Source organism: Miniopterus schreibersii (assembly GCF_964146895.1).
Source record: "Miniopterus schreibersii genome assembly, chromosome: 2".
NCBI lineage: Eukaryota > Metazoa > Chordata > Mammalia > Chiroptera > Miniopteridae > Miniopterus > Miniopterus schreibersii.
This window is the reverse complement of record NC_138102.1, coordinates 160,233,427-160,305,515: the sequence shown is the minus strand read 5'-3', so window position 1 is coordinate 160,305,515 and position 72,089 is coordinate 160,233,427. Positions and strand designations below refer to the sequence as shown.

Sequence of the window (72,089 nt, the reverse complement as noted above, 5' to 3'; positions counted from 1 at the left end):
CGGGTTGTGGGCTGCAGCCAATCAATGACTCTCTCATCATTGATGTTTCTGTCTCTCTCTCTCCCTCTCCTTTCCTCTCTCTGAAATCAATAAAGATATATTTAAAAAAAAAAAAGATTGCAGGTTTTGATTTCCAAAATTTTTATAGGAGGGAATCTCAAACTGAGTGGATTTCCAGGATGTGCTGAAATGGAGCACATGAAGTGCCTGAGATTTTCAGGGAACAGGGCAGAGACTAGGGTGAGGTAAGAGAGGTGCCTAGGACCAAAATTTAAGGAGCTGTTGCTCTCCAGCTCAAGCAAGAGCAGGCATGGCATTGAGAGTGTTGCCTCCTTCCATTTCTGTCCCAGGCTTCTCCCCTCACCTTGGTCCTGGCCCTGCCAGTAAACATTGAATCACTCAGGACATGTGTGTGGGTACAAAAGACGGCAGAAAAGTCAGAAGGCCAACTCATAAAGAAACTTCAAGGTCATACCCAAGAGTTTGCATGTGATATCATGGGTGTTTCTCAAAGTGCGGTGTTGGAATCATCTTTTTATTTTTTTCACTTCAGAGTCCCCAGGTTAATTAGAGAGGTCTTTTCTATAGAGATACATGTTAGCCTGGCGGAGTTCTTTGGAAATCTTCCTCTTCAGGAAAGCCATAAATGAGATGATGGTGAAATTTTCTAGGAAAGTCTTTGTGGGGTTTGTACTTCTCTTGAATATATTTTAGCATGTATGTTGTGATGTTGTATGTGTACCATTTGGATTAATCTGTCACCTAGGTGCTGCCAGCATGCACTCAGGAGGTACAACCAGTAACAACCAAGTGCAAGGCAAAATTCTTGTTGGGTCTGGTTTTTAAAAATTAACTGTAAAATATACTTTGGGGACAAATGTGGAAATTTGAGTACATACTGAGAATTAGAGGATATTAGGGGATTACTATTAATTTTATTAAGTGTGTAATGGTATTGCAATCATGGGGAAATGTATTTAGGCCTTGAGTAGTGCATACTAAAGTATTTAAGGGTGAAATGTCGTGATGTCTCTAACTATATAATATATGAGCAAATGTGATAAGATGTTAAGACATAAACCTTTTAAAATTTATCTTTATTGTTGAAAATATTACAGATGTCCCCCTCTTTCCTCATTAACCCCTTCCACCCCTCACTCACTCCCAGCCCCAGGCCTTCATCGAACTACTTACTGTCTGTGTCCATGGGTTATGCGTATATGCATATAAGTTCTTTGGTTAATCTCTCCCCACCCACCCCCACTTCCCTCTGAAATTTGTCAGTCTGTTCCACGCTTCTATGTCACTGAATCTATTTTGTTCATCACTTTATTATGTTCTTTAGATTCCACATATAAGTGAAATCGTTTGACATTTGTCTTTCTCTGCCTGGCTTATTTCGCTTAGCTTAAATGAGTATGTAGGTGTTCATTACACTATTCCCTCTACCTTCTGTATGTTTAAAATTGTTCATAATGAAAAGATAAAGGAAAAAAAGAGTGCACAGTCCAGAGGTGGTGGCTTTCTGACATCAGAGACAGCTTTTACAAATGCTTCTGTTACCAGTATCTTGATCAACAATGACACATTTTAATTTGCTTACTAAATGTGAGAACTGTGTTTCACTGGTAAAATCTGTGGCCTGTTCACTAACATGATGAATGTTGGGAATAAAACTTTTTCTTCACAAAATGAAACGTACACAAGATATGTGATTATCTAAAAATATCCCAGAAACTCTCCCTGCCTTTGCATAAGTAGAGTGTAGGAATCCCCAGAGGACCTTAGCCTGTGCCCTTAGCAATGATGCCCTAGACGAAATCCTTCAAGGGACCTCTGGCCAAGGACACTGGAAGCTCCTGGATGCCTGACCCAATTTTCCCTCTAGATAGAATCTTGGCTTTTACTTAAAAGAGAAATTATGTTGGCTACTTGTACCTACCAAAAAGAACCTAAAAGTTGTGCATACCCAAATTGACTCAGGTTAGTTTACAAGATAGGACTTGTACATGCTAAGTTCTCAATATTTAAGTATTGCTTCCATTCCCCAGTTTTGAACTTTCTGCTGCTGTAAATAATCTGACATATATGGTGTCTTTTTAGCTATGTTTTCAAAGCAGCAATGTCCCACTACTCTTTTTCTTACCATACACTCCAGCTAAACTGATTATTTGCTAGATCATCTAAATACCCACCCCCTATAATTTTCCTTTATTTGAAACGAAATGTTGGACGTAACATAAACACCAGTGAACACCGTGATGTTATTGAAGACCCATTCTGCCCAAATTGCTCAGAAGTTGATGTCAGGGATGCATGTTTCTTTTTCCTTGTTATTATATGTGTCTACGAAAATCACATTGTTTTCCTTAAATCTCACACTCACAGTACTTCTGACACCAGATGTGTGAATCAATTCTCCAACGCCAGCTGGGTGTCTTACAATTCAATTCAGTTCTGACTCTGTGTATCTGGAATTAGAGTCAGATCCCACAAGTTAAAGGCTCCGTCCCGCAAGACTGTCCCCCCACTTCATATGTCAGTCATACGTCCCAGGTTGTCATCTATACTTCTGATCCATGGGCTATAAATCAGAGTTCCAAAAACTCTTGTCAGGTTCAACCATTTACTAGAACAGCTCACAGAAAACAGAGAAACACAACATATACTGGTTTATTTTTATTTTTAAAAATTATTTTTATTGATTTTCAAGAGAGACAGAGAAACATTAATTTGTTGTTCCACTTATTTATGCATTCATTGGATGCTGCCTGTATGTGCCCTGACCCAAGATCGAACCCGAAACCTTGGTTTATCAGGACAACACTCTGACCAACTGATCTACCCAGCCAGGGCTTATACTGCTTTATTATATATTAATATATAATAAAGAAATGAACATTCAGATGAAGAGATACATATGGTAAGGTCCCGAAGAGGTCGTGTTCAGAAGCTTCTGTCTCTGAGTTGGGGGTGTGTCGCCTTCCTAGAAGGTGTTTACCAACCTAGAAGCTCTCTAAACTGCATAGTTTTGGGGCATTGATGGAGGCTGCATCACACAGGCCTGATGAATTATTTACTCAGTCTTCTGGCCCCTTCCCCTCCCTCTCCCTGGAGGATGGGGTAGGGCTGAAAATTCCAAGCTTTTAATCGTGGCTTGGCCTTTCTGGTAACCAGCCCACATCCTGAATCTATCCAGGAGCCAACCCAGAGGGTCCCTTCATTAGAACAAAAGATGCTCCTACCACCTAGGAAATTCCAAGTGATTTAGAAACTCTAAGTCAGGAACTGGGGTCGGAGACCAAATATTAGAGCAAAAGATGCTTCTAAGCACCTTTTTTTCTTAGGAAATTACAAAGGTTTTAGGAGCCAGGGGTGATAGACCAATATTTATATTTCTTATTATATCACAATATCACAATAAGACATGGAAAATGTCATTGTGTTAAAGTAGCAATTATTGCCCTGACCAGTGTGCTCAGTGGTTAGAGTGTTGGCTCACACACAAAAGTGTCGTGGGTTCGATTCCTGGTCAAGGGCTTGTGGCTGGGTTGTGGGTTCAATTCCTGACCCTGTTTGGGGGCATGTGCTGGAGGCAGCTGATCAATGTGTCCCTCTCTCTCCCTCCCTTCTACTCTCTCGAAATCAATGGAAAAAATATCCTCGAGTGAGGGTTAAAAAAAAAAAGCCATTAACACTGTCATCAGGTCATCTATGGGACTATATATGTATACATATATATGTATATTTACGTAAATGAACCAGAATCTATAGCATTTCAAATGTGCACTCATAGTTCTTTTAGATACAAATAAAATTCTCTACTGCAAATAATTCAATCAGGTCCTGTTTTTATTTCCCTTTCTATCCAATTCACATTCCATTGTCACTCTCACTTACATCTTCAACTCTTTTGGTTCTTTGCCCTTTTGACTTACCCTCCTGGAAACACCGAGTGTGCCTGTCACGGACTCCTACAGGAGGTCTGCAAGCATCTCAATCATCCCACAGAACGAGAGTGTAAAGGTCCCGCAGCCTGGGCAATGCCAATCAATCTTGGCATGACTCCCAGGCTAAGCTGGGACAGTTAAAATTTCTTCCCCAAGTTATTTGGGGTTAAGATTCAGACTTTAGTTAGCTTCTTCATGGCTAAAGATTTGAGCAAGAATAGTATTCAAAATATTCAATAACTGGAATGATACTAGCTCTGGCCATTCAGAATGGTTGCAAACCACTTCAGAGTACAAGGGGCCTGGAGGCACCTGATGTGCCTTTTGTTATTCTAGCAGTTGCTGGATCATGGGGAGAACCTGGGGGTCCAAAGGGAGGTGTAACTTCCAGTATTTTATTTTAAAATCTGTGTGAAACTTGAATGTTCTGGGCAACCATGCTCCCCGCCATGTTGTTATAGTGCATCTGTTATAATTTACTTTAAAATGCTTCCTTATAAACAGTGTAATGTACTTGTGTGTAAATTAACTTTAATCTACACTCGAAGGGAGGTTAGTTATCATTAGAGTTACCTATTAGGAATTCACACTCTAGGGGTGGTTAGTTATAATCTGAAGTGCCCTAATCAGAAATCCATACTCCCTAGGTGGCTCCTTAGGCATTTCAAAGATCTTTATTGAAATTTATACAAGGAGGTTCATTAATTAGCATAAGGGATGTTAGAAATAAATTTTCATTAATGAAATAAATGGTGTCCCAGATACCTGGCTAGCTAAAAAAATTTCACAGCCCTATCACTCCTGTGAAATGAGGTTCAAGGACACGTGACCACAGTGTAAATTCCACGAGAGCAGGGATTTTATTGGCCGTACTCATAGCTATAGACCCAGTGCTGAGAACAGGGCCTGACACATAATAGATACTAAATATCTCCCATATATGACAAGTAAGTTGATGAAAAGGCCGGCAACTTACTATCTTCTCGGCCTGTTTGATTTTGCGTTGTCCACGTCTCCCCATTACCTTCTGGAGGCATCTACTGACAGGCAGGTGCTCGCTGGAAAGTGCAGCAGTCATCTCAGAGTGAACCCCTCATACAAGATACTCGTAGGCATGTTCGAGGATGGAGAGCGAGAATTTCCTTAAACTAACATGGTAGGTTATATGACTTTTTCTGCCCAGTTGCTAAAAAAAAGTTTATATAGTTGGAAGAATTTGGACTCAGTCTTGTTTTCCTTGTAATCTACCACCTGATACTGATGTTGGGGGGAGGGCACGATTAGCTTCCACCTAGTCCAATCAATGGATACTGTTGATATTTCCTAAAAGAATCTATCAGTTGCTGAAGGGACAATTTGCAATACATAGGGAAAATTGTGAGATAGAAACACATAAAATTTTGCATATTGGTGCCAGTATGAATTGAGGGTCCTTTATATCAAGGAGGCTCAGTTTTCTCTGGCAGTGTGGAGTGTGATCCTGAGAGCCTCTCAGCGGAAATCAGAATCAGAATGGATGCTATTTACCAGAAAGACCTTGTAGAGCAAAAAGACAGTTGGCTAAGGATATAGATTTGAAAATCAACATTTAAAAAACAGGGAGATCAAGCAGAAACGATGAACAATCTACATGAGTGTGGCATCATAGAAAAAGGAGAGGAGAAAATGCAGCCAAGCATGCAATACAGAATTCGGTCTGAGAGATATTTTCATTGTAATGGGATAGCAAGGTTGTAAGGTCACAACTGAGTATCTTTTAGATTTGGCAATTAATGGTTTTACTGAGAGTAATTTTAAGAAGTGTAGGAGGGCTGGATATAATTTTGTAGTAGAGAGACAGCGTATGGGAAGTAAAAAAGTGGAAAAAACAAGTACAGTTCATATTCTTAGTAGTTTGTAGGAGTATGGAATCGATGTTTATTTTATAAGATGGAAAAACTTTTAAAAAAACTGTTTTTATTGATTTTAGAGAGAGAAAGGGAGAGGGAAAAACATCGATGAGAGAGGGCCATCAATCTGCTGCCCCCTACTGGGGACTGAGCTCACAACCAGGAGTTCATCCAATGACCTCTTGGCACATGGGACAGTGGTCAGCCAACTGAGCCACACCAGCCAGGGCTGGAAAGACTTGACCATGTTTATGAACTGAAAAGGAGCCATTATATAGGGTGGGATTGAAGACACAGAAGAGGAACAGAAAGTTGATGGGTCAAGATGTAAAATTTTGTTAATTTGAGTAAAGGCTAAGTTGTCCTTAAAAAAATAGTGTCTTAAATAAAATAGAAGTTTATTTCTGTGCCATGTAACAGTCTGGCCAATCAACTCTGCACCATGAACTCATATTCCTCAGGGGCCCATATTCCTTCCATATTGTTGATTCACCATAACTATATGTTGAAGGTGGGTGAATGGCATACCTTGTTCCAGTACATGGGAAAGTAAGTCATGGACAAATTAAGTGGGAGTTGTACACATTTCTTCTGCTCACATTCTTTTGGTGAGAATTTAGTCATGTAACTACGATTAAGTGTTAAAATTTCTGTAATTCAGTTTAAAATACTGTATTTCAGTATTGTTAGTATGTTATTATGTATGTACCAACAATGTGAGCTCTAAGGGCAAACTAACATGCTAAAGAAAGAAAAAAGCCCAGTTCAACAGTCTTTAGCTATCGTTGATCAGAAATGGACATATTCCTGAAGTTGCTGCTAACATAATCTTCTATTACCAATATCTCCCTAAAGCCTTGCTAATTGGTGTGATGGTTGTAAAAATGGGTTTTGTATTGTAGAAGCTAATGATTTATTAAATAGTATGATGAATGTTAGAAACAGTGAAGCTAAAATTATTTAAGGTATGAGGATTGTCTATAATATTAGGAGACTCCCCTTCTGTTTGCATAAACAGCAACTTTTGTTAGCTATACCTTGGGGATACCTCCTGATGCTTGATTCCTAAGCTGTCCTTTAATGAGCCATTGGGATTTCTGATTCCACCATGTTGACTAAAGCGCACATAATTCTGCCTTTGAAATGTATTTTTATCTGTCCTGATGCATCTTTTAGCCATCAGAGAACCTGAAAGGACAGGCAAAGAAAGCTGGAATTTCACCCAGCTTTTACAGAACTTTTTTAAAAAAATATGTTTTTATTGATTTCAGGGAGAGGAAGGGAGAGGGAAAGAGAGAGGGAAATATCGATGAGAAACATTAATCAGCTGTCTCCTGCATGCCCCCTACTGGGGAGGGATGGAGCCCCCAACCTGGGCATGTGCTCTGACCGGGAATCAAACCTGAGATCTCCTGGTGCATGGTACAACGCTCAACCCACTGAGCCACACTGGCTGGACTGCAATTGAGAGTTTTAGACACTGAAAAAAGTTACTTGGTTAGCAAGTCAGATATAAAACACATGAAAGGATAAAAAATGTGGTGTGTTGTTCACCTTTCACATTTTGCCTACCTTTTCATTGATAGTTTATAGAAAAAGCATTTACTAAATTCAAAATGAGAAACTACCCAAAATAACAGATATGCCTATGATCTACTTATCGTGGGAAGTTGCCAGCCAAAGCAGTTATGTCTCAAAATAGTTGTACTGACAGGAATATTATAACTCAAAAACTAGAATCATTACTCGGTTGTGTTTTGGTTGAATTGCAATCTACCAACTGGGGAAGCTTTTATTGGACTTCTAGATCTTTCCAGCTTTAAGATCGGATCATTCCATCTTCGAGTAAGATGCTCTGTGTTTAAATGCATACTTTCTTTAGACTCCAGGTCAATCAGAGAAGGAGGTCATTGTGCCGCTATTGATCCTGCTCAGTATGACAATACCAAAATGCAGAAGGGGGAACCTGAAATAAAGGTGCAAAACGTGCAATAGCTGCATATTTTAGAGAATTTTTCAGAAGTGTCTCATGTGTGGTAAGATGTCTCACATGTGGCACTAATCTCAGCTTGAATCTAAACTGGGTCTGTTGCTGGGATTCAACCATGTCTGGGCATGTCTGGCAGCCTGGTGAGTCAGGACTGAAGGAAACCTGCTGACATGAGGGCTGAGACCGCTTCCTAGAATAGAACTCATTTTAGTGGTAGAGAGAATTAGACAGAGAAGCCCTATAAGAAAGACTTAGTCATTGGATGGGGAGTAATAAATACAGCTTGGGGTAGCTGTTACTCAAATCTGTCGCCAATCTAGGCCCATGAAAGCATGTCTGGGTCCCTAAGAGAAACAGAGCTCTGAGTAAAAGCATAAAGAGCTGTTTCATTGAAAACTGTATATGATATTAGGCACATGCTTTCTGCTTTGGGGTTCCCCTATAAAAGGTCAACACAATGATCTCCATTTCTTCAAGCTACACCATGGCTTTGGCTGTTTTGTTTGTGTCACAAGATCCTGGTAGGAGCCTGCAATACCAAGAAGAGCAGAGCAGGAGAAGGGGGCACTGGGAGAGAGGGGAGTGTGAGCTTAAGAGAGACCCCCGCCCCAGGGGCTCCCAGAAAGCTGGAGATGTCCTCACTATCTTAGTAGGCTTGGTAGGTAGAAGAATCATTGGCATTCAAGTTATTGTTGCTATATCTGACTCATTAGTGCTATAGTCAATGAGTCTGAATGCCAAAGAGCTCTTATGCAATGGTGTGTTATTGGGTAACTTATAATTATTAATTACCAAGCAAGGAGAGGACTATAAAACATTGGTTCTCAATCTATGAAGGACCAGTTGTGTTTGTTTCTTTTTAAGCTTCTAGTGGACTGATATTTTTGCAAAATATGTAAAAGAGAGTTACCAGAATAATAAACTGATGAAATAAAAAAAATAGGCCCTGATTTTTTATTAGATTCAACAGACATAAAATTACTCTGCAGTTGTGATAAAAGTTTTCAGTACTTATCTAACTGCAGACTGGTAATGAACAGTTCATGGATGGGCGCTGGGCTGTTGACCTTGCTTCCTGCAGTTTTATGAACTTCTCACCTGATGCCTCCTGAAGGAACTCCATTACCTGGAGGTCCTGCCTCTAGTCACACACATTAGTGAGTGGGATAATGACACTGTGACACTGTGGTCATGTAGAAGAGTGCCTTTGTTCTATTTACTGTGTGTGGAGTAAAGGGAAAGAGGGGGTCAAGGGGGGTAAGTAAGGGGAGAGGCAGAGGGGGAAAGGCAGGGAGGGGGAGACCTCAGAGAAAGAGAGGGAGACAGAGGGACACATACAGCCTCACAAATGTGGCAAAATGTTAGTAACTGATGAATCTACACAGGCATACAGGTGTTTATTATCCAATTCTTTCAAATTATCAGAAGATTTGTAGTTAAAAATCCCCAAAACTTTCCAGTGATGGAAAACACCTATTTCTCCAAAAAGCCAGCTCCAAGATAGCTCATTTTACTCTTCAGTATATATATTGCAGCTGGAGCATTCATTTGTGGCTTTGATACCTGCCATTACCACATATCTAATCTCCATTTTTCACTCTTTTCACCATATCTCCTATGTATTAGATACCCTTACAACATAACTTTAATCATATTACACCTTTAAAAAAAAATCTCAGTATATACAATACAGGATGATAATACATTGTCTATCTCAAAGACTAGCTTTGAAATTAAAATGTTTGAGGCTAGTATTTTGCATTGTAATGCCCCATACTATTGTTTTTTATTTTTATTTTTGATTTCCCTTGAGGCAACATGGGACATATAATAGCTGACCAAGGCCTAAGGCAGTGGACATAATACTGCGATACTCATGCTATCTGAAGACTTTCCAAGGTGTGCATGAGCATGGAGAATTTGTTTTAAAGCAGTCAGTTCTCTGATCCTCGCTTCCCTTAGCTAGCCATCCCTAGAACTGATCTGCCTGAAGATGTGCCCCCAGTCAGAGTGACAGTACCTTCTTTTCCAGCCTCCCTTTTCCCAGTTACCCCTACCCTACTTTACAAAAGAATGGCATAAGTCTTCCCCAGACCAAATCTTACTTAAGTGTAATACCCGTGGGGATGCAAAACCTTCAGGAGAACAAAAGAGAAACAATGGACTGGGGAAAGAGAATGGGTTAACACATCCTTTTATAAGTCAGGTGGTTTTCAGTTACTTAAAGTTGAAAGAACACCTAGTCAGAGTTGTTGTCAGCTGATAAAGATCATTAAGAGTATTTTTTCTTTTAGATCTTCATTTGATTTTTTTGGGCATATAATTTGGAAGGAGTTTCAAAGAATGGCATTACTGTAACAAAGTCCATTCTCATCTACTATTCTCTACTACTATTTATATGGACAAGTTTTCTCAATGCTTATGTCCACGGAATTGAAAATTTGGAACAGAATTGATGTTGAATTCATTCTCATTTTAGTAATAGTCATCCACTGATAAAACTGGTTGGAAAAAAGTGCATCTAACTCCATCTCTCCAACAAAATTTTACTTTTATGCTTAATATTTATTTATAAATATTTGCAATACATTTATTAGTTGAAATAAGACTTAGAGTTTTATGACCATAGGAAATTTAAAAACTACCCTTAAATTTCAATTTATATACATTTTTATTAAAAGAAAGGAAATATAAGATGGTCAATAAAAGAGTTCAAATATAAAATATTAGGATAAAACTCTGGAGAGGATGTGGAATGTAAAGGTCAGTTTCAGAAGATAAAGGATGAAACCTGCGCAAGTATAAAGTAGTGTATTTTAAAAAGTAGATAACCCAGTGGGTGTGGCTCAGTGGTTGAGCATCCACCTATAGATCCAGATTAGGTTTCAATTCCTGGTTAAGGCACATGCCCTGGTTGCGGGGCTCCATCCCCAGTAGGGGGTGTGCAGGAGGTAGCCAATCAATGACTCTCTCATTAATGTTTTTATCTCTCTCTCTCCCTGAAATCAATGAAGACACTTAAAAAATAAAAAAAAATTAAAAAAAAAAGATATTAGGCCAGGTGGTGTGGCTCTGTGGTTGAGCCCCCATCCCTGCACCAAGAGGTCCACTGTTTGACTCCGGGTCAGGGCACAGGCCTGGGTTGCCTGCTGGGTTCCCAGCAGGGGGCGTGCCGGAGGCAGCCCATCAAGGTTGATGTCTTGATGTTTCTCTCTCCCTCTCCCTTCCTCTCTCTCTCTCAAATAATCAATTAAAAAAATTAAAAATAGGTATTAGTAGTTAATCTCTATAGTACTTAAGAGTTCATTGGCTGCATGTTAAAAAGTGTGGGCTATAAAATATCCGTAAACTAGCTGGAAGAAATGTAGATGCCCCTTCAAACTGTGTAAGGGGGGGCACACTTGTTTTAACCGGCTCAGGAGCCAGAAAGTTTTGAAGATCTTGGACGTAAGGATGTGCTCGCTCCGAGGCTGGTTCAGCGTCGTTCCTTGAGGGACTCAAACGCAGGTCAGAGTAAAACCTGTGGCTCCACGTCGCGCACCAGGGCTTAGCACCTTGCACTGTATTATTTATTGTTACTCATTTCAGTCGCCTCTCCGCGCGGATCGTGAGCTCTCAGAAGACCAGGGACTTGTTCCATTTCTGGCTCAGCGCCTTACGCTGGGGACACTCCCCCGACAGCCCTGGAATGAATGACTCGATCGTGAGAACTCGGAGGGCTGTTAAAATCCCCGGTTAGCACTCAGGTTTCTGTTCCGCGCGTCCCGCCCGCTGCCAGGCCGGGGAAGGCGTGGGAAGGCCCGCAGGAAACTCTGAGCCCTGGGCCGGCCCGGGGGCGGGGCGGGGCCCGGGCGGGGACCTGGCGGGGGCGTGGGCGCCCAGCCGGCGGCCGGGGGAGGCGCCGCGCAGGCGCGCAGCCGTCTCCGCGTGAGCGCTGTCCCCGCGCGGGCGCCGTAGCGCGTGTGCCGGCTGACGCAGCTCGCGGGCCCTCCTCTGGCTCTGCAACGGCGTCGGTGGAGTTTTGGGCGTTTGGGAGGGGGCGAGGGAGCGAGAGTCGAGAGGGAGGCGGCGGCGGCGGCGAAGAGGAGGAGGAGGAGCAGGCGCCGCCATGGCCGCCGCTATCACCGACATGGCCGACCTGGAGGAGCTCTCCCGCCTGAGCCCTCTGCCCCCCGGCAGCCCCGGCTCGGCTGCGCGGGGCCGGGCTGAGCCCCCTGAGGAGGACGAGGAGGAGGAGGAGGAGGAAGAGGAGGCGGAGGCCGAGGCGGTGGCAGCGCTGCTGCTGAACGGCGGCGGTGGGGGCGGCGGGGGCGGCGGCGGAGCGGGGGGCGGCGAGGCGGAGACGATGTCGGAGCCCAGCCCCGAGAGCGCCAGCCAGGCCGGCGAGGACGAGGACGAGGACGAGGAGGACGACGAGGAGGAGGAGGAGGACGAGAGCAGCAGCAGCGGCGGCGGCGAGGAGGAGAGCAGCGCCGAGAGCCTGGTGGGCAGCAGCGGCGGGAGCAGCAGCGACGAGACGCGCTCGCTCAGCCCCGGCGCCGCCAGCAGCAGCAGCGGGGATGGGGACGGCAAGGAGGGCCTGGAGGAGCCCAAGGGACCGCGGGGCAGCCAGGGCGGCGGCGGGGGCGGCAGCAGCAGCAGCAGCGTTGTCTCCAGCGGCGGCGACGAGGGCTACGGGACCGGGGGAGGCGGAAGCAGCGCGACCTCCGGGGGCCGGCGGGGCAGTTTGGAGATGTCGTCGGATGGGGAACCCCTGAGCCGCATGGACTCGGAGGACAGGTAAGTGCCCTGAAGCTGCCTCCTTGCCTGCCTTCCTCTTGAACTCCTGGGCCGGGGGGACTTTTCGCCGAGATCCCCCTGCTCCCCGAATCCGCGGCCCCTCCCCCAGGCTCTCAACTCGGAAATCTCTCCCGGCCGCCCCGCCCCTCTCGCTGCGGATAGCGGCTTCAAACTCTCAAACCCTTTTCCCCCCAACTCTGCTCTCCGCGCCCTCTTTCCCCTTGGCTCTGCGCTCCGTACCGCCCTAAGGACAGCTCTGACTCGGGAACAGCCCCCAGAGTAGGCCCAGACCCTCGGTCGGAGCCGAAGAGGCCCTTGATGTACACACCTCGGTACACAAGGTTAGCTTCCACCGTGTTCGCGAACACTTGTCAGAACTGTAATTGACAAGTGTTTTCCAACATGGCTGGTCTCGCCTGGATTTAACAGAACTTCCTTGTTCGGGGAGGAGACCCCAACTATCACTCCGCTCTCCTTAAAAAAGACAGGGCTGTTCTTTTGTATTTAATCGGTGCTTCCAAAATTTGCTCATGTGTAGTCGTTTAGTGTGGTCTCCGAAGTGATTTAAATAGCTTCTGTTTGTTTTGTGATCAAATCTGGGAGAAAGTTGAAAACGAATAAGTCATTGTAGAAAGGAAAGATGAATTCGTGGCTTTTAAAATAACTGCGGAATCAGAGAGAGTTGGAATCGGAACAAAATACACTCTCGAAGGTACAACATAATGGTATGCGGTTTAATATCTTTATATAGTAATGCCTCAACGTGAGAGATGATTTTAGATAATAGTTCTTAAAGGCATGTATTGGAGAGATCTCTGAAGGGATTAGCATTTTCTGAAGTTCGTTGGAAGTAACATGGAGACTGACAGAAATGCGCTTCTTTTTTTTCGGGACATTAAAAAAGTTACTGTAATAGTGTGTTTTGATTGTTAGTACTATTTTTGACCTCTTTGGAAAGCATAATATTTTAACTAATTGGTTCTTGATGTACTTTTTAAAAACAAAACTACCTTATTCATATTATACTGCTTCTAAAGTATATCGGCATTTATTTTGACCATCTGCTAATGTTTGGCTGAGCAGTCGTTTTTTTTTAGTAATCTGTATTGACTTGGATTTAAAAGTTTTAAGTATTCTAAAGATCTAGGGATTCTGATTGCTAATGGATAAAAATGAACACTTTGGCTTCTATTGAATGTGATAAGGAATACAAGGCCCTAAATATTTTGGAAATACAGTATTAGAATCTGTTTGACACTTTAATATCTAGTGAAAACATCTTGGATGGGGTAAAATAGACCGTAAAAACCTTAGAAAAATTGTGCTGAACTATATATGCATGGCAGGAAGGAGAATGTCTTTAAGAAAATTAAAAATTGATGTGATCTGCACAATGAAGCATGTGTTATTTATCATTTTATGATATCCTTCTTCATTGGTACCCGTAGATAATTGAAAGTTGATGTAGTTTCCACAGTTCTTCTGTTTAGTTACGTACACACACACTTGTTTAGCACTGCACAGTTCAAGTGTTGCAGTCATTTCATTCGCAGTGTGGTGCAAGATAGGCATTATTTTGACTTCCATTTAACAGATGAAGAAGCAAGTTGAGTGTCTTCCTAAAAACAGTAAGTATAGAATGGTAGTGGTGGAGCTGAACAAAGGTTAAAAGTCCCCTGCTATTTCCACTTCACGAGAGTAAGAATAATTCACCTTAAATAACAAGCTGTATGTGTCAGTTTTTATTGTTTGTTTTAGTTAATATCTGTCCACTGCATCCTTTTATTAGGAGACAATGAATTATGAGTTAAGTAATAGTTCAGGAAGTAGAGTGTTGGCTTCATATCTGTTGGATATTTACTTGAGTGTCTACTTTTTACATCATGCTTCAGAGTAAGAAGTAAGAAAGATATTGGTTCCACAAGTCCAAATAAGGTTAAAACTTGATAACTAAGTATACTTGCTTTTCTTAATGCTTAAGCATTTAGAGACTACAAAATATTGTAGTCATTTTACCATTTCAAGATAGATTTATCACTTGTTAAGAAAAAGCCTTACATTACTAGTGAAACTGGTTGTGGTCTTGATAATCTTAATTCTGAAATTCCCCGTGTTGCCAATGAGCTTTTTTTTAGTTATTTTAAATTTGGAAAAGATTCATAATTCTTCTAAACTGTCCTGCAGATTACACTAAACTGTGTGGATTTTATAGATTGATACCATGGTAGGAAGTCTTTATTTTTGTAACTGATGAAAGGATATTGTGGTTTTAAAGTGCTTTTTAAAAACTTGAGGCAATCCTATTGCAACGATTTTATCATTAGAATTTACTCTTGTTTCTATTCGGATGCTTGTTCAGTTTTTTTTCCTATCACTTTGAAATTAGATTGTTTCTTTGAGTTTAACATATGTTAGAATTTGTTGAAATATCTTAAATATTTTTAACTGTAAGAGCTTCTTTTTAAGAAAGAGTTAAATATAAAAACTTAGATCTTAAAGCTTGTGTTCCAAGGTGTCACTTTATAATGTGTTGGAAGTGACTAATTTATAAAAGGATTAAGTGACACTTGGTACAAAAAACATTGATTCTTTTCCCCGAGAGACAGTTATTCAAAACCAGTATAAATGTATTAGTGTGTTTATTTTAGTGAAGTTAGGAAACCTTAAAGTTGATAGGTAATTTACTTTTACTTTGGTTATAGAGATAATGGAATTTTCTTTGGGGGAATATATAGCTGTTCAGGAACACTAAAAGCTACTTTTTCTTTTACTTTGAATCTAAGCTTAAGTATTTTTTAAAAAGTTACCACCTTTTAAGTAAATTTCAGAGGCTAACAAATACACTTTTAGAATTTAAAATGCCTTAAATTATTTTTTAATTTACAAATTATTTCTAGCTATTAAATAAGATTATACTTATATGAAAGTACTCTTAGCTACTTATCCTACATAAGTGAATCAATAATAACAACTTCTGTTTTGTGGTTGGTTGTCTCTTTTGTATATACTGTTGCTTTCCCCCCCCCCCCAACTAGAATTTAAGCCATGACTTATTTAGAAAAAGTCAGGACCTCTTTCAGCCACTTTTATCAGTCTTTCAGGATAAATCTAGGTGTCAAGTGAAAAGTGCATGTGTGAGGATGGGGTAAAAGGGAAGGGCATATAGTATGAAACTTAGTTTAAATGCTCAGCAAAGGCCACAGGCCCTTACCGTTTTGTGGATCAAACTTTGTGAACTTTTTAGGTTACAAGCTTTGAGGTATAATTAACATTGCTTTGAAACTGGGAAGCAGACATATTGTGTTCAGTTTCTCTATAGTATGAATGGGAAAATCTTTTTCTACTGTAGAGGCTAAACTTTTAAATCTAATTAATGCTAGAAGGCTGCCTGTTGTGGTTATTGTCAAGATTTATTAAGGATCTGTATGTTTGAAGCAACAAAATACTTTTATATAAAGTAATATTTTGCCCATACTTCATAATAAAACTCCTTTTCACTATTTACCCCTTTTATTTCTGAAGCAGTCAACTCTTCATAGTCTCTAGAATTTCTTTTTTAACTTCCTTTTTATTTTGGTTAAATTTAGGGAAAAGCTTCTAATGTGTCTCAGTTTTTATTGATAACATTGTAGTGCTCTGTAAAGGAAGGTATGGCAACAATACAGAAACTATAGATTTTAGGATTCAATTTATATAGGGAGATTCTAAGGGATCATTTTACTTTTAAAAAACATTAAGACTACTTTTTTTGGTCAATTAGGGAATCCTGTGTGTAAACTAGTTTGCTACCAAACATAGGTATTTACTGTGTGCAGGACTCTCTGCTGGATATTGTGGGAGATGGGAAGACAAAATGACTCCCTCTTCATCTTTTTTGATTGCTGTGAGGCTTAGTTCCAAGGTGTAGGATTTGCCATAGCTCCTAGCAGAAAACTTCATTGATCTAATGTGAACAGAGAGTTCACACCTTGCCTATAGTATTAGTTATTTATTGTTGTATAACATTTCCTAAAATTTAGCAAATTAAAAGAACAAATATTTGTTACCACGTAGTTCCTGAGAGTCAAGAATGGAGAGGCTTAGCTAGCTGGTTCTGCACTAGTGTCTCATGAGGTTGCAGTAAGAATGTCGGCCAGCACTGCAGTCATCTGAAGGCTTGACTGGGGCTAGGAAACCTTTTCCAAGATGGCTTACTTATGTAGCTCTTGGCTGGACATCTCGGTTAACTCACCAAATCAGTATCTTCTTAGGACTGTTTGTGTGTCCTCATGACATAATAGCTAGTTTCCTCCAGAGCAAGTGACCTGAGAGCGAGCGAGCAAGGAAGAAGTCACAATGCCTTTTTATGACCTGAATATACCGGCTCATGTTTTCTTCATACATCTTCATTTAGCACATACGTTTTCCCTAAAACTTTCATCAGAGTTTTGATGGCTGAGACAACCTTTCAAAACCCATCAAAATGCCACAACAAATTCTTTCCTGGTCTTTTAAAACTTCTCTATAATTTCTTTTTCTATTTTTTCCTCTCCTCGTATGGCTCTGTTCTATAGGTGGAGGGATGTAGAATGTTACAATATAAAGAGCCTGTAATCTTGAGTCAGAGGGCACAGTTCACATTTTAGTCTTGCCTATGTTATGATTTTAAGTAATGTCTTTGAGCCTTAGTTCCTCGGCTGCAAAATAGGGTTAGGTTTTACCATGAAGATGTTCTAAGGTCCAAAAAAATTTCTGTTAACTACTCCTGTGAACTGTTATAAAGAATCCATGTTATTTGGATGCTTGCTTAACATTTGATCAAAGTTAAATGGAAATTTTGAAGTAAAGGAGGGAGAAAGTATGGGGAGAGTAGTGGTTAAGTGTGGTATGAGTCAGAATGTTTGGATTTTGAATTCACTTAAGCTGGTGACCATGGGACATTTATTTATTTAATGTCTTACTGCTATTTCAGGTTTCTCATCTGCAAAAGGGGAGCAATAATAGTTACTCTCCTATAAGATTGTTGTGGGGATTACATGTAGAGTATTTAGTACACAATTTATTAAGTGTTTACTATGCGGTAGACATTTATTTCACAAATGTGCATAGAACCGCCATTATGTGCCAGGTACTATTATTGGTGCTGGGTATACAGCAATAAATAAAGTATCTGGCCCTAGCTGGTGTGGCTCAGTGGTTAGAGCGTTCGCCTGTGCACCAAAAAGGGTTGGGGGTTCGATTGTGTGTCAAGGGCTCTTACCTGGGTTGCAGATTCCATCCCTGGCCCTGATCTGAGTGTGTGTGGTAGGCAAACAATCTGTGTCTTTCACATCAATGCTTCTCTCTCCCTCCCCCACCCCCTCCTACTTTCTCTAAAAATCAGTGGAAAAAATATCCCCTGGTGAGGATTAACAAGAAAAAATAGTATCTGACCTCCTGAGTGGGGGAGACAGAATGCACAAATGAACTGATAATAGCTAGTAATGATCTACTGTTGTTAGGATACAGTATACGATCTGAAATGCCAAAAAGTACTATACCAACTGTTAAATGTGTGACAAGTGTCTGTGAATGAGTGCTGGGGAAACTTGCAAAAGGATATGCTTGACCAAAATATTTCATACAAAATCTATATTTTAATCAATTATCTTTCACATATACAGAGTGGGGCAAGAGTAGGTTTACATTTGTGAGTATGCAAAACAGTTTATTCTTGTATTATTACTTATTAAATGTATTATTTTCCATGAACAGCTGTAAACCTACTTTTGCCCCACCCTGTATATCTGTTCTGTAGTTAATCTAAAAGGCCTTATAATACCTTTTATTTTTAATAGTTTTTAATATGTAAGTTAATCTACTGATCTGTTAGTAAAAAGCTTTGAGGTATGTTTTCTTAATAATGGTAATGGATTTGCAGTGATCGAACCAAATGTCGAGTTCATTTTTATGACTAATGGTTTGCATGTGAAAATAATAGTTATTGACCTTAGAACTAAATGGACAGTTCTGGGCATAGATAGGAAATCAGCTGGATATTTGGATGTTTAAAAGTCATTTTAAATCATGGTTACCATTGTACCCTGTTCAGTGATAAGAAAGAAATGTGATGGTTCCTCTCCAGATGTTGTTTTTAAAAAGACTAAAAAGGTAATTCCATTATTTTCTAGTTTATCTGTAAATTGTTTGTGATACTGTACATTAAAGTTAAAATTGGAGAGTATTGTAATTAATGACTAAAGTTTTGGTGGGAGTGTGGGACTGGATTTTATGGATAGGTTAGTGAAGAAAAATTTCTAGGAATCCTAAATGAAACATATGAAGGAAAGAACATATTCTGGAGACTTTATGCCTAGATGAGAGAATGCACATTGGAACTGGGAAGTGAGAATTAATGGCTAACGTGGGACCTTTCACACCCACACATGCACATCTTTCTCAGTGTAGGTTTGTGGATCAGATTCTTTTGTCTCTGCTGCTTCTATCTTTGCAGTTATGTTCAGGTGTGACCTTGAACGTTTTCTCAGGTAAACTTTTCCTGATACTTTTTCTTCCTTTTTTTCTTTTTGAGAGAAGGGAAGAGAGAGAAACATCAATTGGTTGCCTCTCCAAGTTCATTGTAAGTTCATTGTGCTTACCACAATTTGAATAATTATTTACAGTCTATCCTGCTAGAATGTGCTCTCCCTGAGAATAGGAACCATGCGGCATGTTTTGATCATTGCCCTATCTGAAGCACCTGGCACAGTGCACACTTATTTTAGGTATTCTTAAATATATTTTGGATGAATGATGAAACTGGTGAAACAGGAAAATTAATTATATGTGACAAAGGTAGAGAAGGAAGGTTTGGAGCAGAGAGACCAATTAGGAGGTTAGAGGAATGGTACAGGTGTGAAATGAAGAGACTTGAGCTAGGGTAGAAGTTGGGGGAAGAGTCAAGCCTGGGAAACTGAATCAAAGGAAAGAAAAGGTAATTTGCTGAGTTGTCTCTAAGACAAATACTACGTTATTATTTCTGAGTGAAACTTTTTTTCCTTGGGGAAATAATTATAACTAGCTTACCCTCTTTTTTCCAAACATATCTATTACTGAAATAACTAAAGGAACATTGGGTAGTAAAAGAACACAAACCTTGAGTCAGAAAGGTTTGGTTTATTTTAATTTAACCATCTCAGAAGTTGTTTCCTTACCTGCAAAATAGGAGAATTATCTTAGTGTTATGAATAAGTGAGATGGAATATGTAAAATGGCTTAGGGCTCTATTTAATACATAGTCATTTACCCTCCCATTTCTCATGCATAGAGATGTGGAAAGAATACTCTAGTGGGAATAAGTAATCAATATTGTAGTACTGGTTTTACTAGATACTGCCTGCAGAAGATTTGGCAAATCATTTCATTTCTCTGGACTTCAGATTCTCTTTCTTAAAAGTGAGGGTTATTGACTAAAATAATTTGGAGCTATCCTTTAGACAAACCCAGAAAATTGCAGGTGTGGCTTTGCTGTATCCAGGATCTCAAAGATACTTCAGATAGGTTCTTCTTGGTTCAAACATCACCAGAATTCTAGTTTATTGTTATGGTGGTGTATTGAAATACCATTTCTGTTTGTCTCCTCTGGGCTCTAACACTTGTAAGATTAAAATCAGGTCCTATTTATCTTTATACTTCCAGCACATACCTACTTAACACTCATCTATTACACTGCCTATATTCAGTAATTCAGTAGTTGGTTGAATTCAACTGAATATGAGTGTATCTGATACGTATTTATTCTTTCTCACTGCAATTCGTGTGGCTGCATGAAACACAGAGAGCTGTTCTATGCTTTATGTCTTCCCCCCATTTTTTTTTTAATCCTCACCCAAGGATATGTTTATTGATTTTAGAGAGAGAGGAAAGGAGAGGAAGGGGGTGGGGGGGTGAAGGGAGAGAAACATCAGTTGCTCCCGCATGCATCCTGACGGGACACAGTCCTATGCCCTGGCCAAGAATCGAGCCTGCAACCTTTTTTGGTGTATGGTGTGACACTCCAACCGAATGAGCCACCCTTCCAGGGCCCCAATGTTTTTTAAATAGCATATGTGAAAACACTATTTGAATAAAGTTGTGATTATTTGAATAATTTTAAAGAGTAGACTTTCCCAACAAAAAAATAAATTTGCATATTATTTCAGGAGAAAACTATCTAGATTGCTTAAGACTCTGACTCTTGAGTTTATTGAAAGGATTTTAAGAAGTGCAGTTCATGGTATCCTCACAAACAACCAATGAGGTGAGGAAGCCCACAGAGATTATGACTTGCCCAAGTCACACAGCTCCTTGAGAATGAGCAGTCCTGGCTCTAGACATGTGGTCTTAGCTACTATACTGCCTATATAATTGTTTTAACAATCTTGACCAGGGAAGTTTAATTAAAATCGTATAATTAAGTGGCTATTTAAGTTTTCAACCTTTCTCTTTTGCAAAGAATTCATATACATTTCTGAGCCTTATTTTCATTTGTAATATTTATATATACATAGATTATGTAGCCTAGATCCCTCTTTAGACTGAAATGTAGAAGTTAATTTTTAAGTGTTTAGTTATTCATTCTTAAGGGGAATAGAGGCTCTTTATTGACATTTTATTTCTGTAACACTTTTTGAAGTCCCTGACTTGCTTTCTGGCTTTCATTTTTATTTTTAGTTTCTAGAAAGATGAAGTGTTACCAGCTTGAGAAAACACATTTTAGAAGGGTATTAGTATTTCTCAGTAAATACATTTGCTAGTTAATTTCTAAATTATAAAATTTTTGCCATGACTTTTTATAAATATTTGTTAAAGTACTGGGAGTGAATGAGTCGGGAGTAGACTTTTTAGTGCTTTCAATTCATGTTGGCAGTCATTTGGACATGTCTTTTGAGGTGTTGAGCACTACTGTAGTCATTTTTGTCAGAAACATTTTTATCATTTAACACTAAGTTTAAAAAACCACTAAATAAATATGTGATTATTTCTGTATATTGCTTTTTTTTTTTTAAAAGAGATTTTATTTTTATTTATTTTTTTAAGTATATCTTTATTGATTTCAGAGAGAGGAAGGGGAGAGAGAGAGAGAGAGAGATAGAAACACCAGTGATGAAAGAGTCATTGATTGGCTGCAGCCCGAAACCTGGACATGTGTCCTGACTGGGAATCGAACCTGATCTCCTGGATCCTAGGTCGATGCTCAACCGCTGAGCCACGCCCGGCTGGGCTGAAAATTTCTTAAAGAAGGTAAAGGATAACTCATAGCATTTTTTTTTTTTTTTTTTTAGCATACCTTCTATATAACCATTCTTCTGAAAATTTCTTAAAGAAGGTAAAGGATAACTCCTTATTGTAATCATGTTGAAGTAAAATGTTTCAGGTATTACCATCTTTTTGAAGATAGTTGCTTGCTGATCTCTTAAGATGGATGATGAAAAATGTGGGTGGAGTAATCTTAAAAGGCAATAGGCTAGAGATGAGAAACAAATTTAAAATGTGCACAGTGCATAGTGGCGATAGAAGAGTGCAACCTGCTTGTTTTCCAAAGGCTGTATTTCATCATTGTTGCATAAAGTCCCTTTTGGCCAATTTAGTTGAGTGCTCTGGGTCTTCGGGAAAAATCTTTTGTCTTTATTCACAGAAATAATTGTGGGGACAGAGAGTAGTCTTTTTGTTGATTAGAAAAATCTATTTTATCTTTTTAAATTATAGTGATAATAGATTGTAATTATAGTAATAATAGTAATAATACCTTGGTTTGGCCTAATGATTTGCAGTGTACCTCCAGTTAATTTTGATGATTATCTCATGTGACAAATCCACATATTATACTTGCCCTAAAAATCATACTTAAAAAAAAAAATCACCCTTAAATTTGTCACTAAAAACTATTTGAACGTCTCTTACGTGCAAGACAGTAGCTAGGTTTAGGAGTTTACTATAAATGAGATGTTTGTGGGTGAATCATAGTACAGATAAATCAGATCATAAGGAAGCAGAATTCCTTCTACCTTGGAGAGGGTGAGTAGGAAGGGCCTCGAGAAAATTTGACTTGGGAATATATAACGTAATAAAATAGGCACGTCTCTTTTTTAAAAAATTATTTTCCAATTTAAACACCTAAAAGCCTGCAGCACCACAGCAGTTTGGAAGGCAAAATGAGTCAGCCTTACAGAAATTGGATGTGGTCTAAATTCCTTAATCCCATTTAAGACCAATTTCATAAATTACTTTTGTTTTTTGTAAACAAAAACTAAAGTGACTGTCCCTTTGTCTCTGGAATGAACATTTGGAGTTGGATTTTGTGTTGACATTGTTGGGTTGAGATCTGTTTTAGTTCTAAATTTGGGACAAGTTCTACCTCAAGGTAGTGTTCCTTTCTTATTTATTTAATTGAATTTATTGGGAGTGACATTGGTTAATAAAATTATATAGGTTTCAGGTGTACAGTTCTGTAATACATCATCTATATATTGTATTGTGTGTTCACCCTAAGTCAGATAGTGTTGCTTTCTATGACTGACCTTGAATTAATTTTTTATGAAGCTAATTGACTTATAGGAAACCTATTTAATAGGTTATCTTGTTAGTAAAACTATATGCCCAGATACATCAAATTATATGTAAATGCTAAATATCTTTGTGTGTGTATGTCATAGATACACAAAAGCAAAGAAACAACTTCTTGTGTGTGTACGTACCAGATGAAACTGAGTTATTTTGATGTATAATAATGGCTCTATTTCATTATTTCTTTGAAATCAGTAATTTACCCAAGTTTGTAAATCTGACAATTACATTTTTTGGCATTAGTGAGCTGTTCTTGTGTGACTTTGGGCAAGTCACATATTTCTGTATCTCAGTCTCCATACAAATAGTACTTAACTCATGGTTATTGTAAGCATTAAATGAGTTAATACATGTCAATCATTATTCCAGTTACTATGGCTGCATGACAATCAACTCTTAACATTTAATCTCTTAAAACAATTATTTTGCTTACAAATCTATCTGAGCAGGGTTTGGCTTGGTTAGGTCATTCCTGCTTTACTTGGTGTCAGCTTAGAGCAGCGTAAAGGCTGGAGACTGCAATCTCCAGAAAACTCACTCATGTGTCTGTCATATATGTGGTGCCTGGGCTGAGAAGACTCAAACAGCGGGGCGATAAACAGTTGGGGCCCCCTTGCCTCTCTGTAGCTCTGTGTACTTTCTTCACAGGATCTCTTCTGCATGGTGGCTTCAGAGGGGTTATTTCTTTATGGGTAGTTCAGGGCTCCCAAGTTGTGTGTTCTGAGATAGAGCCAGGCTGAAGCTGTGTTGCCTTTATGACTTAAGATGTCTGGTAGTGTCATAACTTCTGCAGTAGTCTCTGACCTCCTATGATTCAAGGGGAGGTAATATAGGACCCCCCCCCCCCCCCCGCACCTCTTAATGCCACATTGTAAGAAGAGGATGTGGGGGATGAATATTGGTGTGATCAACTTTGGAAAATACAGTCTGACACAAGCACATAGAACAATGCAGGACATATAGCAAGCTGTAAGCTGTTATGATAAAGAATGGGAAGTCAGATTTAATTTGTGTCTTACTTTTGTGATATACTTTTGTAAGTTACTTATCCCTCTTTTTCCTTAAGAGAAAGTCATAAAATATAACAGATAGGCAGTTTATAGTTTTCTTGAAGTACCTGTTTCTTTTAATAGTTCAGTTTTAGCTTTTAATCCCTTTGTCAACGCATAGATTGAGGAGGAGGGCACAAAATAATGGTCCATTCCAACAAATGGTGAGGAATGGTATAGATAACTCACGTAAAGAGTTTTCACCCTTAAAGTTGTATAATATCTGGTATACAACTTCACAATTACCAAAAAAATAAAATCCTCTTAAATCCTTTGAATTTTAACCTTTAATAATTTTGATTACAAGTGTGGGAGAGACATTTTTCGAGTAGTGAGCTCTAATTTTTTGTAATAGATGAAAGGAACATTGTCTGTTAGCTGCAAAATAGCTTACCCTGTTAAATGATTAGGTTAGGACTCCCCTGTGTGTGGTTATGTTTACCTACAATTTGGCAAGATACTTTGAAAACTATACATAGTATATTTGTTTCTAGCCAAAGTATGTTACCAATTACAAAGATAAACTTAAGTTTATAACACTTGCTCTGACCCTGTTAAATATTCCTTGGACCAGTAGAATTACTGTCCTCTCTTCTCATGCCACTTTTCTTCATTCCGTATGGAACCATGTCCATTCTTAAAACATTAGAATTGTAGAATATTTGTTTAATAATAATTAAGATACAAATTATGTACTAAAAACTTCCTAAAGGTTATGTTTTTCATTGATTGAATAAAAATAAAACAGCCTGATCCATTAGAGATGAGGGAGGTTCTTTCATGGAAACTTGTTTAATAACTTCCAGATCCTGAAGAAAGGGGTTTAGATGCCTTGCTTGTTCTGTTTTCCTACTACATTCTTTGTTTATGGTACATTTTATCCTTTCAGTCGCTCTGCATGTAAGGTAGCTCCAGTGGTTTCTAACCTTTTAGTGTGAGAGTACTATCTAGTTCATAATTAGTAGTTTGGCAATTTTGAGGTCTGTGGTTTAGAAAATAAACAATCTAAATATTAACAGACTTTGAGGAGTGAATGAAACTTTTTCCCTAATGAATTTTTATATGGAACCCCAATGCGTAAGACATATTAAAGTAGTATTTTATTAGTGTTTATTTATTTAAATATGTTTTTATTGATTTTAGAGAGAGACAGGGAGGTGGGAGAGAGAGGAAAAAAAGGGAGGGAGAGCGAGAGAGACATGGATATGAGAGAGAAACATCGATTGGCTTCCTCCTACATTCCCCTACTGGGGATGGAGCTGCCAACCTGGGCATGTGCCTTGACCCGAATCCAACTGAGACCTTTTGGTGCACCAGCCAGGGCAGTATTTATTTTTAGAAGTTAAAAAATTTAACGTTAATTTATAAAGTCAATCAAAACAGTAAAGCTTTTAGATGAATTTAAATTTGAAGTAGGGTTTGTGGATGATACAAGTTTATGCGAGTTTTAGCATTCTGTTCTTCTTTGGCTGCTTAGTTGTGAAAATTTGACTTGCAGATAAGGACAGCTTGTCATTCAGACTCCATATATACTTTAGTTGTACTGATAGAGGGCTATAAAAGAGGATTTTTAGTATGGAAATTTTGTTTGAAAGACATCATTATTTAATTATCTTTACTTCATATCACAAATGCAAAAATGGTCAGTTCCTCAAACTTAAGCAATAAAACTTAATATTGTTTCATGTTAGCTCTTTAATTTGGAAACAGCCACCTGGCTGTTCCTCTAGGAGAGGAGAGCATGCAGCAAGTAACTGAGCCTTCTTGGATGGTGTTTAATTGGGAAAGGCATAAGGTGTGTGATTTACAGACCTAATTTTATGTGACTGGACCTGTGGATGCTAAATTAGGGTTGGGAAACACAAGTGCAGAGCTGCAACTTTGCTAATCAATGTCATCTTCATAGGAAATTGGACATTCTTATATTTTAATTTTTTTTGAGTGACAAGAGTAAATTATATTTGATTTCATGTTATGCACCCATATCTTCTTCAGGTCCCTGTTCTCAACTGTTCTTTAAAGTTAGACTTTTCAGTAGCCTAGACATCATTTCAGAGCAGGGGGAAGAAGAGAAATACCCAAAGTTGCCCAGAAAAACCCACAACACAAATGAACTTCCTAACAGGTAACTGAAAAGAAGGTTGCAGATAAAGCTGTCCTCCCATTTGACCTCAGAATGAATTTCAAATTCAGCAATTAACCTCAGAATAATATAAAAATATTCCAGGTCACAAACATACTATTTACATTCGAGAGACATTTAAGCTTTCCTCCATATATACTCTACATCAGTGGTTCTTAAACATTTTGCTCTAAAGGGCACTTTGGCTTTCTTAAATATTGAGGAATATGAATTATATATCAATAAAACTGTTAAAAAAGTTATTGGAGAATGCATAGCTTTTGTTTTGTCGGTTATATTTATCACTATTACAGGATTAGAAATTAAAACTAAGAACTTTTTAAAACATTAATTTAAAAATAGACCAACTATATGTAATCCAAACAGTATTTTTTTTTTTTAATGTAAAATATCTTTTTCAGCTAAAGAAATAGAAGTGACGTCGTTTTATATTTAATGTCTGGCTTAACAGCTAGTTTCTCATGTGCTTCTCCTCTTAGTCTGTTGCAATGAATAGGTTTGGTTGAACTCTGTGAAGAAAATCTGGCTTTCCTCAGATATTTAGTGGGGGAAGGGGTATTTTAATAGCCATTTAGGTATTTTGTGGCTATTTGTTGATATGCTAAAACTCGACAAGTGATACTTTGACAAGATTTTTTGCGATGTGGAATCTGGAAACCATATCAGTGACCTTTTTTTTTTTTTTTAAATCAATCCCTATACCATTTTAAAATTGATTTTCGAGAGAGAGGAAAGGAGAGAGATAAAAGTACGCACTCCGGCCGGGGATCTAACCCACAGCCGAGGTATATTCCCGGGCTTAAATCGAACCTGCGACCTTCCGTTGCATGGGACTGTGGTCAACCAACTGAGCCATAATTGGCCAGGGCATCAGTGAACTTTTCTTACACTATTATACTGAGACCATGGTCTTGTCTTTCTCCATTATGATAGCATAGCATCCATGTATTGTTTCCTCTGCTCCTGTATCTTGTGAGTTAGCAAGTGGGTCTTCTCAGTGTTGGCATCCCTTTTGCCTATGGTCAAGTCCATCAACTAGATGTTTTGCTTGGAAGTAACTTAAGAAGGGGCTTGTATATATGAGTGAGTTGGCCCTTAGTTGGTTTCCCAGAGGAAACCAGTTTTGTAAAAATCCCTGTAGTTACTCTAGATGTTGGGGTAGAAAACTCTGGTCTGCCAGATAGTTTCTTAACAAGATCCATGGAAAAGAGGAAAAAGGGGATGTTAGGTTAAAAATACATCATGTCCTTTCCTAAATATTTCATTGGATTCTCAGTGTGTGTGTATTAAACTTACAGATTTTTTGTTATGGTGTGTTGTGTGTGGGTGTAGGTGAATGCTTTAGTTTATCATATGAGACATTTTTAGTTTGGTCAGTCTCAGTTGGATAATAATGGTGAAAGGGATCTTTTAGAGTTTGCTACTTATAATGTAGCAGCAGCATCAAGTAGATGCCTGTTAAAAATATAGTGTCTGAACCCTGGCCAGTGTGGCTCAGTTGGTTGAATGTTGTCCCATGCACAGAAAGGTCACTGGTTCGATCCCTGGTCAGGGCACATGTCCAGGTTGGGGGCTTGATCTCTGGTTGGGGTGTGTGTGGGGGAGGCAGCCAATCAATGTTTCTCACATTGATGTTTCTCTAAAATGAAAAAAGAAATGATACAAAAGGTACACACACACACACACTGAAAATTTCCTGTGCATTCCCCCACCCCCATACAGTGTTTTGTGTATCCTTTAAAAGAGATTTTACCTTTAGGGGATAGTTGTATCTAAATTTATCCCCCTCCTCCACTTTGGAATCATACTATACTGTACTTGTGTGTGTACTATACACACACACACATACATACATACACACACACTTAACTGTGCCTTTGAGATTATACCGTAGTAGGTCACTGAGATTTTGCTTTTTTTTTTTTTTAATATATCTTTATTGACTTCAGAGAGAGGAAGGGAGAGGGAGAGACAGATAGAAACATCAATGATGAGAGAGTCGTTGATTGAGCCCACAACCCGGGCATGTGCCCTGACTGGGAACCGAACCCCGATCGCCTGGATCCTAGGTTGATACTCAACCGCTGAGCCACTCCCAGCCAGGCGAGATTTCGCTCTTTTCCTGAGATTGTTCTCTATAAATTGAGTGTGATTGGTTAACTTAAAGCTGTTAATATATTATTTGCCGTTGGGGTTAATTAGTATGGCTTACGAAAGTATGAGCTTAACAGTTAAAATGTTTTAAAATATATGAAGCAAGTGATAAGGAAAATAGGTAACCATATTACAGTCAAGGGCCTCATGAAACTTGAAATTTCAGGGCTTAATAAAAATTTGTATTTTAGTATAGGAAAAACTACCATAATCACAGTTTATTTCTGCAGAAACAATTTATGAATACATATTCAGATATTCAAGAGTTGATTTGTATGTGAGAATTTTATAGAGATTACAATGTTTTAGAGTTGAAATTTAGAATCTATATATGTGTTGGCTAATAGATATGTAGATGAACTTAAATATGTGAATATCCTTTAAAGGAAAATCTGAGACATTTTTTGTATCTGAAGCATCAAGAACATTTTTGCTAGCTGTTGGGGTGCATTTGATGTTAGACACAAATCATTAAGCTTACTTAAGTAAGTTCAAATTAAGTTTAATTCTCAGGTGTGAGCAAAAAGGTTGAAATGGTATAAGTGAATGTTCTTATTTTTAGAAGGCATGTGCTAAAATATGTTTTCAACTTTTGCAGATGATTGAGAAAAACAAATTACATATAGTCAATAGGATAGAATGTTCATTGTTGATTTCAGATTTAGATACACTTTTCTGTGTCTTTGAAATTTTCTGCAATAAAAATTGCCTTTAAAATAAAGGCAAAATTGTGTTACATTTTCTTAAGATGTGAAATTTTGAGTATTTAAAATTATTCAATAACTTTTATTACTAATGCAATTTTTGGTAAATAAAAAGGTTACTAATATGTAATACTTTGTTTAGTAGATAAAAAGTGAAAGGGATTGACTGCATTTTCAATCTTTTGGTAAAAATTAGTTAAAGACATTTTATTTGGACTTTGGTAAAATCAGAGAAACTTTTATTGCACCCAGTTTTCTCTCTTCCTCCTTTATTTGGAAGGGAAAATACAGCAAAATTTTCCAAATTATTTGAGATGGAAAGAGGTAGGATGTGAGACGGCAGTTGATTAGTGAATAGGCTAAAGAATGTCAGATCAACTAGTGATTTGCAAATGTGTAAAGATAATCTTTTCATTCTAAATTACTTATAGCTGGAAACTTTATTTTGCTTAGAAACATGAAAGGGATGAAATATGATGACCTGTGTGTATGTGTATGTGTGTGTTTGTGTTTAGTTTGCTTTCTGTAGGGTATAGTATTGGGGAGTTTGTGACTGCCAAAAGTTGCTTAAATTATCCCATACATATCTGGTTTTGAAGTACTAGCTTTTTTTTTTTTTCCCCCCTCCTTGATTTGCACTTTATTGTCAACTATATAATTTCAAAGCAGTGTTATTTTCTAATGGAAAATATGGGTAGTATGCTTTGTATGGAGCAGAATATCAAGTGGTAATCTTAATTAAATATTTATAAGATCATATTCATGTTAGTGAATTTCTAGGAATAACACAGCCTTTTTTCTTCTTTTGTAGCATAAGCAGTACTATAATGGATGTAGACAGCACAATTTCCAGTGGGCGTTCAACTCCAGCAATGATGAATGGACAAGGAAGCACTACTTCTTCAAGCAAAAATATTGCCTATAATTGTTGTTGGGACCAGTGCCAGGCTTGCTTCAACTCTAGTCCAGATCTGGCAGATCACATCCGTTCCATACATGTAGATGGTCAGCGAGGAGGGGTTTGTTTTGTCATTTCTTTTTTTTACTCCCTGTTTCATTAATTTTATTAATTTATAATTGCTAGTTAGGCTTTTTTTTCTCTCTCAAAGTAATTTGGGATTGTTTTTATATAGGCTTTATTTTTTCCAAATGTTTTTTTTCCCTTTTATTTACAAATTCCCACGTACTTGATGGAATCAAATTAAATAGAACAGATGATGTGTTGGACTTTAATTTTCTTTTAGGTACATTACTTTGAGGATCTTAGACTTTCTAAAGTATAGTGGGAATATTATAAATGAATACAGTGTATTCCAAAGTTCTGATGTTTTAAGTTGAGGACATTTAGGAATTGGCACTGTTTAGGATCTCTGTTAGGGTGGTTCTAAATTATCCATGATGCAGAAATTAACTGGAGAGACTATTTGACACCAGGATTAGTGTATATAATCCTTTTAAAAAATTTTAAAAATATATGTTTATATTGATTTCAGAGAGAGGCAGGAAGAGGGGGGAGAGAGAGAGAGAGAGAAACATCAATGGTGAGAGAGAATCATCAATCGGCTGCTTCCTGCATGCTCCCCTCCCCACTGGGGTACAAGCCTGCAACCCTGGAATCCAACGATGACCTCCAGGTTCATGGTCGATGCTCAGCCACAGAGCCACACCGGCCAGGCTACAATCCTGTTAAATGACAATCTGCACTCATTATTTGTGAGTGAAAATTGATCGTCTTTCCCAGGTCTTGCCAGAGCTGGCTTAGAGAGAAAGTTCTGATTAGTCAGTATTGACCTATACCCTTTCAGGAATGCATTTAATTGTGTTAGCTCATATAATTATTGGGTAGTGAATAAAGAGCTGAGCAAATTAGGTGAGTCAAAGTGTACTGTACAAAAATATTTATAATATTTCTACTATTCATAATGTTTTTCAGCTTTATCTAGGTTTGTCTTGAATAGTTACCAAGTTTAGTGTGTTTTCCAGGAATTAATGTCATATTGTAAATACAGATAATTTATTAGGCCATACATTTTCCGTCATCTTACCATCACTATTGAGATATACTGATACAGAAATGGTTAAAATCATCAGGGTTTAAGTAAGTACACAACTGTTTCCAAGGCTGTTTTTTTTGTTTGTTTATTTGTTTTTAATCCTCACCTGAGGATACTTTTTCCATTGCTTTTTCAGAGAGTGAAAGGGAGAGAGAGGGGGAGAAAGAAAAACATCGATGTGAGAGAGATACATTGATTGGTTGCCTACCACACGGACCCCAACTGGGCCAGGGATCAAGTCTGCAACCAAGGTACATGGTACCTGCCCTTGGCTGGAATCGAACCCGGGACCCTTTAGTACATGGGCCGGCGCTCCAACCACTGAGCCAAACCGGCCAGGGCTCCAAAGTTGTTTGAATAGTTACGTTATATTATTGCTCTTTTACCAAAAAAAAAAAAAAAAAAAATACAATCTTATAAGCATCTCTAACATATTTACCTATGGTATTGCATTTAAGATTTCTCTTTTAATCCTCACCCAAGGATATTTTTTCCACTGATTTTTTTAGAGAGAGTGGGAGGGAAGGAGTCAGGGTGGGGGGAGAGAAACATCGATGTGAGAGAGACACATCAATTGGTTGTCTCCTGTGCCCCAATGGGGGCTGGGGAAGGAACCTGCAACCATCGTATATGCCTTTGACCGGGAATTGAATCACACACCCTTAGGTGGCAGGCTATCTCTCTAACCACCGAGTCATACCGGCCAGAGCACATTTAACTTTTTTTTTTTTTTAAGAAGTATTTGCTGTTGCCTGGCCAGTGTGGCTTAGTGGTTGAGCACTGACCTATGATCCAGGAGATGGTGGTTCGATTCCAGGTCAGGGCACATGCCCAGGTTGTGGGCTCGATCCCCAGTGGGGGACGTGCAGGAGGCAGCAGATCGGTGGCTCTCTCATCATTGATGTTTTTATCTCTCCCCCTCTCCCTTTCTCTCCCTGAAATCAATAAAGATACATTAAAAAAAAAAGGTATTTGCTGTTGTCACAATATGTTGTAATGTGTCAGCAGTCTTTTGAATACTCAAGCTTTAAGTAAACATTTGTCTTAATAGATTTAATATATATGGTGTCTAGGTAGACACCAGATGCTATATTAATGAACTGTGCTCATCCTATGGTTTTTCACTGTTTAACCATCTCAGTGGTTAGGCAACTTTGGCAGTGGGTTTCCCCCATCTTACCCCCCCCCCCCCCCAATCAGGTTTTTGGTGTGAATTTTCTGAAGTTGGTTTCGTGGTCATTACTGAATTGCCTTTTGTGAGCCAGTGCTTGGTATCATTTGGTCTATATCACTATGGTAGTCTTTTGAGCCATGGCACTTTGCTTTTTAGGCACTTGACTTAGCAGCTATACATAGGATCAGGAGCTATGTAGAAGATCCCTGGGTTTCTCTTAGTAAGCGTGGAAGAATTTAACATTTTTAAGTCTTGGATTCTACAAGTTGAGTTGGCACACAGTCTTTATGAGACTGCTTTCAACTCTTTTACAGATTTGTAGAAAAAATGGAGTTTCACACTAAATGTGTCATGTAACCACTGCAACTACATGTACGTTATTGATATTACAAAGCTATACATGAGTCTTGTTAATTTCTACAATAAGTATAAACTTGTTGAAATGAAAACTCCCATGTCATTTCTTGAACCCTTACTCATAAAATTGCTTTATTACAAATAATAAGATTCTCTGGCTAATTGAAGAGTAGTGCTATTTTGACCAAAGAAAGGAGTCCTCATTTTTGAAGGACATTAATTGCTAAACTACAAATGTATTGGAGAACAGTAGAAAATCCACCCCAATTATTTCTACACACCAGTCATTGGTATATATAAACTAAACTTTCAGAATGAAAGAATGAATGAGAATTTGAAAACCTGATACTATACAAGATAGGAAATCTTGATCTGGTTTTGTGCTTTAAAATAGAGTAGCTGTTGGTTGGAACATCTGTGTGTTTTATAAATAGCCTCTTCGAAATTTGGAACTTAAAAAATTCATTTAACTGTTTTTAAGTGTATATTTCAATGGCATTAGTACATTTACATTGTTGAGCAACCATAACGACTATCCATCTCCAGGACCTTTTCATTATCCAAAACTGAAGTCTGTACCCATTAAACAATAACTTCCTTACCTTTCCTTCCCTTAGCCCCTGGTAACTGCTCTTCTACTTTCTGCATTATAAAATGGACTATTCTAGATACCTCATATAAATGGAAAACAGCAGATTTTGATGACATAATTATTTTTCTAGATTTTTAATTTCTGTTTTCTACCCTAAGTATTAAACTATTATAATGGAATAGAAACAAATGAGGGAAACATTGGTAACTCTAGAGGACTTTGTGCTTCTAATTATTGAAAGATAACAATTCTACTGGAGCAGTAAGGTAGTAAGATTTAAATACTATATTAATTCCTATTTTTTCCCTCACCCCACTTTAATCACCCTGGAAAAAAACAAACCATCATGTAATAGCTTAAAAACAACTTTTCCCCTTTTAAACTATGTTGCTGTGTCACGTGGACTTCCTACTTTTATGCGGAAGCTAGGTGGAGTTAGGTTTTCCTGACCTTTTCATGTATCAAAGTGGTTGGATACTTAATTCTACATTAAAAGTTATACTAGCCTGGCTGGCATGGCTCAGTGGTTGTGATCCAGGAGATGGAGATTCAATTCCCTGTTGGGGCACATGTCTGGACTCGATCCCCAGCGGGGGTGTGCAGGAGGCAGCTGATCAGTGACTCTCATCATTGATGTTTCTCTCTCTCTCTCCCTCTCCTTTCCTCTCTCTCTGAAATCAGTAACGAAAAAATGTTTTTTTAAAGAAATGCCCTAGCTGGTTTTTCTCAGTGGTTAGAGCGTTGGCCTGAGGACTGAAGGGTCTCAGGTTTGATTCTGGTCAAGGGCACATACTTAGGTTGCAGGCTTGCTCACATTGGTGTGGCCCCCATACCCCCTGTTCACTATCTCTGAAAAGCAATGGAAAAAATATCCTCAAGTGAGGATATTAAAAAAAAAAAGTTAGACTAACCATTTAAATACCAAATTATGAATACACCCTACCCTATTAAAAAGAATCATAGGATGATTTTCTGCTATTTAAAAAATGAAAACAGGCAAAAAATTAAACTTTTTTGTTAAGTGTAATAGAATTGTGTTCTTGTGTCCATACTTTCTTGTGGTACTGGATTTCCAAAACGAGACTGAGCTGTTTTACTAACTAAATTTCAAACCCCAGTATCCCTCTTAATATACACCTAAGTTTTGGTAGGTAGGGAACTTCATCTTGTAGGAGGATTTCAGTGGTCCAGTAAGATCCATTAGTCTTCTGTTCTTTCTGTTTTAACTATTTCTTTAAATACAATTGCCAGAAAGAAATATGTTCATGTTTCTTGATGCAGGAGTTATTTTACATGTTCCATTTTATTAAGTTTACTTTTGAAGGGGAGCGGGCCAGAGTAAGATTGGGGGGTAGGGGGAGGGATAGCATATTTATTCAAAGGTTTGAATGAGGGGAGTTACCTTGATGTTATATAGAATGACATTCGTAGACTCTCAGTGTTAAATCAGATTGCTTCTAGGAAGTGAAATCAATCTTAGGAAGTCCCTTTGCATTGTTGTTGTTTTTAATCCTCATCTGAGGATATGTTTTTGATTTTTAGAGAGAGGAGAAGGGAGGGAGAGAGAGGGAGAAACATTGATATGAGAGGGAAACATCGATCGGCTGCCCCTTGACCAGGGACTGAACCTGCAACCCGTGTATGTGCCCTGACTGGGAATTGTACATGCAGCCTTTTGGTGTGTGGGATAACACTCCAACCAACTGAGCCACCCAGCCAGGGCTCACTTTGTGTTTTGATTGCCAGTCTGGTATCTCCTGAACACAACATGAAATTTGTTGTATCTTTTGCAATACATGAAAACTATATTAGGTTTTTAATTAGATATTTTTATCCTCTGTTTTATTACATATCTTTTAACAGAGAAAATTGGAAATGTTAATACATTTACTGTGGCTAAAAATAATGATACAAAATTATAGCTATCATTTTAGACTGATTGGAGACAAAATAATTAGATATAAAAATATGCTTCTCTTTTGTATGTTCACATTTTGTAATAAAATGAATTTTTTCTTCCGAGAAATATTAGAACTTAAAGGAACCATAAAATCATCCATCTAATCCCTTCCTGATTTTAGATAGTATGTCTCTTTGTATGTGTGAAATCTTTTTTAGCATGTTTTACTGACAGAGGACTCTAATTCCTTAGTAAAACTAGCCCCCCTGCCCCTTTGGACATGTAAAATATTCTGCTTGCTGGCTCTGTATTTAGAATATATTTGCCTGGTTTTAATTTACTTTACTACTAATAATCACTGAAGTTTTCCTTATGCATACTTAGACTCTGTCAGGTTGCATTGTCCTCTTAGGTAAAGCTCGCCTATTCTGACAGTAGTGAGTCAAGTTTTCTAGAGGCGTTATCAACAGGAAACCTCCCTGTAACACTGAAATTGTTGACCTGTACATCTTATAGGTTAGGTCATTGTAAATTTGAAGATTTTTTGGTAGTCCAAAAATATATATATGTGTGTGTGTGTGTGTGTGTGTGTATTTAAATATATCTTTAGTGACTTCAGAGAGAGGAAGGGAGAGGGGGAGAGAGAGAAACATCAATGATGGGAGAGTCATTGATTGGCTGCCTCCTTCACGCCCCCAGCCGGGGATCAAGCCCGCAACCCAGGCATGTGCCCTGACTGCCATCTCTTGGATCCTAGGTCGATGCTCAACCGCTAAGCCATGCCTGGCTGGGCTATATGTATATTTTTAAGTAATGTTTTTATTAATTTCAGAGAGGAAGGGAGAGGGAGAGGGAGATTGAAACATCAGTGATGAAACAGAGTCATTGATCGGCTGCCTCCTACTGGGGATTGAGCCTGCATCCTGGGCGTGGGCCCCGACCAGGTTTCGAACCTCCATCTTGTGGATCCATAGGTTGATGCTCAACCACTGAGCCAAACTGGCTGGGCTGAAAATATTCTTTTAATGGGTATGTACCTTTTTTTCTTGGACAGTGGCAGAAAAATCTGGTGGCAGCTATTTTGAGAAGGGACCCCCAATGTCTAATATAAACAATTTTTTTGTTAACCAGTCTTTCTTAGAGAATATACATTATCTTAGATTTTTACTGTGTTTTGGAGTTATCAAACGTGTGTTCATAGTGTCTATTTGATGAAGAAGGAAATAAGAGACTTAGATAAGTGATTCTCCCAAGATTACGTAGCTGTGAAGTGTGAAAGCTGGGTAGAATTTAGTCATTTACTTTTGTTCTTTCTATTTCTGTTACATCTAATACAACCTAATATAATATAAATCTGTCTGTTGTGACAGCCTGGAGTATGAATTTCTGTGCCTCAGTGTTCTGATTAATATAGCTAAATCTTAATTCATTTTATGATAGTACAGAGGAACCATAAGAGATTTTAGTTTTGAAATTTATTTCATATTTGGGTTTAATTTCTATGGTGTTTGGTTTTCAGAGTTAATTTATGCAAGGAGAAAGTTTCCAAAAATAGGGTATAAAAATGTTCACATACTGGCATCAGAAAAGGACTGAGGTTTGAATAAAGATCCTTTTGTCAGATTTTAGACTACCTGTTTTATCAAAGGGTTTTTCTAATATAAATTAGGAAAGGAAATTTAGCTTTTAAAAATTCTGGGGTTTTTGTGGATCCTTGATGTGGATTTTTAATGCCATTTTGTGTATCAAGACTATCCTTGTCCAAGTTTATTGCTTCCTCCTCCTTGCCCCCTAATTATTTTTCAAATATTTCACAAGTGTTTCGTCCAAATATGGCTAAACATAGTTAGCTTTGGTCTCTTTACACTTATTTCATTTCCTAAAATATTCACTAGGTTGAAGGTTATGGTTTTTCTTTGAACCTGAAGGTGTTGCCTTAACAGTGTTACTAGACGTTATTCCATCTAGAGTCTAGACCATACCTACTCACAGTTAAGGCTATTATCTGATGGAATTACAGGATCTGCCATTGCCTCCATACATATGTTTATTCATAGGAAAAAAAATTAGAAGTTAGAGATTTGTGGTTTCCCTCAAATGCGGTGGTTGGGTAATATTAGGTTAGGGCAGTGTTTGAGTATTTCTCTGATTTTTTTTTTTTGAGACTAATTTAGCACAGGGGTCACTTAAGAGTTACATCAACAGAATTCTTCACTGTTAAACATAAATTATGTTAATTTTGTACTCAAGTACTTTTTTTAAGACATTTCTGTTTTGGGGGAGTATGATTTGTGAGAATTTTAAACCAAACTTTGATTCCTGTTTATTACTTGGATTAAAAATTTAAGACTCTGAGAGTCTAGTAAGTCAAGTTAGGAAATTGATAAATAGCACTGATTATCTGCATGTCATTATCAAATCTTATTGAACTAGTTTCCATAACATATAGGTGTAGCTTTACAATTTTTTTCTTTTTTCTGAATTCATTTAAAAAGTAGCTTTTAATTTTAGGAACTTCAGGAATCATTTTATAAATGTATACTAGGTCAGGAATTTTAACTATGAAGGAGGAAATGTTAATGACTTCTATATCTGCTTAGCTTAAAGAAATTAGCAAATCTTTTGTGGAATCAGGATATACCATATCTCTACCTAAACAGTCACATCAGACAGCATTAGCAGTGTTGCCTGGTTAGATCTATATGATGTAAAATGATTTTAGTTTTGAGTAAAAATGGATCTCAGTTATTTTAGATTGTTGATTTTTCTAGGCTTTAATGAAACAGTTTATTTTAAATTGAGTTTAATGATTGTTTCCTCAGTTCTGTGTGTCTCTTCTTTCTGTTCTATATGAAGTACATTCTAGTCTTCAAAGTGTGGCTCAATTTATAATTATTCTTACCTCAGAAAAGAACGGATCCTAGAAATGGTACTTTGAAGGTGGTGATGACAGTAGATTCATATTCTTTTGCTGATGTTAGGGATCCGTTTTAAGTCATTTGGTGGAAATATAGTCAAGTAGAAGATTGGTATCTCACTAGTAGGAAAATGATAAAGATTAGATGGTTAGTTGACAGATTTGTGTTTTTCCAAACCCAGTCAAGAATATAGGTTACTATGATGATGGAGAAGCTCATGCCCATTGCTTTTGCAACTATATTAGTTTGACATTCTGCGCTAGATTTTGCTTCCTCTTCAAGATAATTGAAAATCATTTTTAATGAATAGAACAATGTAAGAATAAGTAGTGTGCATGTGAGAAGAGGAATTGGGGAACAGGGAATTTGTAATTTGATAGTTTAATTGTATTACTCATTCTTTGAAGATGAAACTATCAGCCACTAATTAACATTTGACTTTTGATTTATTTTCATTGTTTATACCTTTATGTTTTCTTTTTTTTGTTTTGTTTTGTTAATTCTCACCCAAGGATATTTTTTCCTTTGATTTTTAGAGAGAGTGGAAGGAAGGCAGGGAAGGGGGGAGAAAGACAGAGAAAAACAGACAGAGAAACATTGATGTGAGAGAGAGGCGTCGATTGGTTGCTTCCTGCACCCCCCCCCCCCCCCCCCCCACCAGAGCCTGGGATGGAACCTGCAAACCAGATATGTGCCTTTGAATGGGAATCAAGCCCGGGCCCCTTAGGTGTGTGGGCCAGTGCTCTAACCATTGAGCAACAGTGTCCAGGGCTATGTTCTCTTGTTTTAAAAATTTATCTTTATTGTTAAAAGTATTATAGATGTCCCCCTCCCCGCCCCATTGATCCCCTCCACCCTGCATTTTCCCCACCCCAGGCCTTTGCCATACTATTGTCTATGTCCTTGGGTTGTGCATACATGCATATAAGTTCTTTGATTAATCTCTTCCTACCCACTCCCCCACCCCAGCCTTCCCACTGAGATTCCTCAGTCTGTTCCATGGTAATTACAATTAATACATGCTTGTTTCCTCATACAGTAAATACAGAATGGTTCATAGACCTAGTTCCTAGGGATGTGTTGTTAATAATTTGTATGTTTCCTTCTGAAGGGTACTTTGGCATTGGTGTATTAGTTCCTTATTGAGGGAACAGACAGCAGCCCTAAGGGGGAAGGAAGGGTTAAAACTGCTTCTCATGTGGAAGTTCAGAAAGTTTAACATTAAGCATTTAATTGGCTCTTTTTGTTAATTGATGGTTTGCAGCATGCTCATTTGAGCTTAGAAGGAATAAAACTGTTGAAATAAGTACTGAAAATTACTATGGCTCTTCTTTTAATAGGTGTTTGTTTGCTTATGGAAAGGCTGTAAAGTATATAACACTCCGTCAACCAGTCAGAGTTGGTTACAGAGGCATATGCTGACACACAGTGGAGACAAACCTTTCAAGGTAAGTAAATGTGAGTTTTATTTTTTTTTAATTTCAACTTAAATTGACAAGATTTTTTTCTTTTTAATATATCTTTATTGATTTCGGGGGAGGAAGGGAGAGGGACAGAGAGAGAGAGAAACATTGATGATTAGAGAGTCATTGATTGACTGCCTCCTGCACACCCCCTCTACTAGGGGTCAAGCCCACAACCAGTATGTGCCCTGACCGGAAATCAAACTGCCATCTCCTGGAGCATAGGTCGATGCTCAGCTGCTGAGCCACGGTGGCTGAGTGACAAGATTCTTAATGGGCATACTTTTGCTCTTAAAAATTTGAAAAGAACTACTTGTTTTAACATGCTAGTAGATGCATGGAATTTTAAAAAATAATGGAGGAAAGATGATTTATTCCAATTTTTAAAATTTGGAGAACAGAAAAAACAGGCTAGGGTCTTGAAAATAGTGGACAGATGAATGACTTGAATGCGTATCTTTAAAGTTGGTTGGTTGGTATTAATATCTTGTGCTCTATTTTCTCACTGTCATAGTTTTCAGCCTTTTTATTTTTTATAAAGTTGAATTTATTTTTTTAATATATCTTTATTGATTTCAGAAAGAGGAAGGGAGAGGTAGAGAGAGAGATAGAAACATCAATGATGAGAGAGTCATTGATCGGCTGCAGCCAGCAACCCGGCCATGTGCCCTGACCGGGAATCGAACCCCGATCTCCTGGATCCTAGGTCAATGCTCAACCACTGAGCCATGCTCGGCTGGGCTATTTTTATTTTTTTTAATGCGTGTATTTTTCAAGAGATAACATGAAACCAGTGCATTTTATTTTTTTGATTTATAAAAATATTACAGATGTCCCTTTTTCTCCATGTTGAGCCAGTCCACCCTGCCCCACCCCCCTCAGCCTTTTTATTAGCAAACAGTGATTATTGTATGAAAATTGTAATTGTAGAACATTAAGATACTTGATTCCTTTCACTCAATTTTGAGGTCTTGTGCAGAGCTTAGTTGTAAATTACTGTGTCCAATAGGTGTATTTTCTGAAATCTGTATAAAGAGCAAATTTTTAATAAAAACTATTTTTCCGTTTATCTTAATTAAAAATTAAAATATTTTGGTTTGTAATTATGGAAAGCATATACCATAGAGACTGAAAGTTTGTGTTTGAAGAAGTTTAATAGTTATTAAACCCATAATATCTCTTGGTATATAAATACTGTGCCAGAAACTTCCCTTGGGTTTCATTAGGTAGAAGATAATTCTTGTGGAGTTGCCTTTTTTTTTTTTAAATATATCTTGATTGATTTCAGATTGAGGAAAGGAGAAGGCGAGAGAGAGAGAGAGAGAGAAACATCAATGATGAGTCATTGATCGGCTGCCTGCTGCACGCCCCCAACTGGGGATCGAGCCCACAACCCGGGCATGTGCCCTGAATGGGAATCCAGCTTGTGACCTTTTGGTTCATGGGATCACTGCTCAATCACTGAGCCACTTAATTTTTTTTTTTTAAAAGACAATCTTTAACAAGTTTTAAGAATGTATATAAAAATAATTTACATTGCAAATCTTGTTCCCTTTCTTGTTCCCTTATTCCTTCTCCCCCAGAATAACTCCCATTTGTTTCTAGTGAATTCTTCGAGCATTAATATATGAAACTAACGCAGATAAATTTGTAATCTCATTCTTCTTTCTTTCTTACAGTCTAGTAAACTATACTATCTATATTTTTTTAAATAAGCTTTTTATTTTAAAGCAGTTTTAAATTTACAGAAATACTACAAAGATTATAGAGTTTTTATATATATCCTACACCAAGTTTCCCCCACTATTAACATCTTTATTGTCTGTATGTGTACCTTGCTTTTTTTAAAAACATACTTTATACTAGAGCTCTTTCCATATTTGTTCATAGAGAATATCCTCTTTTTATTTTTTTAACAGTTTCATAGTATTTCATTGTGTGGCTGTAGCAGTTTATTTAACCAAACTTGTATAGACATATGGGTTGTTTCTAATCTTTGCTATTACAAATAGTGCTACAGTGATGAATCTTTGAACATATGTCATTTTGTACCTGTATGCTTATATGTGTAGGAAAAATTTCCCAAAACGATATGAGTGGGTGTATCAAAAGCTATATAAGCATTGGTAATTTTGATCAGTATTGCCAAATTGCCTTCCTTGGGAGTTATGCCCTCATCAGCAATGTTAGAGCGACTGCCTTCTACACAGCCTTCCTAATAGGGTGCTGTCAAACTTTTGGATTTTTGCCAATGTAGTAAATGAAAAATTGCATCCTAATGTAGTTTAATATGCTTTTCTTTGTTTATGAGTGATGTTGGGCATCTTTTCATATGTTTAACCCTTTGGATTTCTTTTCCTTTATTTTTTAAAGAATAAATGGTCTAATTGACCTTTTTGTTGGCCTGTGGGTCCTATACCTTTAATATCCTAGTCTTTCCTGTAGTCATACTACAGTTCCTGGCCCTGGCATTTACTAGAAATGTGTAACCTGGGACAGGTTTTTAAACTTGTTGTCTAATGTGTAGCTGGTAATAATATTGACCTCAGAGTTGTACAGTATGGATCCAGTAAATGGAAGAGGTTATCATTGAAATAAAAGAATAATTTACTTTCTCATCGTGTGTATTTTCATGTATTTTTATTTAAGGCAGCAATTCTGTTGCTGGTTGATTATGATGTGCAGGTTATTTTCAAAGCTTGTACAAATGGTGTTTTCCCTCAGATCTTTTTTTTTAAAAATAAGTCTTTATTAATTTCAGAGAGAGGAAGGGAAAGGGACAGAGAGAGATAGAAACACCAATGATGAGAGAGTCATTGATCAGCTGCCTCCTGCATGCCCCCTACTGGGGATCAAGCCTGAAACCCGGGCATGTGCCCTGACCTGGAATCGAACCTTGATCTTCTGGATCATAGGTCAATGCTCAACCTCTGAGCCACGCCCGGCCCGGCTTTCCCCAAATCTTTTTAGAAACTGTAAATGATTCCCATTGGAGAGGGGGAAAGAAATTGTCTTTAAAAGACAAAAATTAAGGGGTATGATGTAGCAAGGCATTGTTCTGTAAGTTACAGAAATCATTTAAATCAAGAAAACATTTATTGATGTCTTCAGTACATGGCAATATGGTAGGCATTTTGGAAGCAAGGTACATAAGAAAGGCAGTCCTCTGCTCTTCAGGGAACTTACATTCTATAGGTTTATACAAATCTAAATAGATTAAAGTAATGAAATGTGTTAAGTGTTTTAATGGTGACCTGTGATAGGATCTCCGGAAACATCGATTAGAGGTCAGTTAAATGTGCAACTGAAAATCCGAGCATTACTGTTGACTCCCCCAAAACTTAACTGCAGTCAGCCTTCAGTTTCCAGGAGGGATTGGTTCCAGAACCCCCAAGGATACCAAAGTCCGAGGATGCTCCAGTCCCTTATAAACTGGTGTAGAGCAGTGCTTACAGTCAGCCCCACCCTACACATTTACATTTCGTGGATTTCCAACCGTGGATCGAAAACACTACTTTCAGTTTGCAGTTTGGTTGAATTGCAGTTGCAAAACCCACGGATATAGAGGGCCAACTGTATTTATTGAAAAAAATCTGTGTATAAGTGGACCCACACAGTTCATACCCCATTTTTCAAGGGTCGTTCTTTTGCATAATAGGAGCTGGGAGGGAGTAATAGAAGTTGAGTTAGGTAGTTGACTCAAGATAGAAAAAGTGATGTGGTTTTTGAGGCAAATCTCTTATTTTTTGAAAAATTTTTTAGTTACATAGTATATAACAGTGTCTAATTGCTATGTAGTATTAGATTTACAAATAAATCATATTTTATCCATTCTAATGCTGATGGGCATTTGGGTTTTCTCCAGTCTTTGGGGACTATTAATCAGCTGCACATTTTCCTACGTGTCTTTTGATTGCACACATGGATTCATTTCTCTGGGCTGAATACTTATAAGTGGAATTGCTGAGTCCTAGAATAGGGCATTTTTAGCTTTTAAAAACTGCCAGACTCATCTTCAAATTGGTCATATTATTTTAATTCCCACCAGCAGCAAGTGAGAGTATTAGTTGCTCTATATCTTGGTATTATCAGATTTTTTAATTTTAGCCATTCTAGTTATTGTGTAATGTTGCCTCATCCTGTTTTTTTTAATTTTTTTATTTCTCTGGTGAATAATAATTCTGAGCACATTTTCATGTATTTATGGCTATATGGATTTCCTATTTTGGTGAAGTATCTAAGCTTATATTTTATTAAATGGTTTGTCTTATGATTATTTAAAATATTTTATGTATTTTGGAAATAAGTCCCTTGTCAATTATACGTATTGCAAATACATTTTTAAAAATTTATTTTGAGAGTACATTTATTAGAACTGGGGACAGTGAAATAAGGAAGGGCCTAGGATAGGAGGATAGTAGAAGCAACAGGAGAGAGACTGGATGGGGCTGCTATCAGCTCACTGGAGAGTCAGAGAAAAGGGGGCCTTGGGGATAGGTTCAGGGGGTTACTAGCCTGTAACAAGCTGCCACTGCCCATTGCTCCCCTGGCGGCAAGTCTCGTGGGGTCCCTTAGGGTTTAGGAGATGCATGCCTGTAGGAGAAGGGGAAGGGAATGGCATGGGCAGGCGTGCTTCCTGCAGGGAGTGTGTGCTAGGACCTTTGTTTTAAGGGGTTTTAAAGGTTTCAGCAAATGTTTTTTATAATATTTATCCCTGATAATTAAAATGCAAAGATTATTCCTAGATAAGCCCCTTCACCGCACCCTGTGTTCATGTATATACACCTCTGTTTTGTATGTATATTTAGAGTTTGTGGGAAAGGAAATTGCTGTCATTTTGTTAAACATAGTAAGACATAATAATTAAAGGTTTGGACACATTACATGTGTTTATAGTACTAGGATTTTGGGATTCTTTATTCTCTTGGCCCTTTCTTTTTGTAACTGTGATTTTGATTTTTTTATTTTAAAAAAGAATATGGATATTTTTTCCATTGCTTTCAGAGAGAGTTGAAGGGGGGAGAGAGAGAGAGAGAGAGACAAACACACATTGATGTGAGAGAGACACATCAATTGGTTGCCTCCTGCACACGCCCCGTCCCAGGGCGGGGATCAAACCCAAAACTGAGGTACGTGCCCTTGGCCAGAATCGAATCCAGGACCCTTCAGTCCTCAGTTCGATGCTCCAACCACTCAGCCAAACCGGGTAGGGCTGATTTTGATTCTTGTTAGTCATCTAATATTAAGCTTCATCATGGCTAAGTTGTTTCAGCCCAACGTTTCTTACACATCTTTTACTCAACTGAAAAAAAAAAAAAAATTAGTTATATACAGCATGTTTGGTGATTGTTTTGATTTCCTTTTTCTTTATTGCCAATATGGCAGTGGTTTGTCTGGGTAAATTTGTATGTGTATGTTGAAATTGTGTAGCTGGACTTTTCAAGTAAGCTCATTTTCTTCCCACACACTTTTCTCTTCTAGTCTGATATATCTGTTTACTTTGAACACAATATTTATAGTTTCTTAGTTGTCTTGGATTAATTTATTGTAATTTTCCTCAGCAACTACTCTTATGTAGCTCAACATGATAGATTCCTTTCATGATGTTGACATACTTGAATAACTTCTCATTGTGATAGAGTAGTGCTTGAAAAACTGAGCCTTTCTTTTTCTGAAATAGTCAATCTTTAGGTATTTGGGGACTAAGAACATAGCTTAAAAGGTTGATAAAGAGAAAAGAAACCAGACTTAAACTGTTATATCCTTACTCTGAGGTGGCTTATAGCTGTGCACACAGACAAATTCTGGTAATTTGTTACAGGACACAGTGAGTGATGATACTAGCATTACATCATTCACTATGATGAGTGATGAAATAATTTCTTCAGTTCCTTTGTGATCTATTCTATAATGGTAGTTGATACTGCTAACTTAAAAGTCTTTTGCTTTTTAGCTTTATTGAGGTAGAATTGACAAATAAAATTGTAAGATACTTAAAGTACATTGTGATTTGATATGCATATACAATTGTGAAAGGATTCCTTTCATTTACTTAACACATCCACCACCTTACACACAACACACACACTTTAGTGATAATCTTTTTTTTTTTTTTTTTTAATCTTCATTGATTTCTGAGAGAGGAGAGGAGAGAGAAAGGGAGATAGAAACATCAATGACGAGAGAGTCATTGATCGGCTGCCTTCTGCACGCCCCCTACTGGGGATGGAGCCCACAACCTGGGCACGTGCCCGGACTGGGAATCGAACCAAGATCTCCTGGATCCTAGGTCAGTCCTCAACTGCTGAGCCACGGCGACCGGGCGATAATCTTTTGCTTTTCAACAGAAATTTCTAATAATACAAAACTTCAAACACCCTGTTTTGCTATCTTTCATTAATTCTTCTTTGCCATTTTGTATGTTTGTGTGTGTCTGTATTTGAAGCTCCCATCTTGCCTAGCTTTGACAGCCAAGTTTTAGGAGGCTCCTCCCCCTCACCAAAGATGGTACAGTTTGAGTATAAATAGGGACAACAGTTGAAATGAACATCATGATACTAAAAAACAAAAAACGAATTGGTCACTGTTGGAGAATGGTAGGGATCTTATTTGGAAAGTCAGTAAAAATCAGGAGTTTCTTCCTTTACTATATGAACTGTGCCACTGGGCACCCAGATTCTGGTACCTAAGCTGCACCCATGACCAATTAAATGAGACTCTCTGGGGCATGTGTTGCCAGGCATTGCTTGATTTAAAAAGGTCTTTCAGGTGACTCTGTTGTGCACCAAGGCTTAAGAAACTCTGGCCTATGAGGTATTTGTCTTATGGGGTCCTTATAACAGAAATATCACCTATTATATCACTAGGTGAGCTGTGTTAGTTCACCTAGTGATATAATAGCTGCTACTAAGCATTTCTCTGGTAAATGTGGTTACCAATTCAGTGCTCTTTGAGAGGGGAAAAAAGCATAGATAAAGAAATGCCTGTGCTGTATTTACTGTGTTTATTAACTTACTCTTCTCTAGGCCTACTTGATGTCTCACTTCCCTGTTTTTCATTCCCTTCCCAGCCCCCCCTTCCAGACTTATTGGCTCCTCCTTCTAGTCTGCTTTGCTCTCCTCTGCTCTACCTGACTTCTAAATGTAGAGAAAATGCTCTTAAAAGTTCTCACCCTAGGTGTTCTCATTTAGTCCTTTGGTTTTATTTATATTTATTTATTTACTTATGTATGTATGTATGTATGTCCGTCCCTTTGGAGATTTTTATTAGCCGACAACTGCAAGTGGACTCCTGTCCTAAACAAATTCACAGCCAGTTCTTTGGTTTTAAGTACTGTTTGTATTCTGTTTACTCTTAGATGCTTATGTCTGGCCCTAACTTTCCTTCTTGGCTTCCAGAATAGTGTATTCACCTTGCATGTCTAATAGAGATTTTGAACTTAATTAACATGTACGAAATCTTTAGGTTTTCAATTTCAAACATGATTCTACTCAAGCTTCAGTAAATAGTAAGTACTCCATCCAGTTACTTTGGCTTTAAGAGCCCTTTGTTGTTCTTGATTCCTTTCTAGACTTCTGTACTCCCCTGAAATAAATAACAGTAGCAAGTCCTGTCAGTTTGACTCACAGTATATTTTTAATATTACTGCTGCTTTTCACCCTACTGTTTTATCCTAGTTCATCTTCTGTGGTTGTTAATCAACACTATCTGAAATTCTTGGTAATTCCTCATTCTCTCCAAATTGAAACTCACCTTTCTTGGCATGAAGCATAGTAAGGTCTTCATACCTGGTATTTACCTGTGTCTCTATTCTTATTCGTTCCCTTACTATACCTTCATAGGAAATTGTGTTCCAGCCACACTATGCCACTAGTGGTTCTCAAATAGATCACACTTTACCCTCATTATGGTTTTGTATAGGCTGTGCTTTCTACCTGAAATTTTCTTTCTTTATTGATTTGAGAGAAAGATTGTCTTGTTGTTCCACTTGTTTATGCATTCACGGCCAGGTCTCTACCTGGAATTTTAAAAAGCTTTTTATTTTGGAAAATTTTTGGATTAAGGGACAAGATGCAGAGATAGTGCAGAGAGTCTTCCTGTACCTTCACCCAGTTTGTTTCCCCCGATGTTGTCATCTCATGTTACTGTGCTACATTTGTCAAAAATTAGAAACCAACATTTCTACTTGAAATTTTTGTTTTCCTTTAGGTTACCCGTTGATAAATACTACTGTATCTTCTGTGAAACTGATGTTTTCTATTTTGTTTCAGTAGCCCCTTATAGATTTTCATAGTACTTCATAGTCTTAATACTAGCAAAGACAGTGTTATTATTGTTTCATTTGAATAAATCTGTTTAGGGGGAATACCCAGTAATTCCATGTTTCAGATTTTAGAACAGCTACCTCACCACAGTGGTAGACAACATAGTGTTTCAGTGGACTTGGGAAATAGGACACTTAAAATATTCAAATCTCTAAAAACCAGTTGTTTTTTTAATTGTTGAAACAGGTAGCTTATTCATCAGAACATCGTGTGAGGTAGCTTAAGTTCAGAGGTTGTTGTATATGTGGGTGAAAACGTGAATATTTGAACACTAAAATTGCACTCAGTATCATGAAATGCTCATGTGAATAGGAATGAAGGTGCTACAGGCCATTTGAGGTGACAGCAGATTGTCTCTCACCTGTTCTCTGATGCACACTAATGAGTGGAATATTGATTAGATGACCCTTAAATTATTTTCTCCTTTGAGTAAAAGATTTGTATTGAAGTGAAATATGTGTGGTTGTGATTCTATTATATTTCTTTTTAAAATATGTTTTTTATTGATTTTAGAGGGAGGAAGGGAAAGGGAGAGAGAGAGAAACATCGATGATGAGAGGCATTGATCAGCTCCCTCCTGCACGCCCCCGACTGGGGATGGAGCCTGCAACTCAGGCATGTGCCCTGACCGGGAATCGAACCTTGATCTCCTGGATTCTAGGTTGTCGCTCAACCGCTGAGCCACGCCCAGCCGGGCCAGACGAAAATAATTTAAATAATATCTTTGAAATAACTTATTTTTATAAGTATACAAAATTGATTAAATGTTTTGCTTTTTGGGGTATTAAATCTTCTAATTTCGGTGTGTATTTTATAGCCACATTTCAAGTGCTCAGTAGCTATATGTATCTAATAGCTAAAATGTATTGGGTAGTGCAGAACTGTCCCATTAGTGTAATTCTTCTTAAAACACTCTCAATTCAGATGCTAAACAGTTGTTTTATGTTTACATTTTACAAAATTTGCAGTTTCAGAGGTAGATTCGTATACCCAAGTTGTGCCAAACATACTTTAAAGTTTTTCAGTAGGTAAGGATTGTGTTTAAATTGAAAATTAAAATAGTTATTAAGAAAATACAAATAAAAACCTAAAGGCACTACTTCTTACTAGGATGGTTTTAATAAAATAAATGTTGGCAAGGATGTAGAGCTGATGGTTATATACAACATTGTGAATACATAAACACCACTGAATTGTGCACTTTTAACGTAGTATGAAATGTGAATTTCACCTCAGTAAATAATAATTTAAATAAAATTTAAAAATTTGGTTTCTTAGTTATAGTAGCTTTGCCTTATGTGGTAAGTAGCAATACTTGTCTCTTGGCTCCTGTGGTGGACAGGGTCATTATATGGCAATATGGTAATCTACAGAGGATGGGAATTTTAAAAAGCAGCCTTCTTTCTTGGTACTCAGAGTATGTGTAGTAAATTTTTAAGTTCTAAGAATTCAGTAACCGTTAGATACTGTTCTCACGGTAAGAGTCTATAACAACTTTTTTTTTTTTTATCCTCACCAGAGGTTATTTTTTCCATTGCTTTTCAGAGAGAGTAGAAGGGAGAGGGAGAGAGAGAGACAGAAACATCGATGTGGGACAGACACATCGATTAGTTGCCTCCTGCACGGGGCCCTGGGGCTGAAGCCTGCAATTGAGGTACGTGCCCTTGGCTGGAATTGAATCCGGGACCCTTCAGTCCTTGGGCCAACACTAACCACTGAGCCAAACCAGCTAGGGCTATAACTGAACTTTTTTTTTTTAATGTATCTTTATTGATTTCAGATAGAGGAAGGGAAAAGAGGAGAGAGAGAGTTGAAACATCAATGATGAGAGAGTCATTGATTGACTGCCTCCTGTACACCCTCTGCTGGGGATTGAACCCGCAACCCGGGCATGTGCCCTGACGGGGAATTGAACCTCCATCTCCTGGATCTTATGTCGATGCTCAACTGCTGAGCCATGCTCGGCTGGGCTATAACTGAACTTTTGTGGGTTTTTTTTTGTTTGTTTGTTTGTTTTAATAACTGAACATTCTTGATGCAGGCTATCTAAGGACCACACTATTGATAGGGTCCTTGTAAGAAGTAAATGAAATATTATTTTAAAGTACTGGATATAGTCAGTTGCTTCTTTTCAGGGTTGTCTCTTTATATGTTTGTCTTGCTGAGCATATGTAAGCAGTTACAGGGTGAGAACTGTATGTCAGTCATCCTTATACTTACAGAATCTCGTATAGTACTGGACATAAAGTAGACAATTATTTGAACGAAAATCTTGACTCATTCCTCTGCCTCTTAGTGTGCACCTGAGAGTAGACAAAGATTTTTATTAGTAATGCTGAGTGCTATTAGAGTCCAGAAAATTGTCTCTTGTATATCAAAGTAAAAATAATTATTATTAATGACACTATATAAGGAGCTTGCTATGAAGTGTTTTAGCCAGCATTGGTTTTATCAGATTCTCTAAGCAGTTCAGTTCTGCTGATATCTAGAAATATATCTATGATTTACAAGATGCTTCTGGAAATATATACATATGTGTGTATATATGTATATGTATGTATATGTATATTCATATTCTTACCTTCAAAATGCATGGAAAGGATGAGTTGGGATAAGTATCTAGATATGCAGTGAAGGACCCCCTCAAGAGAGGGTGAGCTCCTTTCACTTAGGCAGCTTTAGAGAGACTTTGTGAATAAAGTTAGGATCTCTTACTAATTGAGGATTGTATTGTGCGGTATTTTTGAAATGAATTAGCCAATCTATTATATATTTAGGTGGTTTTTTTTATGTATTGTGTTTTTAGAGGTTTAAAATGGTAGCTGTGCCTGTTGAAAGAAAGACCCTGGAAATGCATGTAGATTTTTTTGTGATGTTATCTTGTTAAAGTGTAATATAAATTGAACCACCTAGGAATAATCTGATGGATGTAATTGATGTTAAACATTACAGATTTACATGGTTGGAGTTTGGTTGTCATGTCAGTAAAGTAAACTAAGTAAAGTGAATAAATTACTAATAGAAAAGACACCAGCAATCTAGCTGTGGATTTTGCTGTTCGGGGTTCATTTTGGAAAATGGTGTTTTAATTAACATTCATTTGTTAGAACACTTGCAAATGTTATTTCCTAAGGCCGAAGTAGAAATCATACACTTAAACTGTAGCTAATTTGTATATTGTAATTTTAGTGATATCCAAGCATTCTGCATTCATTATTGGAATTGCAGATTGACCAGGTTGACCTAAGTAGTTGACCTTTTGTTTTCTCAATTTTGCAAGTACAGAAAGTTCAAGAAGCAGTATTTATTGGAACTTATAGGGAGGTTGCAAAAGTCCATCTCTGAACAAAAGTCTTCTCTGAGAGGCTAGGTCTAATAGTTTAAAAATCGGTATTTCTTTCCTAGCTGTTAGAATAGTAGGGAGGCTGCTGGAGCTTTTGAAATATATGTTGTAAGATAAAAATAATTTAAAAAAATCCAGGAATGCAAGTAGTTGTCAGAATATTTAATTTTTTGATGTAAAATAACTTATTGCTCCTCTTAAAAAAGTAGTTAATTCAAAACTGATTTTTCTGGGAAGAAGAATCCACTATTTTTTGTCTTGCTTATAGTGGGAAGAGCAGTAAATTGCCGAGTCATGAAACTTGAGTTTTATTTTCCAGCTCTGCCACTGCCTATTGTCTATTACTGTGGGCAACTCATAAAATGAAAGGGTTCTTAGTTTCTTTCTGGCATTAGTTCTATAGCGTTGCTGATTTACTTCTGAAAATGTGAACTATTCACTCATTCATATTATACTTGTTCCCTACACAGCATCCCTGATACCCTTTTTATTTTTATTTAGTGTGTCGTCGGTGGCTGCAATGCCAGCTTTGCTTCTCAGGGAGGGCTTGCTCGCCATGTACCCACACACTTTAGTCAGCAGAACTCCTCAAAAGTTTCTAGCCAGCCAAAGGCCAAAGAAGAATCTCCTTCTAAAGCTGGAATAAACAAAAGGAGGAAATTAAAGAACAAAAGACGACGCTCATTACGTAAGTGTTTCACTGAAAATCTGTATTATAATGCTTTTGTTTATATCTTGAACATATTCAGTTTTTACTGTTCTTCTCTGTTTATTTTTGTTAAGAATAATAAACAGATAGGATACCTGTAGTGATGTAGTTTTATCTGTAGTAGCTAAGGAAGTGTGAATGTATATGGCCTTAGAATACAAACTGTATAGAAATAGATTTTGAGGACTACTTTGATTCTGTTCTAAATTAAGAAAATTTAAAACATGGCAGTGTTGGTGTTTCTAACAATATTTTAGAAAAATTAACATGTTAAAGGTAAAAATCAAGTAAAAGTTAAGATAGTTTATATCTGCTCCAAAGTGATGTGTGTGTGAATAGCCAAACTATTTGTATGTGTTTTCAGCACCTCAGAGTCTGTTGTGGCACACACATACAGTAGTGTGCTTAATGACTAGATGATGAGATGTATCCTGGATATTTAGGGTAGAACACAATTAGATGATAAGACTTGTAAATGTTGGGAGCAAGAATTGACAACTGAATTTAGGTTATGGACCCATTTACCTTTTGATTATGCAACTCACCAGTTTAAAAAAAAAAAGTGTGGGCACCTAATTCTAACATATGTATATAGTATAAACAGGTAACAGTGTTAATGCACATTATAAAAGTTACCAAGAAGGACTATTGAAAAACATCAAGATGAAAAGAGGTATTTTCTTTCCTTACTCTAATGGATCATGACACTCACTTGCTTTGGAGACTATTTTAATAATGGACATAGCATCATTAAGGTCTGACTAGAATAGAATCTGAAGTTTGAGGGCTCCTTTATTATTGTAAAGATTTAGAGAGGTTAGTTATTTTTATTTTCTCTAAGTGCTTATCTTTCCCAGGAAAAAGCATATTTGGAGAGGATGGGGAAGGTATACTAGTTAGTCACAGATCTAATAGGAAGGGGATTTGTTTCTCGGCATTAGGTAAAATCATGACTCTTCTCTTGTAAATATTAATATCTTTTTCTTACTGATTTGCCAGCATCATTGCATTCTTAGTCTTATGGTTTCTGCTAGTTTGTTACTAGTTGGTGTTTTGCTTATTTCCTTCTGAGAAAAAAAACCCCACAATAACAGAGGTATCTAGGTGGTTTTGTGTATGCCAGTTTGTTGAAATCATCCCTCACAAAAGCTCTGGTGGATTTGTGTAGATGTTCAGACAGCTCTATGAATGGTGGAGTTAAATCCACTCCACATGGTAGTAAATCAGAATAGTGTGGTAGATCAGCTACATGTAATTCAGAATATGCTGTACCAGGAAATCAAGCCATTTCTTTTGTTGTCTGTAAAATTTAATTTTTAATTACAGATGATCTTATAAAATTACATGTATTAATAAACTCCATAGTTGTAAAACAAATAAATTCATTTTCCTTATTTTGAGCTATGTTCTAATTAAGAATAAAAATTAACACAATTTGTAATAATAGTAGGAGGAAAGTTAAAATTTTAAAAATGTTCTTACCAAATTAAATCTTCAGTGTATAACTTTGTTTTAATCACATTAAAAGACTGTTTACCCTGGGTTTATGCATTTATTATTCTTTATAAAGTGGTATAAGCTTATTAATGTAAACTGCTTTATGACTTAACAAAACATTTTTCATAGGTATTTATTTTACTTAATCATCTGTAGATGTTTTATCTCCATTTCACAAATAATGAATTGGCTAAGATTTAAGGAATTTACTCAAAATCACACAGCTGATAACTGGAGGAGTTGAGAGTTAGAAAGAATTTTGATGGACTCCTTGGCATTCAAAAATGTATTTATAATTTTCTTAGATTTTTTTTTTAGAAGAGTTATTTATAATAAAAAAATACTTCTAAAAACCCCCCAAATAATATTACCGCTGTTAAATTTGGAAAAAGTTTTGATTACATATTAATATAGAATGTTAATGAAGTGGATTCTGTATATTTGGTTGTGGTGAGTGAGATCTCAGTGTAGTACACAGATGGAAGTGGTCATCGATTGTTGAAAATGCAGAGTGGTGCTCAGGAGAGATACTGGAATAAAATACAAAAGTATATGAAAGAGATAGTAGCTGAAATGTGAAATTGTAAGGTCTGAAGTCAACACCAAGGGGTTGAATTAACCCGCATTCACTCATTAGTTGGAATTTAGCTTTTGTATACCCTTTTCAGCTAGACTCTGTTTTGAAAGCAAAGAAAATTTAGGATTTAAACACTAGATTGATACTTGTTAATTGTTTCCATTTTACTTATTACATATTTTTGTGGAAAACGGACTACATGGCTGCTTGGCAGACTGTTTTATTTATGTAAATATTCTTTATCTCTTTTGTATTGACTTTTAGCACGACCACATGATTTCTTCGATGCACAGACACTGGATGCGATAAGACATCGAGCCATATGCTTTAACCTCTCAGCTCATATAGAAAGTTTAGGAAAGGGACACAGTGTTGTTTTTCATAGTACTGTAAGTATTGCTTTTGTTTGTTTTTTTGAAGTATTTGTATAGGTTTGCGAGAACATGTATTTTGACTTTCATAATAATATTTCTAAATAGCTCAAAATCTAAGAAAACACATTTTTAAAAAAATCACAAAACCTTTTGCTTTGTAAACATTAAAAAAATTACTTGTATTATTGGTTATAAAGCAAGTATCTTCCACAATTTGACATTTTTATGATTAGATTGACTATTTTAGCCTTTAATTTGAGCTCTTTGGGAATATTGGGTTGGCATTTGGGCCACTAGGCATAGTTGGTGTCTTTTTTGACCTGGTTTCGTCATTTGTAAAATTAGAACATTAGATTCCTTTTAGCTCAAATCCTCGTATACTGCATGTCGCCCCCTCCCCCAACACACATTTAAAGTTTGTGTTAAACAGAAAAGATAATGGCTATCAAATTAAAGTTTTGTGAGGGAGAGGGATTTTGTTCAGTGTTGTTCCACTGATGTATCCTAGGTTTTTACAGTTGTCTCTGATATACCATACTAGGCACTGATTATATTTGCTGAATGATTATGTTGCTTAACACAAATACAAAACTATCAAATTTGTAAAAGCAATACATAGTATATATTTTGTTAACTAGAAGTTAATAGAGTATTCTTTCTTCCCATGCTCCTGGCCATTTTATTATCCAGTCATATTTAAATTGCTATAGTTTGGTGATAGATAGTAGAAGTAAAAATTTTAGACCAGGCTCTTAGTCATTTGAATCCCTGGAAAAAGAGACTGTTTAATTTTGGCTGTTGAAATATGAAATACACTAAATTAAGGTTGTATTTTTATAGTTCAATTAAAATGCATGAGAATTTAAATACAAAAAATCAGTACTATCTCCTATAATAACAAGGTTTTCTTGGCATATTTACTTTTTCTTCTATGTATACTTCCAGTTCAAAATTTCTAGTTTTGATTTTGATTTCCAAAATTAAAGGCAAGAAATTAAAAGATTAGACACAAAGAAAGGGAACCTTTTCTGACATTGAAACACATGAGAGATGTGAGTGTGGGTTTAAGGAAAGGTATAGCAGACCTATGTTCTTTTATTTTTATTTATTTATTCATCTATTTATTTATTGTTGTTAATCCTCACCAGAGCATATTTTTTCCATTACTTTTTCAGAGAGAGTGTAAGGAAGGGAGGGAGTGGGGCGGGGGGAGAAACATCCATGTGAGAGAGCCACATTGACCAGTTACCTCCCACATGAGCCCCTTCCAGGGAGTGAACCACAACCCAGGTATGTGCCCTTGACCAAGAATCGAACCCATGACCCTTTGGTTCATGGGCCCACGCTCTAACCACTGAGCAACACAGGCCAGGGCCTTATGTTATTTTAAAGAACATTAGAAATGTAGTTATCTAATGTTGGAAGGAAAATTAGAGGGTTTGAAGACAAAGTTAAAGTGGTTACATTGGGAATTTTATTAGGATTCAGCAAGATCAGTAGCTTGCTTGCCAGGGATGATTGGTTGTCCTCCTTTGAAGTTTGGTAACGTAGGTTTATGATTTTGGTAGGCCTATAAATTGTTCAGTAAGACGTGGTTCCCAGACCCAGAGTGTAGCAATGGGGCTAATTTGTTTATTCACTTAAATAATGAGCACCTACTGTGTGCCATGTATTACTGATGTAGCCGTGAACAAACCAGGTTAAAACAAAACAGTAAACCATGTTTACACTCTAGTGGAAGAGACATGATAAACAAATAAATTAGTAAAAATGCAAGAACTTAAAGAAAGAGAGGGTATGAGCCATTCAGTTATTAGGGGATGAGCATCATAGCTGGTGGGAAAATCAAGTACAAAATCCTGAAATGGGAATATGCCAGCTATTTTGAAAAACAGTGATGAGGCCAGTGTGGCTGGAGGAAATGAATGAGGCGGAGAGAGTAGGAGTTAAGTCAGAGAAGTACTAGGTAGATCTTTGTTGGACTAAGACCTTGGTTTTTATTCTGTGTGTAGTGGGAAGCCATTGAAGGAGTTTGAGCAGTCATGGTCTGATGTGATTTTTAAAATAATTTTTATTGAGGCATAGCGATATAAACTGCACCCACTTAAAAGTATACAATTCTATGACTTTGACAGTTCTACTTAACTATGGAACTACTGCTACCACACTAAAAGTGCAGAACAGTCCCATCACTCAAAATCTTGTCTGTTGTAACTTCAGTTCATCTCTGTCTCCATCCCTCGCCTTAGAGAACTTACTGATCTCTTTCCTTTCCTGTAAGTTTTAATGTGCTCACTTTTGTTTTCTCTGTTGTGAGAACAGACTGTAGGTCAGAGTGCAGAGATAAGGGGATCAGTCTTTTCAGTATCTCATGTGAAAGAGTACCGGAATGGTGCTGCTAGTGGAGATGCCAAAGAGGTTAGATTCTGGATATCTTTTGAAAATAGTACTGACACTAATTATGGATGGATCACACACATGTCAGGTTTGATAAGAAGAGGCAAGGATGACTTCAGTTTTTTTCGCCTGGGCAACTGGCCAAAGGATTGAATTGCCATTTAAAATAGAGGCTGTTGTGGTGAGCAGTTTGGGGGTTAGGGATGTATTAAGAGCTATAATTTCAGCACTTTCTGTAGAGCCATATAGTGCCTGTGTCATGTAGGGAGATGGACACAAGAGTTTGAGCTCAGAGAATAGGTGTGGCTACAGATTCAAATATGGAAGTTTTTAGCGTATTAGTGCTGTTTAAAGGTATCAGACTGAATAAGGTCACCTAGGAACTAAGTATAAATAGAAGAGAGAAGAAATTTAAGGACTAAGGTTTGGGGCTCATTAAGATTTAATAAGCAATAAATCTGATGAAGTAATGGTCTAGTATTGAGCAGGTATCTCTACACATTAGGGAATAGGGGAGGGGTGACGGTGATAAAGAAGATTGTATTTTAAAAAGCAAAGCCCCACTTCCACATGCTTTCATTAGAGTAGTTCCTGTGATAAAATCCTTAGGTTTATTATGGAAGGAATTGAGATGATAAAAAAAGAAAAAAAGGGAAAGAATTGAAAATAGTGGTGGTGATGTAAGGAGTCCGGAAGAAAATTTAAAAGTTTATTGAGAGTCAAAAGAGTCTGTGGCAATAAAAATAAGCTTTCTAGCTGTATAAAACATCCGAGAGGTTTTAAGAACATGAAACGTATGTTTGTCATAAATTTAAAAACAGGAATAAAAGTGACTTGTACACACAAGTGACACTGGGGAAGCAGAGGTAACCTTGACTGAGGGAAAATCACAAAAGGTGGAGTGTGATCTGGAGAATGTTTTTTCCTGGGGAAAGTGGAAGGCAGAGACATCCATAATGGGAAAAGGTCTTTTTTGGACACAATAGAAAGGAAAGGAGCTAGGTGAGCAAAATTCTCCGAAGTCCTGTGGCTGGGAAGGTTTTGATGAAGGCAGTATGTATTAAGCAGAATCATTTATGTTAGCAGTCAAAATGTTCAATACCAACTGCAGATTTAAGTTTCCTAGTTACCAAATTAACCTTTATAGGAAATAATCATACTGATAATGAAACAATTTGCAGAAAAATGTATCTGTGAGGTTCTATGCTGTGCAGTATGTCTAATTTGTCTTCTTTAATTGAAACATTTTCTTTCGAGCCTTCTCCAGAAGAGGTCACCAGATTCCTAGTTACCAGTCAATTGGCTTGCCGTACTTGCTTGGTTTACATTGTTGTCATATCTTATTTTTTTGTAGAGGTATTTTGTTTTAGCATCTTCAGCTCTGTCTTTGGGCTTTTCAGTTAATCTCATTGTCAAGTCTAGAATTAGGGTACTTGACTATAGGTTTTTCAATAATGGAGATAGAAAGTGTTTTATTTTTGCATAGAGTGTTGCTGTTACTTAGTTCTAATGTTTTGAGGATGCCATATAATTTAGTGTGGCTGTTTGGAACTTAAACTTGGTAAAAATACTGAGATTTATATTATTAAACACTAAAGTGCTAGTTTTGTTAATATGGAAGTTGTAAGTTATAAAATACCATCTTGATCTGTTTTTATTTAAGCTTTGCCTTAATTTTCAGAATCTAGTAATGAATGACAAGTATATTGTTTTACTTACACTTCTATAGGTCTTTTTGTTCAGGTTGATGATCCACCCTTAAAGTTAGGTGGATTCCTTAAGATTGAGCCTAAACACTCATTGGCTAATGTTTCATTTAAAATAAAACCAACCAACCAACCAACAAACCCCAAGCAAACAAAAAATACCTCAGCTGTAAATTACAGACATTTCCCTCCCAGAAGTATTTTTCCTTTACTACTTGTTCTTTAAAAATATTCCAGTCAGTGTGGATTCTTGGTTAGCATTCTAGCTAAGCCATGGACTTAGGAGATAGTAAAGTAAATAGCATTTTCAGTCCCTTAATAAAGATAATATGGTTTTTCTATTTGGCTATACAAACCTTATCTTCAGGTTTTTCTCTCTCTCTCTCTTTAGTGAAAATGCATAACCAAAGGTAAAATTGCTACAAAACAGGGCAGAACAAGATGTGGTGGTGGTAATATCTGGTCCAGGATATGACACTTGTCAAAAAGTTCCTAATCAAAAAGTTCTTTTTTATTTTCTTAATTTATTGGGGTGATAATGGTTAATATGAACATACAGGTTTTGAGATGTGGGTTTCTTTGTTACAAGATCTATATATTGCTGTGTGCCCCAAAAAGTTCTTAATTAGGATTAAAAGTGCCCTTTAATGATATATTAGAATAATGTTTTACAAATCATTTTTATGATTTTTTATTACTTAGGTAATAGCTAAGAGAAAAGAGGATTCTGGAAAGATAAAACTTTTGCTTCATTGGATGCCTGAAGACATGTAAGTATTTGGAATATTATGTGTAATTAATAGACTAATGTCTTTTATTAAAATCTTATACTCAAAAATTGTTATTGGATTCAAATATAAAAGACAAAAATTAAACTACAAAATATTTTGAGGTTGTCAGGATTAAAGAGAAAATCTGTGAAAGCGCTTACAGTCCTAGCTCAAGGTATAAGCTTTAAAACTAGCCTTTTTTGTTTTTTTGTTTTTTTCCCCCCAGTAAGTAGGCATTTATTTTATTTTTATTTTTTTAAATATATCTTTATTGATTTCAGAGAGAGGAAAGGCGAGGGAGAGAGAGATAGTAACATCAATGATGAGAGTCATTGATCGGCTGCCTCCTGCAACCCCCCCGGCAGGGGATCGAGACTGCAACCCGGGCATGTGCCCTGACTGGGAATCGAACCCCGATCACCTGGATCCTAGGTCAATGCTCAACGGCTGAGCCACGCCCAGCCAGGCTTATTGTTTTTAATAAAAGTTGTTTCAGCAATTTTTAATAGGATGTGATTATTTTTAAGATTTTCAGTGTTTGAATTATTTATTTAAAAAAATTCTAAACATTGTCTAGCCCACAATTTTTTATAGAAAACAATGGATTGACCAGCTTTCCAGTAGCGTTACGTTTTTCTTTGCATTTTAGTATCTTTTTAGAGCACTACTCAGATGCTCCTTAATTCAGATATTTCAATTTTAAATTTTCTTTTTATCCTTTTACTAAAATTTTTTTCTTATTACAATAGGTAATATATATTGTAGAAATTTTGGATGAAATTGATGAGCACCAAGAATAGAATCCTTTTTTCTTTTTAAAGAATAAAGGATTTTTGGGGTTTTTAAAAAATATATATTTATTGATTTCAGAGAGAGGAAGGAGGGGAGAGAGAGATAGAAACATCAATGATGAGAGAGTCATTGATTGGCTGCCTCCTGCACGCCCCAACTGGGGATGGAACCTGCAACCCAGGCATGTGTCCTGACGGGGAATCAAACAGAGATCTCCTGAATCCTAGGATGATGCTCAACCACTGAGCCCCACGCCCGGCCGGGCCATTTCTTTGATTTTAGAATTTTGATTATGCGTGCAGTTTTTTAAAAAAGTGGAACTTGATGGGGTTGGTTTACTTATTTCTTCCTAAAGAAACTGGGTGTTAGATTTCCATCAAGTCAAGCTCAAGTGTGAATTTCACTCAGCAAGCTGAAAAACAGACAGTGTGTTCTAATATGTTTTTCTAAGTTTCATACGGCTTTGCCACCAAAAATTCCTAATGAATCCCCAAATTTGTGCCTAAAATTTCACCCTGCTATTTCTCCTCATTCCACTACCTAGATTGCTGAGTTCCTTTGGCTTCTGAGAAGCTTATTAACCCTAGGTGGCTCTGTCAAACTAGCAGAAATGGCTGAGTAATGTGAAAGTGTATGAGGGGTAAATTTAAAATTAATGTTATTTTATGTATGACTTGTTTTTTAATTTATAGTTTGCCTGACGTGTGGGTGAATGAAAGTGAGCGACATCAGTTAAAAACTAAAGTAGTTCATTTATCAAAGCTACCCAAAGATACTGCCTTGCTTTTGGACCCAAACATATACAGGTGATTTAATTCTTGATTTGATGTTTTACTTTCTGAATTGTAATCTTTAAATCTCTCTAAATATTGATTGTAAGATAAGGATTTATTTTTTAAGTACCAAATTCAATACCAAGCATAATCTTATTTTCTGGAGCATTCTATATGGCGGTTACATTACAAAGACTTATAAATTATAGAATTGAGAAAGATAACATTTTCATAAAATTTGTGTGCCACTTTAATTCCAGACTTATCTTAAGTAGTGTAATTGTAACTTACAATTATATAAGTTCCTTTTGTTTAAGTATGTAGTACTTTTTATAATATCAGACTTTTGTAGACCTTGGAATGTATTGCATGCACCCTAAATACCATAAATGATTATGGTTTTAAAACTTAGACTCTTCCCAAAGTTTTCAAAAGAGCAGTTTATATATTACTTCTTGTTCTTAAGAGGTAGCTCAGAGGTTTACATTGCTAACACTTTTCTAATCTGATCTTTGTTTTAGTGTGCTCTACTTATGAAGGTATTGGGGTGGGGAGGAGAAGAGACCAACATTTCTGACTATGTGCTGAGTCACTTTGCTAGGTGCTTTATGCACACTTTACTCATACAGCAGCCCTGTGAAGTAGGTGTCACTATCTCTGTTTTAGATTGGAAAACTGAGGCCAGTAGTTAAATAGTTCGCCCAAGGTTGCACAGATAGTGCGTGACAGAACTCCATACCCCCTCTATTTAAACAGTGTATACTAGGGTGATTTCAAAACTGGTGGAAATGCTATAAAGGCACTCTTAATGAACAAACTTGCTATATTTTTAAAAGAAATTTTAATTTAATATATATTTTACAATAGAAATAGGTTGGATAAGAATAAGAGGACATACAATAATTGATAATCCCAAATGTGAATTTTAGCTATCATGAGACTATATATCCTATGCCAAATTTTGAAGTAATTAACACTTCGAAGGTTCTTTTCATTCCATGACTCAACTTTCTTGGAATGTTATTCAATGTAATAGGATTTCTATAATTTGAGACATCTTCTGAGAACGAAATTCTAACATAATGGGCCTTGCCATGTGCAAACACTGAGACTCTTGAATTTTTCCTACTCCAAAAAGAAATTTAAAAAAAAACACCTTTTGTTGGAAGTGCTAAGTACAAAAAAACCTTGTTTTTTGTGTGGAATGAGCTAAGTTATCAAGAAATTAACTAGTATAGAGAACAATGAAATGACTTTAAAGGACGGTTGAGGGAAATCCACTATCAAAATATGGAAAAGCCACTATTTAAGAAATAATTGAATATTGTTTATTTACTGGCACCTAATTTAGGGTTATTTCTGCTTACTCTTTGAAGGGAGTAATTAAAATTAGCATTCTAAAAGAGTGATATTTTGGGAGAGCCACCCTGCTATTACAACTGGTTGTAAACATCTCTTAGGCAAAGAGTTGACAGAGGGGCTTGAATCTTAATTATATGATTAAGACTAACTTCAGTATTTCTGCCCTGCATTCTATTTCTCCCCCCATGGGTCTGTTTTTCTCACAGAACCAGCTTTTTTTTTCTGTTCTTGTGCTATATAGGAAGCAATTGAGACATTTTAGTGGAAGTGACTTAAAAAAATCATTCAGTCTCAGAACTGATATCTGAGTGCGTAGGAATTGCATGTTCTCATAGTGTAACTAATTCTACAGTACTTCCTGATTCCATTCTTGGGTAATGAAGATGTTCTTAAGACGTGTAGGTACTGCTGTGGAGGTAATATTTTTTACCTGTACCTCCTTGTCCCCACAACCTTAACATTAATTTTGAGTCTAAACTTTCATGCTTCTGCTCTTTAGTCTACCCTAAAGTGGTATACAGAGTAATAGAACCCCCTACATAAAGAACCTATTTATTTGATTTTTTTTTTTTTTTTTAATCTTCATTGATTTTAGAGAGTGGGGGAGAGGGGGAGAGAGAGAGAGAGAGAAACATCAATGATGAGAGAGAGTCATTGATCAGCTTCCACCCCCACCCCCACCCCCGGGATCGGGCCCGCAACCCAGGCATGTGCCCTGACCCGGAATTGAACAGAGATCTCCTGGATCCTAGGTCAGTGGTCAACCTCTGAGCTACACCCAGCTGGGGTATTATTTGAGATTTTAAACATCAGTTTTCAAAATTCTAGTTGGTTAAAATGCATGTGTTAGACATGAGATCCCTTTTTAGAAATACGCTAGCAGGCAGCATAAAAAGAATTAATTATAAACGTATACTATGTAAATAAATTTGCATTCATTATGTGTGAATGCTTTGGAAATAAATTTTAGTGATGATCAGTGACTATCACATTGCCTATATTTTATAAATATTTTTAATGTCTCTTGAAGTAGTTAATGTGTTTTTGATACAGTTGAATAAAAGAATATTCCTTTTTCTCTTTTTCTAGAACAATGCCACAGAAGAGGTTGAAGAGGTAAAAAATAAATACATAAAAAGCAAACAAGCGGGGACACCTGCAGTCTTAGTCACTGACAATGGGTTTAGTAAAAAGTTGCACATTAGAGTCAACCCCCTTCCTTTTTTTTAATCCAATATTTAGAATAATATTTATGCTTAGTGTAAACATTCTGTGAATGAAGTAGGCTCTTCTGTGGAATATATTAATATATTACTGTATATCCACATTTTCATGGAATGGTACTGTGGGAGACTGAGCAAACACTCTTTTGGCAACTTAGTGGAACGGTTTCTTAAAGGCTTTGCATGCTTGCTGCTTTAAGCTGCTTTTTTTCCCCCTTTAGTGATTGCAGTTAGTTTATATTGGAAAGAAAAATAATTACAACATGTGTCCTTACAAATACCAAAAGCACTGTTAGGATATTTGTCTTGACAGTGGCTATTGATTTGAAGTCATATTAGGACATATTTAGGCAATGAAAATTATCAATTATAAATAGATGTGATTGGTTGCCATTTGTGTTCTTTTGCAGAACTCTGATAAGAAAAGTGTTCAATTTGTATTTAAGCAAACAGTGAACGACATTTGCAATCAACTAAATACTCGTCTTTCGAATTAGGGCTGCAAATTTCTGTTAAAGAGTGTTGCCGTATGTCTGGTGGCTCCCTTTTCAGGACTAGGGTTTTCTCATGGAGTACAGTATGTTAATATTTGCCTATATAACTAATCTGTTAACGGTTTTTGAAAAACCTTTATTTCAGATATTTTAATAATACTCTATTTTCATTTTAACCTACATAAGCCTCTAATTCTTTTTTTTTTTTTTTTTTTTTTCTGAGGAAAGCATTTGGTTTATTAGTTTTTTCTTAACGTAAGAAAAATTGTATTTTTTTTAAACGTATCTTCAAACTCAATCCTTTACGCACCAAAGTTGGTTTTGAAAAGGAAAATAAAATCACTTTCTTGCTTGGTTAAGCAAGAAGCCATATGGATTTTTTTTTAACTTACAGAAATGGAAATATGTGTAACTTGTTAGTATTGTATCAAACAAATGTTGCATAGAGATAATAGAACATTGCCTGTAAATAATTCAGCAGATTTGTAATATATTTTTATATTATGAAATGTACTGTAGATGTTTTTCTAGAGGCATGAAAGTTAAATGTATATATTATGGGTAGAAATAATATTGAAGGATATTGTAATTCACTAGTGCTGCCAGAGGAATTGTTAATAAAGCACCTTCTTTAACAATAAATGTCTTTTGCAGACTTAAGGGACTATGTACTACTGTTAATATCTTTAAGAACAAAATACATTGAACATCCTTCCAGAAAGTCTTTGAGGGAGGACCTATACCCATAATAGAATTATGGCACTCATTTCTGACAGTGACCGTGAAATCAATCATTTCCTTACTGTTGGAAGGACATATTGTAAAGTATGTGGTTATATGCAGTCAAACTGCAGAAAATACTCCAGATTGAGGAGTTTTCACTTTACTACAGTGATATAAAAACCAGCAATTTTTACACTAAATTTTTTAAAGAAAGAATAGACAAAAATATAGAAGACTTTGGTTCCAAAATGGGAAAGTTACATGATACATAAGTCATTTCTCGCTTACTTTTAAAAAAAATTTAAAAATAAATATTATGGGGGACTTTATTCGTTAACAATGGGGTAAAGAGCTATATACATGAAATGAGTCATATAAAATGAAATGAAGTGCAAATAAAAGCACTGCTACTATAAGACATTCTGGAACGGTTGTTTAATAAGGGTATTATCCATATGACCTGTAGCAAATGTGATTTTATTTTTAAAAAGAAAAAAGCAGTGTGTTTTCTTACCGTTTTTTGTTTTCTTTTGCTTAAGCACTTCATTAATTGCTTTATTCTGTATCTGCGAAGTAATCTGCAATCTTCTTTGTTCTTTTTAAATTTTGATTTGTTAAAAAAATTGCCAAATAGAAGTGTTTCAGATATATAGTTTGTACCTGTATTTTATATTTTATTGCCTCATGTTCTTGTAAGTCATTCTTAATTGACCGATGATTGTAGACCTTGCTGAGTATTTTTTCTAATAAAACAAAAAGCAAATCACATTTAGTTTCAAAATTGTAACAATTCAATTAAATTTTAAAACAGCATCTGAGATATACATCTAATATTTTCTTTAGGGGTCCAGCAAATAAAATAGCTTTTTCATTGGGTAGAAATATTTAGATGTCAACACCAAATTTCATGGTTATTGATTAGCCTCTGAGTACTCAATCACTCATGGTACTTGGGCTACTTATCTGACTCTGGTCCTGTACTATTAACACACCAAAAAATATGGAATTAAAATGAATGAAAGAGTATTTAATTTGTTTATGTAAACATTATTACAAACCAGCAGTTATGATTGGCAAGTAAGTGTGAACATTTTTTTTAATCCTTAACCTGAGGATAGGTTTTTATTGATTTTTTAGAGAGAGGGGAAGAGAGAGAATAACATTGATGTGAGAGAGACACATCAGTAGGTTGCCTCCTGTGTGCCCCCGACCAGGAATTGAACCCGAAACCCTTTTGATGTATAGGATGACACTCCAACCAACTGAGCCATTTGGTCAGGGCTTAAGTGTGAACATTTTAACTTAACGTTCATTGAGTGATGTCTATCCGTATATATTGTTCCTCCTAACTTCCATATATCACATGTTTATAATATGGGACCTGAAATATAATTAGTCTCTTACTCAGAATCCATTGTTTAATTCAGCAGTGGTCAGACTGAAGTCCACCGGCATACCACTAATTGATGTGTTGTCCATGACTGCTTTCTTCCTGTAGCAACAGAGTTAAGTACTGAGACCTTTTGGCCTACAATCCTAAAATATTTACTCTCTCACCTTATAAAGAAAAATTTGCCAATCACTGATACAGTTGATAAAGTTTTTGGAAAAAAACTACACATTTTAATATAATAGTATTAATCTTGGTAATGAAGCGGTACATTACATTCCAGTGAAAGCTGTTTACTATACTGGAAATTTTGCCATATAGGTATCTGTAACAAATGGTGTTTTTTTGGTGTGTTGTTGTTTTTTTTTACGCTTTTACTTTGGATTTCTTAATAGTTATTAATATTTCACCATTTGTGTTTTTGTATTTTGTTTTACTAAATACGACTGAAGGAGATTTTATAAATCAAGATCTTGTTTTAAGCCACAAAGCACATCTCTAAAAGAATCTTGGAAGTGGAAAATACTGTAAAATTTAAAGTTGTTTATTTTTTAAGTAAACTTTTCATTTATAAATCTTCCCTAAAGTGGACACACATTACGTCTGAGTTTCAGATGAAAGGAAATTAAGATGGGGAGTAATGAACTCTCAAGGCATATTTTAAGATTTGGTTTATTCTCATTGAAAGCAATGATGATCTTATCAGTAAACCTTTGCCTGTAAAATAATTTTTCTGTTCACACTTTAATGTTTTAAATATTCAAGTACTCTTTTTTTTTTTTTGATCCTCACCCAAGGATTTTTTTTCTGCATTGCTTTTCAGAGAGAGTGGAAGGGGGCGGCAGAGAGAGAGAGGGAGAGAGAAATAACGATGTGAGAGAGACATGTCAATTGGTTGCCTCCTACACGTGCCCCGACGGGGCCGGGGATCAAGCCTGCAGCTGAGGTAGTACCCTTGGACGGAATCGAACCCGGGATCCTTCAGTGTGTGGGCTGACACTGACTACTTATCCAAACCAGCCAGAGCTTTATTTAAGTCATCTTTTATTGTTTGCTATTTGAAATGTTAATATATGGTTAACAGAAGTTAACCATTTTTATATTTGAATAAAATATAAAAGTGGGAAATGTGGTCGAAGTTTTTAAAACAGACAAATTCTTATATTGTAAAACTGATATATTTATCTGTATAACAAGGCCTAGGGTTATAAGTACATTTTGGGGGGATAACAATGAAACATATTTTTCTATTCTAAAAAAATGCAGAAAATAATTTCTTAAAAGGACAAAATTTTGTTAGAGAATATCTTATGTGTATATATATATGTTTTTAATTCTTAAAGAATCTTTGACCTGGTTGGGCATCTTTTGCAACTCCAGAACTACAGATTTAATCTAAATAAAGTCTGCAGAGTTACGTATTCATTTCTGTCATTTCTAGTGGTTATGAGCCTCAGCAGCTTTTAAAATGTAATGAAATGCTGTATTCTTATTTTTAATTTTCTAAAAATTAGAAAATATTTACATAATCCAATTTATTCCCTGAATCGGTTGCGTGGTATATAGCACTTGGGGGGTGTGTGTGTGTGTGTATGTTATAGTAAGATTTTGGAGAGTTGTCATATAAAACACTAGTAGGATTGAAGCACCCTGGCTTAAACCACACTGCGATAATGTTATGTAACTTTTAATGTGAACCTATACTTAAGTTTGTCTAAATAATCCTGTTGTAAAGGATTATTGATGTTATATTTTTACATACTCAGTTTGTAATGAAACCATTTTTGGTTTAATTTTGTTAAAAATATTCTCAATCTTGTTTATGGTAGAGCCTCATTTTTTAAAAAAAACAATAGGGCCTCAGTTATATTTATGGTATGAGTAACCATCTTTAAGTAATAACACTATTTTGAAGGAATTACCCAGTATTTGTTTTTTTTGTTGGTGCATTTTTCAATGTTATTTATTTTCCCATCACCATTCATTTCCTTGATTTCTTCATTTTGAAGTTTGGTCTTAGTCCCAGAGTATTTTCCCCGGAAGCACACTTTTCTTCAATATTTATGTGTTTGTGGTTAAAGAAAAAACTACGTTTTACAAATCTTAAAAATTTATTATGAAATCATCAGGGAATTATATGTTCCTATTAAAATCATTTTAGAAGTCCTATATTTGGATTCCCCAATAGATCTTGCATAAGGTTAGTACAAGCCTTGGGGCATTTTTTCTTTTAGAAAAGTGTAAAGTTTTTAGGGGGAGAGTGTGTAGTTAGGGAATAATAATAGATTGTAAAATGTGAGCATTTACCCTTGATAGCTGAGCCCAGTGCAAGTAGTTTAATATAAACAACATCGAGCCTTGCAGAAGAGTGGGTCAAAAGATTCCCAGTTTACGTCTTTTTGATTTTCATAATTGAGAGCCTAATTCAGTATCTTCTTAATACTTGTATATCTTTTTAATACTTGCCATAATACCTTTAAAAGATTATGATAAATGTCATTCTTCGTAGAAGAGGGCTTAAGTTTCTATCTTTTTTCTTCCTATGTGTTCTCCCCTATATCACCCCAAATATCTAATTTTATTTTTTAAAAATTTATTTATTGTTAATATCTAATTTATTTTAAAAGTGTAATTTATAATAGTTCATTCAGAATTTGTTTTAAACATTCTAGCCAACAGCAAAATTAAAAAATAGTGTTTAAAAAATATTTTAGTATCTTTGTTATTAAAACTATAATTGCTGAAAAAAGAATAATATAGAATAGTGATAAGAGTGAAAGTCATCACTTTCAACTGGTCACACTTTTCCTGGTCTTGGAATTAATATTTTGTTGAATCCTCCTAAAACTTTTGTGCTTATTTAAATTTTTATCATATATATACACCCGGTTCTAGGATTTGGCTTTTACATCACGGCATCCATATACAGGGTGGGGAAAAAGTAGGTTTACAGTTGTTTGTATGGAAAATAATACAAGTTTCTTGTAGTTACAACTGTAAATCTACTTTTGCCCCACCCTGTACATATTCTTTTTATGTCCAGGTGTGATATACCAGAAATCACTTAACCATTCTGTATTGGGTGACATACATTGTTTACTTTTTTTTTTTTTTTAATTCTTACCTGAGAATGTTTTTCCCATTGATTTTTAGAGAGAGTGGAAGGAGGTGGAGGGAGAGAAACATTGATGTGAATATGCCTCCTGTTGGGGGCTGGGATCGAACCTGCAACCCCGGTACTGCCCTTGACTGGGAATCGAACCCGGAGACCCTTGGTTCCAAGGGCCAGTGCTCTGACCACTGAGCACGCTGCCCAGGGCTACATATTTTCTGTCATACAATTACTACAACAGCATCCTTGAAAGTATACTTGGAGAGAGATTTCTGTAATGTAGTTTCCTGAAAGGTACTGTTAGTTAACTTAAAAGTGTTTGTGAGTTGTGAGTTTGGTATTGCCAAAATGTTTTCCTAAAAGGTGGTGCCCACATAAACTCCATGGACTTGATGTGAATGCTTTTTTCCCTGTGCTGTACCAATAATTAAATACTATTCTTTAAATTTCAGTCAGTCTAAGGTGGAAAAGTGGGTTAAGATATGACTTGCCCCAGTTTAATTCTCAGTTCAACTGAAAACTGGTTTGGGAAAATTTTACTTAAACTCAGTGCCATTTTTAAATTTGTAAAATGGCACTTTTTATGGCTTATCCATAATTTGTTGAGGTTCAAATGACACGTATAGTCATTGTTTTGAATGCATGGCTTGTGGAGTACAACCTTAATCTTGACGTTTTATGATCCCTTCAGATCCACTCTGGATATGGTCTTGTCATTGGAAGAAATTTCATGTAGGTTCCTTAGTTTTTCTGATTATTCTTAGGTAATAAAAAGCTCTCTAATCATGTGTAGTCAGAAAATTAACAGTATCTCATTTTGGTAAGTATCTCCTAACCCATTTAAATTTTACAATTAGAACTGACACATGCATACAACCATGACATTGACACAATAAAGATACGGAACATTTCCTTCACCTCCAATAAGTTTCCTTGTGCTTGTTTGCAATTCATTCTTAGCCCCAGCCCCAGGCAACCACTGATGTCTCAATGTAGACTGGTTTGGATTTCCTAAAATTTTATATAAATGAAATCAGTATGTACTCTTTTGTGTCTGTCATTCACTATAGTGATTTTGAGATGGATCAGTAAATACTGTAAATATATTTTTTGCTTATTTAGTGATACTGAACATATTTCTGTATTTTTTGGCTATTTGTGTTTTAAGTAGGTATTGGGGACACTAAGTTATCTGAAGTCTTGGTTTAAGATTATTTTAAACACAGAAGACTGGGATGTGATTGGGCAGCATTAAAGACAAGGCATTTTAAAAAGATTACTTTTGTTTTTTATATCTTTGTTGATTTCACAGAGACAAAGGGAGAGGGAGAGATAGAAACATCAATGATGAATCATCTGATCGTCTGCCTCCTGCACGCCCCCGACTGGGGATCGAGCCTGCAACCTGGGCGCGTGTCCTGACCAGAAATCAAACCACGATCTCCTGGATCGTAGGTTGATGCTCAACCACTGGGCCATGCCCTGCCAGGCAAAACAAATTATGTTTAATTTCATAATTCAGTTTTAAAGGTTATGTGGCTTAGAATGTAAGTTTTTAGGTATTTATGCTGGAGACGTTAGAACAAGTATTTGTAGCAAAGATATTGCTGTTGTAATAGGAATGTCATGAAGTTAACTGTCAGCCTAAATTAATTAAATATTGATTGATAGAAAGCAAAGTCTTAGAGCATGTGCAAAGTCCAAGGCACTGCTATAGATACTGGGGAGTCAGCAGTGAACAAAATAAATATTCTTGATCTCAGGAACTTAGAACGGTGTGGATGGCAGGCAGTATCCAAGTAAGATATACAGTGGGGTCATGTAAATGCTGTAGGGAATGAATGGGGGAAGGGGCAGGGAGAGAATTCAGGATACAGTTTAGCAGGGTAGTTGGTAAAGCCTTATTTATAAGGCAACATTTGACCAAAGCTCTGAAGGAGCTGAGCAGTTGTGTAGGCACCTGAGGGAAGAGCTTCCTGGCAGAGGGGACAAGCATAAAAACCCTTCAGGCAAGGTCACTTACTCCAATATGTACTAGCTTCTTAACACTTGCCCAGCAGGAGCCCAGGTGTTGGTGATGCTGCATTGAACAAAACATTAAATTATTTCACAGCTTTTGGAGTTCACATTCCATCATGCTTGGTGGGTTGTAGGGCTCGAGTTGATGTGGAAGGACTTCACCTGTGAGGAGATCAGGAGCCATTGCAGGGTTTTTAGCAGAGAAAAGTTATGATCTGTGCTGAGCAGTAGGTGACAGTCTGGGTCTAGTGGTGTGGTGACAACTAATTTCCCAAGATTTGAAAATGTTAGAATTCATTATTAGAGAAATTAACATATTATGGTTCTTAAAAAATATCAAAGTCAGACTTGCTTCCGGGTGTGAGGTAGGGGGCTAGACTAAGTCTCCTTTTTAAGCTCTCTGTTGCTCTGATTGTACCATTGCATGCTTTCTTTTAAAATGACAGGTAGCCTGGCTGGGCGTGGCTCAGCGGTTGAGCATTGACCTAGGATCCAGGCGATTGGGGTTCGATTCCCGGTCAGGGCACATGCCCTGGTTGCGGGCTTGATCCCCAGTCAGGGGCGTGCAGGAGGCAGCCGATCAATGAATCTCATCATTGATGTTTCTATCTCTCTCTCCCTCTCCTTTCCTCTCTTCGAAATCAATAAAGATATATTTTAAAAAATAAATAAATAAAATGACAGGTAAAAAAGTACTAGAGTAATACAGAGTACAATATGTTGTCCATTTTATCTTTGTGAGAGGTAAAACATTAAAAATGTCCTTAAATCCTTGCCCGGTGTGGCTTGGCTGGAGCATTGTCCAGTGGGCTTGGGTTCGATTCC

At 36.8% G+C, this 72,089-nt stretch overlaps 1 protein-coding gene across 3 annotated transcripts; it reads left to right on the top strand.

Annotated features, from left to right (window-relative positions):
• Positions 1–11,802: 11,802 nt before the first annotated feature.
• Positions 11,803–65,511, top strand: AEBP2 (AE binding protein 2). 3 transcript variants are annotated; one of them, XM_081127380.1, is made up of 9 exons: positions 11,803–12,608; positions 30,033–30,240; positions 39,557–39,664; positions 51,848–52,034; positions 54,394–54,518; positions 59,309–59,376; positions 60,861–60,974; positions 63,393–63,419; positions 63,937–65,511. In XM_081127380.1, exons 1-9 carry the CDS (start codon positions 11,938–11,940, stop codon positions 63,980–63,982), a joined length of 1,554 nt encoding a protein of 517 aa, XP_080983506.1. In that variant the 5' UTR covers positions 11,803–11,937; the 3' UTR covers positions 63,983–65,511. The 3 variants fall into 3 exon arrangements, with proteins under 3 accessions (XP_080983506.1, XP_080983508.1, XP_080983507.1); XM_081127382.1 differs by lacking the exon at positions 11,803–12,608 and adding an exon at positions 12,848–12,949; XM_081127381.1 differs by lacking the exon at positions 11,803–12,608 and adding an exon at positions 13,313–13,333.
• Positions 65,512–72,089: the final 6,578 nt, after the last annotated feature.

Excerpts from the sequence above, each read along its gene's own strand:
- AEBP2 (XM_081127380.1), top strand. The coding sequence starts at position 11,938 with ATGGCCGCCGCTATCACCGACATGGCCGACCTGGAGGAGCTCTCCCGC. Across the intron at positions 54,519-59,308 it reads GTGTTGTTTTTCATAGTACT|GTAATAGCTAAGAGAAAAGA; the intron begins GTAAGTATTGCT and ends TTTATTACTTAG. Across the intron at positions 60,975-63,392 it reads TTGGACCCAAACATATACAG|AACAATGCCACAGAAGAGGT; the intron begins GTGATTTAATTC and ends CTCTTTTTCTAG.